The sequence below is a fragment of the Hevea brasiliensis genome, chromosome 10, assembly GCF_030052815.1.
Source record: "Hevea brasiliensis isolate MT/VB/25A 57/8 chromosome 10, ASM3005281v1, whole genome shotgun sequence".
NCBI classification, from domain to species: Eukaryota; Viridiplantae; Streptophyta; class Magnoliopsida; order Malpighiales; family Euphorbiaceae; genus Hevea; species Hevea brasiliensis.
The window spans coordinates 771,735-832,682 of record NC_079502.1 but is presented as its reverse complement, the minus strand read 5'-3'; the positions used below and the strand labels follow the sequence as shown (position 1 = coordinate 832,682).

The 60,948-nt window shown below is 33.3% G+C and overlaps 1 protein-coding gene across 1 annotated transcript; it reads left to right on the top strand.

Annotated features, from left to right (window-relative positions):
* Positions 1-10,646: 10,646 nt before the first annotated feature.
* LOC110632925 (conserved oligomeric Golgi complex subunit 1) lies at positions 10,647-26,278 on the top strand. Its single transcript, XM_021781300.2, has 6 exons — positions 10,647-13,058; positions 18,203-18,397; positions 19,786-20,066; positions 21,289-21,468; positions 22,869-23,046; positions 24,957-26,278. Exons 1-6 carry the CDS (start codon positions 10,839-10,841, stop codon positions 25,128-25,130), a joined length of 3,228 nt encoding a protein of 1,075 aa, XP_021636992.2. The 5' UTR covers positions 10,647-10,838; the 3' UTR covers positions 25,131-26,278.
* The last annotated feature ends 34,670 nt before the right edge of the window (positions 26,279-60,948 follow it).

The window sequence follows — 60,948 nt, the reverse complement described above, 5'->3', positions numbered from 1 at the left end:
TTTATTACAAACAAAATTGGTAAGTAGCCCTAAGGTAAGTACCAAAGAGGGCATTCTTGTGGAGCTTATATGGAGCTAAGCGGAGTAAGCCAGGGATATCATTGCCATACTAGAAGAGAAGACCCTTTTTTAAGGGTAGCTTGCCCCAATGGCAACTGCATTTACCAACAAGTAAGTAGTTCTAAACTTCTCGAATAACCATTGGCATGAAATTGTAGTAATAATAGAACTTTCATTTGGTAAATTAAAATTAACTTTGTTTTTAATTTAATTGACTTTTGCATGTAATTAATTTAAATAAATACTTTGTAAATTAAAATCAATCTTGTTTGTAAATTAAACTAATATTGGCATGTAAAATAAATTTAATTTAATACTTGGTAATTGTAAAATAAATTTGCATGTTAGAAATCTTTATTAGGATGTGAGTGTTTGGGACTTATGTGATATTAGAATAAATTACACATGTACATAATTAACTTAGTTCAATTATCCTTAGGGTAACTTGGTGAAAATTAATTAATTAGGTTAAATAGAAACATAGGGTTATTTGAAATTGAATTTGTTTGTAAATTAAATTCCCAATAATAAATTAATTTTAGTCATCTGGTAAATATCATTTAAATAATTAGCAACCCCATAGATAGGAATTACTTGTGCATGAAAATTGTGTGTAAACAACAACCCTTTTTGTGAATTACTTGCGTGTGTAGGATTAGAATTGCATTTTTTAGGATAAAGTTTAATAAAGGAATAATAAACAAGACTTCTAGAAACATTAGTAGAGGACTGGCACTCGAATTAACGAGGTTAGACCAGGCGTAAGGGGTGCCTAACACCTTCCCCTTACGTACCCACTATCCCGAACCTAGACATTGGGCTATGGTAATGACGGTTGTGGAAACTCTGCAAGGAGTAAGTTGCCATCCATGACCCTCGGAAGAAACAATGAATATGTCCCGGTTATTACCCGGGTGGCGACTCCTGTCTATCTATGCCTTCGTGGCATAAATCCTTAGTACCGTGGTAGTGTTATGGGAAGACGGTACTTACCAGTGGTTTGATTCTATTAGGATTGTATGAAGTGCATGTCTAGGAAATGTTGTCTAAGGAGGTGGTACTTAAGTGAGACCATTGTGACTCCACCATCTTTCCTGGGCATTACCTGGTGCATTTTATATAATTCTAATGGATGATATTTCGCCTCACGCCCCACCCCCACAATTTGGCGACTCCACTGGGGATTAAATGGATAGTTACTCCAACATGTTTTTATTAGTCTAATATTATTCCTCCGTTAAACTTTTTGCATTGCACTACACTATCACACGGATCACCCTTACCCTTTTTAGCCCTGTTAGTACTAGCCAAGGAGACCATAGTTCTACTCGAGCTATGACGAATTGGTGAATGCTAGCACCCCATGCCCGTACCTTCGAGTATATAAAAGAGCCATAGCTCCGGCCGTTGTGCTTAATGGACAAGCTCTCGCATGGGTGACCCTTTTCCTACCCATTGAAGCCCATGAGCAATAGATTTCAACCCTAGGTACCCCGTAGATTTTTATTGTGCTGGATTTATAACCTTATTGTTCAAACCATAAGTTCTAGTGGTGGTTGAGATGAACATAGGCCTATGCTTAAACCCAATGTGTGCATAGGCCCAAGTCCATTTCAAAACCCGTGTTAAGCAAGAGGATGCTTACTTATAGTTAAACTTTAAGGATATAAATCCTTTGTTTGTGAGGGAAGGTCGTCCTGGACCACCCCCTGTTGGTGTGTCCAGTGTACCATAGCCTAGGATAGTTTTTTTTTCTTACCCTGCACGTGAGAGTTGAAGGTATAAGGGGGGCGAAGATTCAGTTATGGAGATTTTTTTTTTTTTTTTTTTTTTTTTTTGGTTTTGATTCAGTCTTTGGTCCGATTTTAGTTCAGTTTATATGGTCTGGTTTTGGTTCAGTTTTGGTTCTATTGGTATGGTTCGGTTTTGGTTTTGTAAAAGTAAAGGCAAAAAAAAAAAGAAAAAAGAGAAAAAAAAAAGAAAAAAATGGTCCATTCATGCATTGCATTCATGTACGTAGCATGCTTAGGTTAACCCTTAAATCCTTTTTTTTTTTGAGCAAACATAGCCTCAAAGCACACCAAAGAGACTTCCAATCAGGTCACTTGGGTTAGGGAAGGGAAGAGACTAGTAAGGATTTCACCTGCACTACTTAAGATGGAAGAAACTATGGGCGTGCTTGATGAAATATTGAACGCCAAGATGTTTGAGCTAGAAGAGACAATTGTGGTCAACTTTAGAAAGAGGCCCCAAAGTAGGCCAATTAAGTGGCATTAAAGTTATTGAGGTTCAAATTGTGTCTCAAACCCAAAGAAGATTTTTTCAATTTAGCCAACCCTTATCCGAAGTTTTGGAGCGTCTCAAAGCTCAAGACCTCCTATAGCTCTTAGCACCCGGACCACTACCAAATCCACTCCCACCTAGCTATGATATCAACCAATGTTATCGGTCCTACCAAGCCCACAGTCATGACACCGATTGATGCTTTTAACTTAAGCATGATATCTAAGACCTAATTGATGGCAAAAGGATGATTGACCCAGAAAATCAACCCAAAAGCCCCATGCCTAGCCAAAATTTCTACCTACGCCAAGTCTCTACATGATCTCCATCACCCCAAATAACCCTAACAGAATTATTGACTTTATCCAACACATCCAAAAGCCCAATGAACTTATCCAACCCATCCAAAAGCCCAGTGAACCTATCCAACCAATCCAAAAGCCCAATGAACCTCAGTCTATAATGGTTGTTGACATTTGTGATAATTCTAGCTATGATGAGGGTCCTTTGGATGTTTGGACTGATTCTGATGAGGAGATAGTTGCATTACAACTAGATGGTTCAATTCTACTAGTGTCTGATTTTCAAGTTGTTGGGATCTATAAAAACTAGATGGATCTAAAAGTGGCTACTATGAAGAAAAGGCTGAGTTTTTTCTTAGCACAGGCTTAGAAGAAAGTATAGATGGTCTGGTGACTTTTCTTGAGATGATGGGGCAGATCACGAGTCATGGTTTAGGCTATGAGCTAACAGAAGAGGAAGAAGAGCTAAAGCCTCCTAAGTTCTTGAAAGATGGGGCAATTACCTTGACATATGATTAGGGGTTACCACATGTGAAATAGCTAAAGCAGAAAATCAGCACCATTGATCTGAGGACTGCATGAAAAGCCAAACACCTAAAGCTACACCCCTATGTTTGAGTCTATCTTTTGTAATGCTCACAGTAGTGATATTGATGTTTCCAATTTTGACGTACTTGATAAAGATTTCGAGGCCAAGATCAATAACATTCCCAGTCCTTCTGCTTACTTGTTTGATGTTTATTCTAATGGGCATATGCATGGCATTCATAATCATTTAGAATCTATTTTTGTTAATGCATCAAAATCGATCTCTATTAATTTGGGTACACCAAATAATCCTAAAGACATTAAGTTAGCTGAAGATTTAATCTAAGAAGAAAGAGATAAATTTATAGCCTTGTTAACAAAGCACCAAGAAGCACATGCCTCGAGCTTAAAATCAGATGGCCGATTCCCAAGCCACGCTGGTGTCGCTATAGGAAAAGAGTGATGAAAAGTTGACTTAGCCAGTTATCCTAATGAGGAGTAAAATTTTATGCTATGAAGGATTAGTAGTAGCACATATGGACCTAGAGGGAGAAGGAAAATGATATGAAGACATAAGGAGGTCTCTGGAAGTGAGAGAATACTCACAATAAGCCTACAAAAGAGATAGAGCAACAATTCATGGATTAGCCACTCAACTTACTTTAGCTGGGGGGCAATTCTACAAACTCTTATGTGTGATAGAAAAACAGGCTGAGCAAATAATGAAAGAAATACTTGCAGGAAATTTGTGGTCCCCATATGAATGGAAATGTTCTAGTTGGGAAAAAATGTTCGAAACATATACGGATTGGCCTGAAAAACTCCCTTATGTTCTTTAAGATTATCGTAGTATTACAAGGACATCCACGAGGGCAACCCCATTCTCTTTAGTGTATGGGATTAAAGTAGTGCTATCCATTAAGCAAGAGGTCAAATCCTTAAGAGTGATGCTAGAAGCTAAGATCCTAGAAAATGAGTGGGCCTATAAGAAGAACTAGCTTTGATTGATGAAAAGAGGATGCGAGCCTTGTATCATATGCAGGCTTATCAAAGGAAGATAACTAGAGGCTTTAATAAGAAGGTGAAGCCGAGAAAGATCAAAGAGGGAGATATGGTTGTGAAACAAACTCGGCCCATCCCTTTTGATCCGAGAGGAAAGTTTAAGCCAAACTGGGATGGTCCACACATAGTCAAAAAGATCTTGCTACTGTAAGAATATCAGACCTGGATGGGAATGAATTTCAAGAACCAGTCAATTTAGATAGGCTTAAATGGTACTTTGTGTGAGACAGGCCCGCTAAGCTGAAAACCTGCAAAAGGCGATCTAGGCAAAAGTAAGGGTCAAAGAAAAAAGAACGAAAAAAAAAAGAAAAAGAAAAAAGAAAAGAAAAGAAAAGAAAAGAAAAAAATGCTAGATTGAAAACCTACAAAAGGCAGTCTAGGCAAAAGGAGAGATGAGAGAAGATCTGGATGGAAAACCTGAAAAGGCCATTCGGAGTTATAAAGCTTATTTCTAACTTTGGAAGGTTAGAAATTTAGCAAAACTAAATGTAAGAGGGAGTAATGGTGTACCTGAATAAATAAAGAAGTTTTTATTGCATTAACCAGGAATAGGTTTTATTGAATTATGATTGTGAATGTTTTGTGTCTTGAGGGATATATCAAAAGATTAAGTAATTGAACTGCATTGTTTTGATTTAACCTATTGTCTTGTGAGCATGATAGAATAGGTGCTTGATATGAATATCTTGGTGATTGTCTAATTTCAAAAAAAGAGAAAAAGAACAAGAAAAAGAAAAGAAAAAAAAAGAGCTCGCTAAGTGGAAAACCTGAAAGGTAGGCAAAAGTTAGAGCAAGCCCGCTGAGATGAAAACCCAAAAGGGCATTTCAGGCAAAACTTAGGGCACAGAGAATGAAGTTCATGGAAGAGAAATGAGTCAAGGCAGAAATCATAGGGAGAGAGAAGAAAAAGAAAAATCAGAGAGAAATTATATTGTGACCTTAAGGAAGTCTTTTTTGGTGAATAATTTTTCTCAAAAAAAATTTGAGGTTATAAGAAAGTTTTTGCAAAAAGAGGTCCCCCAGAGGACTAAGTTTTTTTTAGAATCTCTAGCAAAATCAGCATGCCCATGATAGGAAGTAGAGAGAAACATAAAAATTAGAGAGAATTTTGAGACCCAGTCATCCTAATTTTTTTCAAATCATGAATTAGATGTTTTTTGGTAAGTCCTTAGACGTTGTTTAGGGCACATGGCATAGTTGTGTAAGGCGTAGAAGAACACGCATCAACATGTCACCTGTAGGTGTGTAAGGCGTAGAAGAACATGCATCACCACAGTTTCAAGTGTCGAACTACGAGTGGGTCTGATTCTTCCTCAGGATAGCGAGGGAGATACGTAGGTAGTTTAGGATAGTGGTCCTAAATACGAACCCACAACATTTCATGATAGATGTTTTTTGGTAAGTCTTTAGACGTTGTTTAGGGCACATGGCATAGTTGTGTAAGGCGTAGAAGAACACGCATCAACATGTCACCTGTAGGTGTGTAAGGCGTAGAAGAACATGCATCACCACAGTTTCAAGTGTCGAACTACGAGTGGGTCTGATTCTTCCTCAGGATAGCGAGGGAGATACGTAGGTAGTTTAGGATAGTGGTCCTAAATACGAACCCACAACATTTCATGATAGATGTTTTTTGGTAAGTCCTTAGACGTTGTTTAGGGCACATGGCATAGTTGTGTAAGGCGTAGAAGAACACGCATCAACATGTCACCTGTAGGTGTGTAAGGCGTAGAAGAACATGCATCACCACAGTTTCAAGTGTCGAACTACGAGTGGGTCTGATTCTTCCTCAGGATAGCGAGGGAGATACGTAGGTAGTTTAGGATCGTGGTCCTAAATACGAACCCACAACATTTCATGATAGATGTTTTTTGGTAAGTCCTTAGACGTTGTTTAGGGCACATGGCATAGTTGTGTAAGGCGTAGAAGAACACGCATCAACATGTCACCTGTAGGTGTGTAAGGCGTAGAAGAACATGCATCACCACAGTTTCAAGTGTCGAACTACGAGTGGGTCTGATTCTTCCTCAGGATAGCGAGGGAGATACGTAGGTAGTTTAGGACTACGGTCCTAAATACGAATCCACAACATTTCAAAACACAGAGTTTCCATTATCATGAGACCGTAGCTAGTCTCATGATGCAGAGTGTATCGACAGAGTAAGATGCATTCGATTTTCACATTACAAAGTTATCACTGTTATGAGACCATAGCTAGTCTCATGACACAGAGTGTATCGACAGAGCAAGATGCACTCAATTTTTATATGACACAGTTATCACTGTTATGAGACCGTAGCTAGTCTCATGATGCAGAGTGTATCGACAGAGCAAGATACACTCGTTTTTCACATGACACAATTATTACTATTATGAGACCGTAGCTAGTCTCATAACATAGAGTATGTCGACCGAGCAAGATATACTTGATCCTCATAGCCAATGTTTCATAGTTATTAGAAATTTGAGTTTCACTTTGATGAAACTTGAGCAATGCTTCGCATTGATTTCAACTTTCGCCAAAGTGGGGGGCAAACTGTAGACCCTTATTTTGTGATGAGTATATGCATTGAGGCCGTGGGAAACCCGATGATGAAAAATTATATGACTGTAAGATGTAATTGGAGGCATGGAGCTGAATTATTAATTCCGTGGCATGATCTTGAAAAAAATAAAAATAATAATAAATTTTTGGGGAAATTAATTTAATTAAATTTAAATAAAATTTTATTTTGTTTAAATTTAATATGGGTAGTTCTTAAATGGATCTAATTAAGTTTAATTGGGCTCTATGGGCCAAAGAAAGCCTAGTTAGGAATTTTAAATGGGACCCATTTAATTATTTTCTAAAAATTAAAATAACAAAATATCTCTCTCCTCCTTGACCCCACTCTCTTCCTCACTCCCTATTGGTGCCTTCCATTTTTTCCTGTCTTCCTATTGGTTGAAACACCTCACCCATATCCCAGTCTTATTCGAATTCTGCAATGTGATTGTTTAAGTCATCTAAACTTTATCACCCTAAGACTCCAAATCCTACCACACCTCTTCCTCATTCCCTATTGGTGCCTTCCATTTTTTCCTGTCTTCCTATTGGTTGAAACACCTCTCCCATATCCCAGTCTTATTCGAATTCTACAATCGTAGTTGTTTAAGTCATCTAAACTTTATCATCCTAAGACTCCAAACCCTATCACACCTCTCTCCCAAAACCCTATAAATACCCTACTGGAGAAAAAAAAAAAAAAAAAAAAAAAGAGGGGGATGATGGGAGGAAAGAGGAAGAGAAAATTCAAAGCTATAAGAAATTTAGAGATATTCAAGACTCTTTGAGTTCTTCCTTATTTTTTCTTTTCTTCAAGAAGATTTTCATACAAGATTTCTAGAAGGTCAGTTTTTATTGTTTTCTTTTCAAGATCTATGCCACACAATATTTTAATTCTATGCTCTTTGTCTTCAATTTATTTTATATGTTCATATTGATCATGTAATCATGTTTAATTTGAGGGGATACACAACTCTGCACATGTTTAGTTTCTGTCTCTCGTATTTTTATTATTTTTCTTTATTTTTTGAATCTGTAAAAAATTTGTAAAAATTATATTCATATTCTACACGAAATTCCATTAATTTTAGGCTCAAGAATCACTAAAAAAGCTTTAATATTTTGTAAGTTATGGCTGTTTGAAGTTAGGGTTCCTGCAAAATCTGATTTGCAGGATATCTGACTTGTGGAGCCCATATCTCCCTTGTTCCTTAATATTTTTGTGCAAATCTAGTGTCTAAAATTAACTTCAGAATCTTATGAATCTTTTCCAATTGGTTTTGCATTCATATCTTTTGTGGTTAATGAGTTATGAATTTTACAAAAAAGTAGTACGATTCTGTCACGTAGAAGAGTTACGATTTATGTAGATCATTCGGCTAGGGTTTTGTTTGATTTATAAATTTTATGTTACTGTATGATATGTAGGCTATCTTCTGTAATTTTTTTATGATTTTTAGGCATGTTTAACTATTTTTAAAAAATCAAATTTCTTGCTACTGTTAATCTGCCAGAATTCGAAAATTGTATATTTATGCATGTTCTTGTATTTTCTTAGGTTTTAATTGATATTTGATCTATTTTCTGTATTCTTTTAATTCAAGAAGTGTTATAAAGTGTTTGGATCATGTTAGAAGACTCAGACCATTAGGTAGTTGTAACTAATTAGGAATCTTAACCCTTTAGGAGACTAGAGTTAGAATCCAATGTAAATTGTTATTAATATTTTCTTTATTTCTTTTATTTTCTTTAGTTTCTTTATTTTTTATTACAAACAAAATTGGTAAGTAGCCCTAAGGTAAGTACCAAAGAGGGCATTTGCGCGGAGCTTATATGGAGCTAAACGGGAGTAAGCCAGGGATATCATTGCCATACTAGAAGAGAAGACCCTTTTTTAAGGGTAGCTTGCCCCAATGGCAACTGCATTTACCAACAAGTAAGTAGTTCTAAACTTCTCGAATAACCATTGGCATGAAATTGTAGTAATAATAGAACTTTCATTTGGTAAATTAAAATTAACTTTGTTTTTAATTTAATTGACTTTTGCATGTAATTAATTTAAATAAATACTTTGTAAATTAAAATCAATCTTGTTTGTAAATTAAACTAATATTGGCATGTAAAATAAATTTAATTTAATACTTGGTAATTGTAAAATAAATTTGCATGTTAGAAATCTTTATTAGGATGTGAGTGTTTGGGACTTATGTGATATTAGAATAAATTACACATGTACATAATTAACTTAGTTCAATTATCCTTAGGGTAACTTGGTGAAAATTAATTAATTAGGTTAAATAGAAACATAGGGTTATTTGAAATTGAATTTGTTTGTAAATTAAATTCCCAATAATAAATTAATTTTAGTCATCTGGTAAATATCATTTAAATAATTAGCAACCCCATAGATAGGAATTACTTGTGCATGAAAATTGTGAGTAAACAACAACCCTTTTTGTGAATTACTTGCGTGTGTAGGATTAGAATTGCATTTTTTAGGATAAAGTTTAATAAAGGAATAATAAACAAGACTTCTAGAAACATTAGTAGAGGACTGGCACTCGAATTAACGAGGTTAGACCAGGCGTAAGGGGTGCCTAACACCTTCCCTTAACGTACCCACTATCCCGAACCTAGACATTGGGCTATGGTAATGACGGTTGTGGAAACTCGCAAGGAGTAAGTTGCCATCCATGACCCTCGGAAGAAACATCGAATATGTCCCGGTTATTACCCGGGTGGCGACTCCTGTCTATCTATGCCTTCGTGGCATAAATCCTTAGTACCGTGGTAGTGTTATGGGAAGACGGTACTTACCAGTGGTTTGATTCTATTAGGATTGTATGAAGTGCATGTCTAGGAAATGCTGTCTAAGGAGGTGGTACTTAAGTGAGACCATTGTGACTCCACCATCTTTCCTGGGCATTACCTGGTGCATTTTATATAATTCTAATGGATGATATTTCGCCTCACGCCCCACCCCCACAATAGCGTAAGCAGTTTGGTCTGTAATTTCATATATAAGGGTGCGTTTAGTACAAGGTTAAAAAATTGAGGGTTAAGTGTTAACCTTATAAAATTTAAGGGAGTAATTATTAAGAAGGTAAAAGATAATTAATGTTGTAATAATTAATGATATTTAGTACAAGGATAAAAAATTGAGCTCATATGAAAATATATAAATATTTATTTTTATATTTTAATAACAAATATCAAAATTATTTTTTTTATTTTTATTTTTGGTAATATTATTTTTTATTTATAAATAATTTAATTTAAAAAATTTATTAACTGTATTTTTATTATCTACTATAATATTATTATGTTCTCTTTATCTTACCAACTTATATACATGTATACACACATTGGACAACTTGATAAAAAGATACATAACATAAAATACAATTTAGAAGTTTGACAATATAAATAAATAACATCAACAGAAAAAAGAAAAAGAAAATCATATATATCCATGGTTATAGTTTTAACATAACTTATTTTGTAAAAAAGAAAAAAAAATTATACCTTATTATTGTTGTAGGAGACGAAGAATTTTTAAAAATAAAGGGACTAAAAAATAAAATAAGTTAAAAAGAAATAAGAAATGAATATATAAATAATGTGTTTAACTTCTACCCATTCCAAAATTAACATTTAACTCTTAAAAATAATTAAATATTAATAAAATTAAATATTAACCTATTTATTTTAAAATATTCAAATAATATTAAAAATTATAAAATTAATTATTAACCATGGTTAACCCCGTATTAAACGCACACTAAGTGTTTATTACAAGGAGTGAGCTCGGCCCAGTCAAGCAAAGAGCCTTAATCCTAAGAAATTGATATAGATGATGAGAGTCATCCGGCCCAAACAGTGACATTGGAAGTACTTCATTCCTTTAATGGAGACAAGCCTGGCACTAGTAGTTCCAAACAGATCTGAAATCTCCTGAGTTTATTTTATGAATTGGAAATATCATGCAATTGTAAGTGAGACTGATTTCTGCCTTTGCATTGTTATTTCCAACTATTAAAAACCAAAAACCATTGATAATGAGACTATCATCAGCCTCCGCGGACGACCGTGCTGGCAGCGGAGGCTACCGAGATGCGGAGACACTATTCCGTACGAAACCGATTTCCCAAATTCGGGATGTGGAAACCGCAACTAGAAAACAGATCCAGGACAAGAAGGAGGAGCTTCGCCAGCTGGTTGGCAACCGGTACAGAGACCTTATTGATTCTGCCGACTCTATCGTCCTCATGAAGTCGTCCTGCGAGTCCATTTCTTCTAATGTAGCTTCCATCCAAACTAACATTCGTTCCCTCTCAGCATCTCCTGTATCGGAAACCCCCAAATTCAGCAACTCTAACCCCGCTCGTCTCCGAATCTATGGGATTGCGTGTCGCGTCAAGTACTTGGTTGACACTCCCGAGAACATCTGGGGTTGCCTCGACGAGTCAATGTTTCTGGAAGCCGCTGGGAGATACATTCGTGCCAGGCACGTGCACTTTAATCTTACGCTGTCCAACAATGCTAACGCTGACTCCTGTGCTGAATGGGATCACACCAAGATCTTGTCCATTTTCCCTCTTTTGCAACACCAGTGGCAGATTGTCGAGAGCTTCAAGGCCCAGATTTCACAGCGGAGCCGCGAGAGGTTGTTGGATCCGGGCCTAGACATTGGGGCCTATGCTGATGCGTTGGCTGCGGTTGCTGTCATTGATGAATTAGATCCTAAGCAGGTACTTGGTTTGTTTCTTGACGCTAGGAAGTCCTGGATTTTGCAGAAATTAGCTACTTTTGGCGGCAATGATAATAATGCTGCAACCGGTGAGGTTGTGGTTTCTGTGTTTTGTGAAGTTCTGATGATCATTCAGGTTAGTGTAGCGCAAGTAGGTGAGTTGTTTTTGCGAGTTTTGAACGATATGCCTTTATTTTACAAAGTTATTTTGTGTTCCCCTCCTGCCTCTCAATTGTTTGGTGGAATTCCTAACCCAGATGGGGAGGTGAGGTTGTGGAAATTGTTTAGGGAAAGATTGGAGTCTGCAATGGTTACTCTTAATAAACAGTACATTGCAAGGACATGTATGACATGGTTGAGAGACTCTGGTGGAGAGGTTGTGAGTAATAGGAATGGCAAGTACTTGATTGATGCTATTGCCACTGGTGGAGAGCTTTCATTGGCTGAAAAGTTGATAAGAGAGACCATGGACAGTAAACAAGTTTTGCAGGGGAGTTTGGACTGGCTCAAGAGTGTTTTTGGGTCTGAGATTGAGTTGCCGTGGAGTAGGATTCGAGAGCTAGTTCTAGAAGATGACTCAGATCTCTGGGATGAAATATTTGAAGATGCTTTTGTTAAGAGGATGAAAGACATTATCAGCTCTGCATTTGAGGATTTGGCAAAAGGTATTCATGTGGAGGACTCCATTTGCACAATTGGAGAGGCTATTGGCAAACATGACTTCCAGGGTTACTTGAACAGGCCTTCTACAGGTGGTGGTGTTTGGTTTATAGAATCCAATGCATATAGGTCTAGTATACTGTCGGGTTATAAGACATCTCCTGAAGAAAATGATTTCCAGAGTTGTCTCAGTGCCTACTTTGGTCCTGAAGTTAGCCAAATCAGAGATACAGTGGACAGCTGTTGTCAAAGTGTGCTTGAGGACCTACTCAGTTTCTTAGAATCTCCAAAGGCAGTACTCAGGCTAAAAGATTTGGGCCCGTTTCTACAGGATAACTGTTATGATAGCATGTCAACCATTCTGGCTGAGCTCAAGAGGGTCCTCGATAAGTTAAATGCTACCATGGAAAATGCCAGCAAGGAAAGTCTTTCTGTGCCTCCAGCTACAGTTGTTGAGAGATCCCTTTTTGTTGGGAGACTGTTGTTTGCATTTCAGAACCACACAGAACACATTCCATTGATACTTGGATCTCCAAGGTTTTGGACAAAAGATACTGTGGCTGCAGTTTTTGACAAGTTACCATCTGTATTGAGGAAATCTCGAGTTGCCATAGATTCTCCAATTGCTGATAGTACTGGCAGGCAAACACCCACTGGTTCTAGACGACAGACTTCATCTGCTACAGCTGCTTTGCTAGGAGCAAATGAAAATGCAAGCCCTAAACTTGAAGAACTAGCCAGAACCACCAGGGATCTTTCCATCAGAGCTCACAACTTGTGGATGTTCTGGTTATCTGATGAGCTTTCGGCCATTCTTGCTCGAGATCTTGGAAAGGATGACGGATTGTCAGCTATTACTCCCTTGAGGGTAAGTGGTCTTGGTTGGACAAGTGTTTTTCCCCTAATTTTTTTTTTGACTTCATTTCATGTATATTTCTATTTGTGGCCTATAATAACTCCATTCAATTTAGATGTTTTTACTTTTTTTTTTTGCCCTCTCCCTTTCATCTTATGTGAGTAGTTGAGTGTTTGAGGTGGTAATAGTAATAGCGTGGAGAAAATTGCAAGAAATTGAAAAAAAGAAACATGAAATAATGCTTATGTCAGGAAAAGTTTTCATTGTGAAACAAAAGCTAACTGTAGACAACTTAAAGATTACTATTATGAGAACATAAGCATTAGAACATGTATTAATGTGGATTAATTGATGGATGTGTAAAGGTCTTGAGATACTATCTATTCTTCTTGATGCTGCTTGAAATATTTCTTTTTCCTTTCTTTTCCTCTATTTTTTGAGCATGTCAATTTGATTGGTGTTTTATTCGTATATTGAAATTTTGCATTTTACTTTTCTTTTGATGCTTCTTAGTTCTTAATCAGTATAAGCTATTTGTTGCTTGTGTTACAGGATTATTTCATATTAGTGTAAAGTTTATATATAATCAACTGTTGAGGGATGTTAGTGATGTATGTTTGTGGTACTTTTTTACATTTACCAAACCCTTCAAGAAACTTTAAATCCATTTTTTTATAAAGATATTATATACACTCTCAAAAATACACATGCATGTGTATGCATTCACACAAAGGCGTACGTTGTTCTTTGTGAAACACTATTATGACTAAGTAGTTAGTGAGTTGAGTTGGATTAAATAGTTACATATTGAAATAGGGAATGAGAGTGAATTGTATATATAGCCCTTGCATTGTAATTGATAGGATTCATCAAATCAATAATACAACCGTTATTTTCTCTCTCTGATTCTTTCTCTCTCTCTCTCTCTCTCTCTCTCTCTCCTTCTCCTTTCTTCTTCTCAATTTCGTCCTTCTCTATTCTGTTTATTCATTTACTTCTCCTCTTTCCTCCTCTAATTTTGGTGTTATGGTGTCTTGAGAATTCTGCTACATAACAAATTGGTATCGGAGCAATTAGATCAGTGAGCAACTGCTGGAAATTGTTTCATGGGAGTTGCATTGATGGCAGATTACTCTTCCCAAATAACAGGTTTCTTCTGTTTTCTCTTCCTCTCTTCTTCCCTCCAATGCTTCTTCCCTGAGATTTCTTCCTTTCTTCTCTCTCAATTCTTCTTCTTCTTCTTTTTCTTCCTTTCTTTAATTCTTCTTCCTTATTCCTTGAGAATTCTTCCTTTCTTCCTCTATTTCTTCTTCCTTCTTTCCTTGAAGTTTCTTCCCTTTCTTCCCTCTATTTCATCTTTCTGCTTTCTCCTTTCTCCTTTCTCCTTTCTTTTTTTCGTCAATTCTTTTCTTCAAGGCACAAAACCTGAAATTAGGGTTTTGTTGGGAATTCGTATTTTCTTTCTTCGATTTCTTGAATCTTTTTTTTCTTCCTCAAAATTTCTGCTTTCCAAGAATCAGATTCAGATCTCTATTCTTTCTTATTTTCTATTCTTTCTTTATTTTCTTGTTTCTTGAAGTTCTTGAAACTCCAGATTATACTGAAACCCTGTTTTTGAAGTTCTTGAAATCCCAGAATTAAATAATGACCCTAGACAGCTGGTTTTCTTTCACTGTTTTCTTGATTAAGTTTTCTTTCACTGTTTTCTTGATTAAGTTTTCTTTCTCAGTTTTCTTGGGAGCAAAACACAATCAGATCATCATAACATGGAAATAGAACCTTGGCAACAAGAGAAATTGATGGGCATTTTTTAAAGGATGGCGAGATGGATGCAAATCCTAGAGGAGTTGTGTCAAAGATTGGATCAGATCGTTAGAAATGGGGAAAATTTGAGAAGCATCATGTCAATAAACATATCGGTGATGAAGATCAACTTCTTGGAAATTATGTCAAATCAAATGAAGACCAAAATGCTTCAAGTGAAGTTTCCAACTCAACTCAACTAAGCCTTTATCCCAAAAATTTGAGGTCGTTTATATGGATTCTCTTTCTCTATTCTAAACGATTTTGGGTTAAATCCTCGGAAATGTGTAATGCTTTTAGGTCATGTTGTACTACTCTCCTCCAAGTCAGTTTAGGTCTATTCCTTCTTTTCTTTCTATCCTCTACCTTAATGTGCTCTACTTGTCTAACTAGAGCCTCCGTATGTCTACGCTTTACGTGACCAAACCACCACAATTTTCCTCCTCTCAACTTATCCTCAATTGGTACCACTCCTACCTTTTCTCTAATACTCTCATTACGAACTTTATCTGGTCTAGTATAGCCACTCATCCATCTTAACATTTCCATCTCCGCAACTCTTATCTTATACACATACGACTTCTTCAGTGCCTAACATTCACTACCATATAATATGGTCGGTCGTATGGTTGTACGGTAATATTTTCCTTTAAACTTATTTGGAATCTGGCGATCAAATAAAACTCTCGTGGCATGTCTCCGCTTCAACCATCCGACTTTAATCCTATGACTAACATTCTCCTTACATCCCCCATCTACTTGAAGGACTGAGCCGATATATTTAAAGTGATTACTTTGGGACAGTGTCACTCCATCCAAACTAACTCCTTCCCTATCACCAGTTTGGCCTTCACTGAACTTGTAATGCATGTATTCTGTCTTCGTTCTACTTAACTTAAAGCTCTTTGACTCTAGAGTACTTCTCCAAAGCTCTAGCTTTCTATTTACTCCTTTTTGCGTCTCATCTATCAAAACTATATCATCCGCAAACATCATGCACCAAGGGATACTCTCTTGTATATGTTTTGTTAATTCATCTAAAACTAATGTAAAAAGGTAAGGGCTTACAGCTGAACCTTGGTGTAATTCAACTGGAATAGGAAAATTTCTTGTGTCCTCTCCTACTGTGCGCACAATAGTAGTTACTCCTTAATACATGTCTTTCAACACTTGTATGTACCTAATAGATACTCCCTTCTGTTCTAATACTCTCCATAAGACATCTCTTGGAACACTATCATAAGCCTTCTCTAAATTGATAAAAACCATGTGTAAATCTTTCCTCGCATCTCTATATTTCTCCATCAAGCTTCTAATGAGAAAGATCGCTTCCATAGTTGAACGATCAGGCATGAAGCCCAATTGATTGGGAGAGATAGAAGTATCATGATGTAGTCGATGTTTCACAACTCTCTCCCACAACTTCATAGTATGGCTTATGAGTTTAATTTCCCTATAGTTTGAGCAACTTTGTATGTCTCTCTTTTTTTTAAAAATAGGTACTAAAATACTCCTCTTCCATTCATCAGACATTTTCTTTGAATTTAGAATCTTATTAAACAATTTAGTTAACCATGCCACTTCCATATCTCTTAAACACTTCCACACTTCAATTGGTATTTCATCGGGTCCACAGGCTGTACCCACTTTCATTCTTTTAAGTGTTTTCTTTACTTCTAAAGATCTAATCCTTCTAGTATAATTCACATTCTTTTTTATTGATCTGTAGTCTATATTCACGCTATTATCATTTTGACTATTATTAAAGAGATTATCAAAATAATTTCTCCATCTGGTATGAATGAAGACTCTAAGGAGGAGAATGACGGAGATGGTGATGGTGAGCGACCAGAGTTTGCAATGTGGAAAATAGGAGTTGAATCTGACGTGGTGGCGCAACTTATTCCCAAGACTGAATCTTTTGTTGCAGATATTCTGGTGCAGAATCCAATACACTTGGAGCTGATGAAGACATGATAGATCACTAAGGAAAATTTCAGCAAAAGATAGAGGAAGAAACAGAGGATCTTCTTGAGAATGATTTTGGAGTATTTTTTCATGACCAAGAAGCAATTAATATTGAATTTGGTATTAAAGATGTTGATGAACAGAACTTTGAAGAAAAAAATTCAGAATTTTTTAAACATGTTTTTGCGGTGAAGACAGATCATGAAGACAGACCATGGATTCCTTTTTGGTTTTAGCAAGATTTTTCCCGGGAAATATGCAGCTGGATGTTATAACTATGATGGAGACATGAAACTCTATGAAGAAGATACATGTGGAAGGGAGTGTTGGAATTTTGGGAATAGTAAAATTGAATTGAGATCATGTAGTTATATAATCCTCAAAGAGAATGAATTTGAAATTTGGAGTAGACAAAGGAAGAAAATATGTTCTTTGAGATACTACAATCATTTAATGCTCAAAGAGAATGAATTTCAGATTTGGAGAAGACAGAGCAAGAAAATGCAATCCAGTCAATGGACAATTGCTGCATTACAAATGTTTGTGAAAAATGACAACAATGGTGGCATTAATGATCCAGTTTCTGCTCTCTATTTCCAAAGGTTTGATAAAGATGGATACAGATTCAGCAAGCACTTCATGAGATGTGCTTCTTTGTGCCGTTCATAGCAACATGTGTGCTGTGCTGAAGAATTTTTGCACTATGTGGGGCCTGTAAATTTTGCTTTATTCATTAAAGATCAGTTTCCTTTATTCATTCTTGAGTATGATAATGATTTCAAGAGGTAGGGAATGTTTTGACTAATTAGTTAGTGAGCTGAGTTGGATTAAGTAGTTAAATATTGAAATAGGAAATGAGAGTGAATTGTATAAATAGCGCTTGCATTGTAATTGATAGGGATTCATCAAATCAATAATACAATAGCTTTTTTCCTCTCTCTAATTCTCTCTCTCTCTCTCTCTCTCCCCCCCTCTTTCTTCTTCTCGATTTCTTCCTTCTACATTCTGTTCTTTCCTCTGCTTCTCCTCTTTCTATATTCTGTTCTTTCCTATGCCTCTCCTCTTTCTTCCTCTAATTCTGGTGTTATGGTGTCTTGAGAATTCTGCTACGTGACAAACACCTTGGCCATGTGGCCCAGAAACTGGCATCACTGTAAGACCATGAATTGGCTCAGTGTGCCAATAGATACATGGTTGTATGTGTTGTGGCCAGGTTTCTTAAAAAAAGTTCCCATTCCTTATTGATGTGCTGAATAAAATCATATTCTTGACTAATTGTGCATAAAATAACTGAAGAACCTTATTGTTTCTTGTATTCTATTATTCATGGTATGCATGTGGCGTATGAGTATGTTATGATTAATCATCTCCTGAATATTGTGCAGGGCTGGGACGAGACAGTAGTGAAGCAAGAACAATATGATGAGAACTATTCTGAAATGAAATTATCACTCCCATCCTTGCCGTCTCTCTATATTATTTCTTTTCTGTTTCGAGCATGTGAAGAAATTCATAGGATTGGGGGTCATGTACTTAACAAATTGATTCTGCAAAAATTTGCGTTAAGACTACTGCAAAAGGTATGTAGCTTGATGTGATATATGATTTTTACTTGTTCTGCAGATTCTATCTCAACATACACATGCACATGCATACTTACAAGCACACACTTGAACAGATGCCTGCATGCATTATTTATGGTTCTTTACCATTGATCATTGTGAATTTCGGAATTAGGATCTATGTGTAAAGTCTCCATTTTTCTTTTTCCTTTATTATAGCTTTTAATCATTCTGGTGTTATAATTATCCTGGTGTAGGAGCAAGAGGGCTTATGAACTATTTGTTTAAATTTAAACAGCAGGCTTTTTGTTGAGGTAGTTTGGTGCATTTGGGTGGCAAGGAATGGGGGAGTTCTTTTGCATCAATATCTACTTCTATAGGATTACCTTATTGTGTGCTGCTGCCTATGGAGAATTTAGGGGAGTTTTGTTAGTTTATATGAGATTGGAGGTTCCTTTTATTTAACCCTTATTTGTTTCTTGTATTCTTTTTAGGAGGAACTTTATCTTTCTACTTTCATTTATTTATAGGTTAGTAAAACTTGTTTCTTTTTGTCTTTAAAAAAAAAAAAAGAATGAATTTTTATTAATTGTGACTAGTTGCCTATTGCATAATATTATTCATGAAATTATCCTTCTTTTAGCTTGATGATATTACACATTTTAGCATAATATTAATTGTGACTATTCTTTCTCATCTCTTGTTATGCAAGAAAAATTGGCAATCATTTTCTTTGGTTTGCATTCCTTTCTCAATAGTCAAGCCTTATCCTATCTATTCCATCCGAAGCAAAGCTTGTGGGTGACCACAAAGTAATATTTTATGATGTTCAAGAGAATGTTTGCTGCATTGCTCCATGCCTTGGCTTGGCTTTTGCATTTTTTGTTGTACAGAGAAAAGTTGGTTTGTGCCTGTATAGCTGGTTAGTGATAACTTCAATCTTGGGAGTCAGATGGTTGGAGATTGAATTTAATTTTTTAAATAAAGTAATGCAACTTTTGCTTGGTTTCCATGTCCAACAGCTTGTTGCTATAGACCCAATTTCAGTTGGATCATATTTTATATTTTCCTAGTAGTTAGCGTTCACGAGGATTTCTCATTCAGTTCATTATATCAATTCATATCATCGTGGGAAGAATCAAATCACTTTTATGTTTTTGAAGCAGGATTGTTGTCCTTTTTTACTTGTAAATTAGTTAAATTTTGCTGAATTGCTAGGTGATAATTTCTTTCCATCATATATTGCTTTCCACTCCCTCCACCCCTCTCTTCTCTTAGGATCATTTTTTATTCTGTGGGATTTCATTTTTATTCTTTTTATGTGGTGGTTTATGTTCAGAGGAAATTGGTTTTTCCCAAGGTGGACTATTAACTATGTCTATGTTCATTTGTGATATTTCATGCAGCTTATTGAAATTTATGAGGACTTCCTTTCTTCTAGAGATTCCCATGCATCTCAGGTGTCAGAGAAAGGAGTTCTGCAAATACTCTTAGACCTAAAATTTGCTGCAGATGTTCTTTCTGGGGGTGATTCCAATATGACTGAGGACTTTTCTAAAAGTCCCATGATAAAAGTTTCTTTCAGAAGGAAGCAGGAGCAAAGTCAAACAAAGTCTGTCTTTAGAGAGCGTATTGAGGGGCTAATTAGCCGTTTTTCACAAAAATTGGATCCAATAGACTGGCTGACGTAAGTTTCTTTTCCTTAAATTATGCCTCTCTAAACACACAAAAAGACACAGGGTTAAGGGTTTAAGGTTTAACCGGGGTCGAACCGGTATATTATTAAATAAATATTATAAAATTAATAATATTATAACTAATATTTTATATATTTTATAAATAATTAGTAAAATGTTTAATTATATGTTAACATCTACATATTATTAAAAAAATAATATTTAATTATTTATGATAAAAATATGTAAAATTAAAATTTTTATAATAATAAATTTATTCACATCAATAAAAAAATAAATGTTAAATTGTATAAAAAAATGGAAAATAATTAATAATATAAGTTATTATACTAACAAAATAAATTGTTGATAAGTTGCAGATAGGTAAAGTAAAAATTTTTTATTTTTCTTTTCAATAGTTCTTGCTTGATTAATAATTGATAATTATTTTATATTAGTATAATATAATATAATTTAATTTAAGTAAAAGGAATACGTTTGTGTATTAGTTTAGTTATTGTAAAAAAAATTCCAAATCAGTCTGCAGGTCATATGGCAATGGCATAGGAAAATTTCTTCAAGGTCCTAGGTTCTACTCCTTGCACCAGCACCATTTGTAGACTTTTTTTTAATTGAGTGATCAAACCGGATTATTCAGTTCAAACCTGGCCGAGTTGACTGATTTGCCGATTACCAGCCGGATCACTCTGGTTCACACCGGTTTTCTGAAAAGAGGGTTTGATGGTTAAACTGAACCAGACCTGCCTCTGGCTCCTGGTTAAACCAGTCCAACCAGCCTGTCCAGTCCTGGTTTAACAACAATGCTACAAACCCTTAAAATCAAATGGTAAATGCCCTAGTCAACAGTTACATAAATTAGCATCTAATTTCTTCAAGATTTTCCTATGAAATTGTGTGCTGTACATATATGGTACAGAGTTACTACTACATAACAGCCTTAAACCTGACTTTCTCGTTGTTTTTGTTATCATATCATTGAGTATCCTTGAACTCTAGGATATTTTCTGATATTGCCTATTTTGGTTTCAGACATTCATCCAATCCTCCTTAGCTACCCTGTTCCACTAATGTGACTTAAATTTGTGCTACAGTAACCAATCTTAATGGGTTAACTTTTTAGTATGTTTCTATATGTTGTTTATATTTTGAACCATTTGTGATTAAGGCATGGTGGAATATCTGTGTTTTCTAATTTTATTTTATTAATTGAAGGTATGAGTCATACCTCTGGGAGAATGAGAGACAGTCATACCTACGACATGCAGTCCTCTTTGGATTCTTTGTGCAACTGAATCGGATGTACACAGACACTGTGCAGAAACTGCCATCCAATCCTGAGTCAAATATAATGAGATGCTCTACTGTTCCTCGTTTCAAATACCTTCCAACCAGGTTTGTGCTTTGCTTATTTTACAAATTGTTGGTCATTAGAGATGATAAAAAGACTGTAAAATCAAAAAGGGGCCACTGAAAAGTTTACCTTAACATTTAGTTCTGTTTCATTTTCATTTGTCCAATTCAACAGTTAACTGACCAAACTATGTAAAAATAACAACAATAAGAATAACAATAACAACTAAGTCTTAATCCCAAATTAGTCGGGGTTGGCTATATGGATCATTTTTCGCTATTCAATTCTGTTAGACACCAGGTTCGCCTCAATATCGAAGACTTGTAAATCTTGTGATACTATTTCTCTTTACGTCATCTTAGGCCTCCTCCTTTTCCTTCTCACTCTTTCCCCTATTAACTTATCATACTTCCGTACTGAAACATTTGATTCTTTGCGTTGTACATGACCAAACATGCATTATTTGGTGGATGTGGACATCCCTAATATTATCCATTATCTTTTTATTAAACATTCATCTTAACATCTATATTTCTACCATACTCATCTTGTGGGTATGGTGTACCTTAAATGCCCAACATTCACTCTCATATAACACAGCTAGTCTGATCATAGTCCTATAGAATTAACCTTTCAGACCAAACCAATGTAAAAGTTGGAATTAAATAACTGGTGAACTAATTCCCCAGATCAGCCAGAATTAAATAAAAAGGAGACTGTTTCACCCACTTATCAATGTGGGAGAAATTGTCCCATTCAAGGCACAAAATTTGTTTACAAGTGTTCAACAGATAAAGTGCTTGCATTGGGCTAAATTTTTCTTCATGAAGTATGTCATGCAAAGAGTATCAGCACATATTATCATCCAAAAAATAATGCTTATTGAAACTAGCCTTCATGTTCCTAACAGTGAGAAAATTTCCTTGTGACTATAGTTTTGGTGAGTCAAAGTATAATCTGTAGTTAATATATATGAATTACCATGGCAACGATAGAAATTTCTTTTTTCTTCAGTTTGTAGGTGTCATGATTCATCATAATGAATCTGATTGAGAATATATCCATCTTTATGAAGAAATCACCAATGTTGGTCAATTTGTACTAGATCTATTTCAGTCTAAACTGCTTGAAGCATGTACATACATATATATATATATATATATATATATAGTGTGACTCCTTTTTTAAATTTGTTTGATGTGAGACTTTTCCATTTTGTCAATTAGAAGAAAACATGTCAGGTGTTGCCTTCATTTTTAATGGCAGATACTTGATACTATATTTTTTATGTTACAAACTTATACTTTAATAGTACCTTTTGGCTAAGGTCAAGTTAAAACACTTGTATGATAAACACTAGTCAATGATCCTTATAATTTGCACTTCGCCATTTATGTTTTGAAATGGGTCTTCACTTGAGATTTCGTCTTAATTTATCCAGTGCACCAGCATTGTCTTCAAAGGGAACACCAAAGGCATCCATTCCTGCAGCTTCAGATGATATCTCCTTAAGAAGTTCCTGGAAAGCCTATACCAATGGGGAGCTTTCACAAAAGATTGACTTGGATGACAACTCAAGTTTTGGTGTAGCAGCCCCAATTTTGAAGTCATTTATGCAGGTATGGGTCTATGGCTTTGTGTGTTAACATTCTTACCTTAAAATGCTTTTTATATATTGTGGCTCGGATTTCATATGAAAGGCCTCACATGTTATAAGATCAAAAAGATGATCTGATAGCTGAACTGTGAAAAGTGTCTGTAGGCCTAAAGCTCAGTTACCAAATAAGTGGCCTGGGTTGAGTGAGTCAGGTTCATACTATGCCTTCCAAATTTTGTTTATCAAGACCTTGGAATTGTATTTTTCCGTTGGAGGGGTATTGATATGCAGTCAGTTTTAATAGAATACTACTAAGTCTAAGATAAGTTTTTTTTTTTCATTCATTTTTTCAATTATATATTTCCTCTGAGGTATTTACAAAGAGGGGAGGGAGCAAAGAGAAATCAATCTAATATTCAACAACATTTTCTGACGTGGCAAAGAAAGAAAGCTGAACAAGTTATTAGCTGTTAACTTATGAGAGCATAAACTTGTTGATACAGCTGTTGTCTTTATTTACAAATAGACTTATCCTGTTCTCATTGAGATCAACAAATGGCAAATACTTTTCCTGTGGCTTACTAGCCTATACTCATGTGGTGTGATTTGAAGTTAATTTCACTTAATTAGTTTCATGTAATGAATGATTTTAATGTGTACTTAAAAAGTACTAAATATTTTTATTAAATTGGCACATACAAGTCACAAGCATTTTGTGGTTACCTATCTACAATATTTGACTCGGGAAGGTTTCCATTTAGTTACTGAAACAGAAAAGAAAAGGTCCTGTAAATTTAAAGGCTAGAAGTAGGATTAGCGGTTATGGTTCTAACTGGATTAGAAATGTGGTACTGTTGGCATTTCTGAACTGCTTAAAAGGTTCAAGTGTATTTCTTGGTGAAGCAACTAAAAAAGAAAGGTGTTTGGTAGGTTGTTATGGTGTACAAAATGGTTAACGATTATGGTCTAATAGGTAGAATGTGAAAGAAGGGCTGCTGTTGTGGGGCCTGTGAACAGACTCCAATTGGGCTGTTTAGAGGATTTTGGGTGGTAATTAAATTTTGATGGTATAGGATTTCAAAGGTAGGATTTTCATGATCTGACTGGGCTTTAGCTTTATAGTTGGTTACATGAGTGCAATAATTTAAAAGCAAATAAAATGGACAGGAGATTGTTATAGAAGGAAGCAAATCAGGGAAGAAGGTAATAAATCAGAGATTTTTTTTTTCTGTAATTTTTGCTTTGTTTTGTTCTTCTTTTTCTTTCAACAGATTCTTTTGAATTAGGTTATACTGGCAACTCAGTCAACTGACCCTAGGATAGGTGGTAAATTGGAGGATATAGTTGAGGTCATATTTTTGGAGTATTCTAGAGCCTAAGAGAAATTGACAGTAGAGTTCTAACTTTGATGAGAGACATAGCGACTTACATGCAGGAGACTGGAAATCATCCCATGGACTCAATATTTATGCATTTGGTTTCTTTGGTGCCCATAGCTTGTTTTTTTATCCACTTGTAGAATGCATTACTTACACTTCTTTTGTGCAACTTTCCTTTGCTGATATGAAAGGGAAAGGCAATGTTATGTAGGCAGGTTAAGCAACCAGTCTATTAATGCTTTTTATGGTGGAATCAAGCAATTGAATAGATTTAATATCAAGATTTAAAGAAGGGAGATTAGAGTTAAAGAGTTTGAATTAGATCAAGAAAGGAAGAGAAATCAGTTTTTGAAGTTGTGAACAGTACTCAAGTTACTATAGTAGCAGCAGTGGAAAAGAAAGAGGATACGAAAAACTAGGCATATGGGTTTTCTAAACTAAAATACTCAAAATTATTTAAAAAAAAAAAGGTTAACCACACTCACATGAATTATGACATTTTGTCATTTATGTTGGAAGCCACATTTGTGAAAGCAATTTCCCTTGTGGACAGGTTGGCAGCAGGTTTGGAGAGAGCACCCTAAAGTTGGGATCCATATTAACTGATGGGCAAGTAGGGATATTCAAAGATCGATCAGCAGCTGCCATGTCAACATTTGGTGATATTTTACCTGCCCAAGCTGCGGGTCTTCTTTCATCCTTTACAGCTACCAGATCAGACTCTTGATTTCCACTGAATTCTTCTGTCCTCTTCTTTTCTTTAAGTAATTAGTTGCACACTTTGTTCCAGTGAAGAGCACTAAGAAATTCCCCAAATATAGGGAGGTTATGATACTGAAAGTTCGTACTTCACCCAAGTGGAAGGGTTATAAATATAGTATGTAGACAGGCAGTGAGAAGATTCCAAGGCAAAGTGTGCAGGGGGATTGGAACTGTTAGAGAAATGGTTATACCTCAAGATAAATGGAAAAAAGGAATTTTTAAAGGGAACAAATGGGAATCAAAAGAAGCAATTACATTTCTCAATCTATATTCTATAGAGAGGCATGAAAGTAGTGTAGTGTCAGAATGTGAGGTTTGTATCTTGGAGTTCTCATGTATATAGAAACCGTTGCCTTTACCAATAATATAGCACGAAGATGTAAAAGCTAGTTGGAGTGAAGTTTTATGTAGTCTGAGGTTCTGATGCTGGATCTGAATATTTAGAAGATGTTTTTTCTTGGTTCTCACTTCTCAGTTGTGAGAATTTCTTTCCAGAGAAGGTGGTTCACATGGAATGGAGTGATGGCATTGGCTTATTGCAAAAAGATGTTTGTGCAAGTTGTGCATATGATCTAGATTCTGCAGCCACAAGAGACTTTTCTTTCACTTACTGGATTTATCTTAAGGAAAAGCTTGGAATTACCTTTTGCTTGGTGGATATGATGCAGCAGTTTTAACTTCCACTGTTGTCATAGCCTATCTACCTACCTGCATTATGGTACCATAATGCATATAAAAAGGCTACATAATGCATATAAAAAGGCTTTTTGATGAGTTAAAGCCGTCTGTTTGACATTGAAAATGTATATTGACTCTAGATAAATGATATCCTTAGGGCTTCTCCTTTTAAGTTTTTATTTTTTTTCATTTTTTTATTACAATCCAATTTCTGTTACCGTTAGATCAAGTATACGTCCTGTATTATTATTGTTCTTCATATTTGTCTTCGGAATAATCACTTTCTGCAATACAAAGAGAACAAAAAAGAGGGACTGTTAGTTGTGTTAAACCCAGCTCAATTGGGAGAATGCTGCCTGAACGCTTGCTGTTACAAGTTACAATGATTGTAATTATGTTTCATGGAAGCCATTATTCTATATTTCCTTATGCTCACATTAGTTGCTCTTAATGTAGATTTCCTTATGCTCGAAGATTGCTCTGCTTGGTTTCAACATAATTTCTTGATTAGCTTCTGCACAGTTAGTTTTAATTCTCCGAATTTGAATTGCGTGGCCCATTATGTGGCTGGGAAACCCTTTTTTGATCGTTTCATTTGCAATGATTCTCTTGCTAAGTTGGCTGAAAAATCGTGGTGGAAGACTGGAAGTTATCTTGTTTCTAAATGATTTTCAGTTGAATAAAAGTCTCTTTTATCATTGGGGAAGAAAATGGCTTGGAACCTGTATATGCAACCTTAAAGCAGAAATTCTTTGGAAAATGGCTGTACAATAACTTAATCTTTAATGCTCTATTGGTTTCATAGATAATAGTTGTTTTTCATGAAAATTATGTTTTAAGAAAATATTTTTTATAAGAATATTTTTTTATTGTTTGGTATCAGTATTAAATGGTATGTATTTATGTTATAATATATGAATATTTTTATATTTTAATAAAATTATCATAGTTAAAGAAGTGTCTTTTAAAAATGATTTAATTTTTATTTGATTAAAAAAATATTTTCAATCTCATAAAATGATATTTTTTATTAATTTTTTTTCTTTTAAGTGTTTTAAATATTAAAAAATAAAAAAAATTATTTTTTAAGAAAATATTTTTTACCAAACAAAGGAAACTTGAGGCTTTGTTTGTTTGAAGTCCTTATTTTCCAATGTTTGGGCAGTGTTTGAGAAATTTAGTCAAAAAATAATAATTTGTTAGTCAAAGAAAATAACTTCAAAATAAAAGAAAATAATTTCTCATTTTTAAATTTAGAAGTTATTTTTTTAATTTTTACAATACTTGACTTGGAAGATTTTATGAATAATGGCACAAAATATTATACATAATATGCCAAATAATGAAAAATATTTTTATAAAAAATATTTTTACTTAAATTATAATAAAAAATTAGAGTTGCTAATAGAATTTATCCCTTTTTGAATGTTATTTTATTGATTACATTTTATAATTATTTAATAAAATATTTTAATAATATAATAATTTAATCGTATATTTTAATGAATGTATTTTGTTAGTACTGAATATAAAATAGGATCAAATGTAAGAGTTATATAGTTATACACTTCCATTAGATTGGACATATAATACATTTGTTAAGTATTTTATTATTTCTTCTTTGAACTATTTAAAGAACTTTTGTTTCTAATTTTATTATTATTTTTGAAAGCTTTTCTAGTCTAGAGTTAAGACATACCACCAATTTTATTAAGAGATTATAATAAAATTTATAGATTATCTGTAAAAATTATGATTGATAAGACTTGAACTCTTAACTTAATGATAATGCTGATTGAGTTTTACCAATTCAACCATTGATATTTTTTGTTCTTGTTAATATACTTGTTCTGATATCAACAAATATTGTACCCCTTCTCCTTCTAAACACTGCATTACTATTTATCCAGTGCACTGAAATTTTGAGATACATTTAGGGCTTATTTGGATTAACTGTTGAATATAGCTGATAATTAGGTGATAAATTTATTCTTGTTAGTGATAGCTGATGATAGCTGTTTTATATTAAGTGTTTGGTAAAATTATATTTAGCTGTTGCTGTTAATATGTGAAATAACTAATAAGAGTATATATCATATAATTTATTTTATTATTTAAATAAATATAAAATTATAAATTTATTACATTATATTATTTATTTTATTATTAAATTAAATATATAATTATTAAATTAATATATTATATTATTTAAATAAATATATAATTATTAATCTTTTATATTATATCATTTATTTTATTATTGAAATAAGAAAATAATTATTTTTTTAAGATAAATAATTTTAAAAATATAGATAAAATAATAAAATAATTATTATTGTTAATAGAAAAATTTATAATTAATTTTAAGTTTTTGGATATAAATAAATATTTTATATTTTATGTTATTAATAAAAAAATATTTTAACAAAGTTGAAATACATTAATTAAAATGTTAAAATTACAAATAAAAAAATAATAATATTAATAATAGTAATTTTCAAGTTAAATAAAAAAGGATAATATGGTCAAAATAAAAAATAAAATCAGATCAGCTATCAGCTGATGAGAAATAGTTCTAAAAATAGAGCTGATACAAACTGCAGCTGATGGTATCATATTAGTTGGCCATCTGCTATCAGCTCTATTTTTTTAAGTTTGTCAAACACCACAATTTACCTGTTTGAGTGTCTATCAGCTATCAGCTACATCCAACAGGTAAACCAAACACCCCCTTATAAACTTATATGATAGCAAACAATTTTTAATTGAAAGTATTCACAATAACTTTCAATAAAAGAATCTCAATAATATAATAATCATTTATAAATAGTGCATGGAGTACAAGTCTTTTCTAATGCAATGCAAGGCAATAATTAAAATTTTAAATATTAAAAATTAAAAAAATACAATGATTTTTCAATATTTAACGTATGATTATTATGATTAAAATTTTAAAGTCGTAATTAATTAAAGCTTACAATTTTAAGGTTTATTTTGTTAATAATATAAAATGCATTTTTTTGTTATCAATTATTGTTTTAATTAGGTGGACAAATTTTCGAAATTCCCCCAAATTAATTTTGAAGTTTTGATTATATTTGTTTTCAATATTAAAGATTATACTATGTGGTCTAAAAATAAATTTAGATATAATTACTAATTAGCGAAAACATTTAGTCTTTTGTATCCATAGGCCTATTTAAAAAAAACGCTGTGTAATTAGGGCAAACACCATATATGTATGTGTGGGACAGTGGGAGAAGGTACATGCATGTAGATATATATGTTCATCCATCTATGGATGGTCCATTTCACTTTTTTTTTTTTGTTTTTTGGTAAATGCATAACAATTCTCAAGTGGGTAGGTTAATGATACTATATATAATTACACATTAAAGAAAGGATTTCACTCCAAGAAGATTTGTGAAAAATATTGTGAAAAGAGGCAAATGGGCACATGGAGAATGGATCATATAGTCATGTTTGCGGAAGGTATGAGGACAAGGGTATTTATTGTTTGATTTGAAATTTTCAAAGCGAGAGAAAAGGGGATTGGTGGGGGGGGACAAATAGCACATAATTAAGGAAGGGAGAAAGGGATTGTTTTTTTTTTGGAACGAAAGGGATGGTAAGTAACAGATGTTGGTGCTGGTAAAATGTTCTTTTGTTCTCTGTATTTTCTCTTATATAAAATGTTGGCTAGGTGGGAAATCGTGCAAGTGACAAACTCCGAGAAGGAGGAGGAAAGAATAGTAAAAGGAGGGGAGGGGAGGGGAGGGGAGGGCGGAGTGATGTCACATGAATGTGAGTGAGAAGAGAAGGATGAGTCATGTCATACTAATACTAATGCTCTCTCATTCATCAATAAGAAAGGGAAATGGTAAGAACTGGTCATGGTGTTGGCACTGTCCAATAAATGCCATTGTCATTGAGTTGGGCAAATCGCATATCTTAAATGTAAAATGGTAATAATAAGTGCAATGGGGATTTGGAAAGAGAGTAGGGTCAGAGGGACAACCCGAAATAAATGCAAAAGCTTATAAAAGCTTCTTACTGCTCACTTCACTACCAATTTTGGTATCGTGAGGCGTGCAACTGTCGGGGTATACTCTTGCCTTTAAAACGTCCCTTTCGTCTCTTTCGCATTTTCTTCCTATATCCTAACTCTTCACACCCTTGCCCTGCACCCAGCAATTGCCCTCTACTCTTCCAGCAATTGCCCTGCACCCAGCAATTGACCCAGAAGTATTTTTGAGTTTTCTCCAGCAATTAAACGAAAGTATATATATTAATTTGTCACCAAACCTATGTATCAACTGCCATATAATGAAATTAGCTAGCTGGGATACCATGCCATTATTTGACTTGCTTGCTTGCTTCATAATAAAGAAAAGGAAAAGAAAAAAAAGGAGTCAATTACACAAAATCCCATATATGTAGCAGCTTCAAATTAAGTGGAAACAAAAACCGATGCAAGAAGACTACTCCTTTCTCGGATTAAAAAAAAAACTACAAGTATAAAAAGGAAAAAAATTAATGACATAAAATTAAGATTATTTATTTCACAGCAAATAATTTATTTTTAAAAATTATTTTAAAAAATAAGTTATTTTATATTTTTGATATAATATTAAAAATTAATTAAAAAATAATTAAATTAATTATAAAAATAAAGTGAAAAGGAAAAATTAGAGACACTAATCAGTCACCAGTTTTGGTGATGAAAAAACTTAAGTGGGTTCACAATTATTAAAAAGGACTAATGATAGTTACCATTATTACTTAATTATTAATTATTATAATTATTATCATTTATTATTAATATTATAAAAAAATTAAATGTTAAATAAAAATTATTATTATATTATTTATATTTTTATTTTATAATTAAATATAAAATATAATAATAATTATATCGTATTATAATTTTACTTATAATTACACTATATATTATGCCCTATTAAACATAATTTTATATACGTGTGGATATTTCCCAACTACATCCATTATGTACAGGATGCGTCAGCAAATGCCTGCGTTGTGTTGATGAATACGGGAGAGAGAAAGTAAGGCTGGCCATGCAATTAAAGGTGAGGCCATCATTGCAAAAGTACGTCATCATTGTCATGCAACAACGCAATGTTTTTGACTAAGTTTTCAATCACAACATCGATTAAAGGCTAAACTCCCATCTCTTCTGTGCTTTGCTTTGGATTTTTTTTTTCATTATAGTGTTTGAATTAAATGACCTTTTTCTTTGTTGACATTTCCTCTGCAACGGCCTTTCATGCTTCTGGCGGAGAGAAAAGAGAAAGAGAAGGGGATTTTTTTTTGTGCCTCTCTTAATTAATTTCCCACCCACCTCTCACCCCTGTCATTTTGTCTTACTCAGTTGTCTTCTGTTTTGTTCGAGAAATGCCTTTTGCTTAACAGTCTCCATAGCTTTCTATATCCAACTCAGCTCAAGCATTAAATGCCCCATTTAAATTATAAGGTATATGGAGGGTAAAATTTAATTTCTCTTCTTTATACAAAACTTCCTGAAAAACAATTTTGTGGTGCTACTGGCTGGCAACAATATTACTGCAAGTTGTCATTGTTGTCTAATTCTAGTACTTTTTCCTTTTTTTTATTAGATAAAACAACACATTATGTCATAAAATAATAAATTAATCTCCATATAATGTAGAAATAATACTAATTAAAAGAGGATCTCTGTATTGTCATTTTGGAAGAGTTCCCAATCTATCACTGTTACTAATATATCCTAGGGCAATACTTTTGTATTGTGTATCATAAACATTTATTCTTATTTAATGATAATTATTATTTTCTCTTGAATTGAAATAATTTAAGTTTAATTAAAAAAATTTATTAATATTTTGATAGATATTTTATTCTTATGTTATTAAGAAAATGAGTGGCAGAATATTATAGTATAAGTATTATAAATTCGATCCACAATTAAGAATACTTTATTGGATATGATTTATCCGAAAAAATTATCACTTGTATTTATTTTCGTGGATTAGTATGAGATACTAATGGGATAGAATGGTGAGTCTCATACCATATAACAAACATGATGGACACTTATATAATAAGTAGGCTAAGTAGGCCAAACTAATGATATAAGATAACTTGTACATGGAGTTTACTCTTGTCAATACAAAGTCATCTAAATCATAATAGTGCATATAATCTTTTGACCTAAGATAACAACTTTATCTTGTATATATGTGGTTTAAATTTGATACTGCTTTCATACTTGTACTATGTATGGGTATGTGGGCATGTGTTGACTTCGACTAGTTATATATGGAGATAGGTGTTGGTCAAAACAGGATCCGTTATCCTAAATAAATAGGAATAAAATCCTATGTTCATTTAATTGTTATTGATGAATTCAAGTTCTTGATCATGATAGATAGACTTAGTCAGAAAAAGAGTTTCTGATAAGAAAGTCTCATTAATTAAGAATTAGAATTAAAAGAGGATATATAATTCTAAACAAAAGAGTTTGTGTAACACTCCTATTTGTATAGCCTGGTATATTTCATTGTTCCGGTGACCGGTGTCGGTCCGGACAATTAAGGGGATTAGAACCACACTTAAGATAACTAGATAAGCTATAAACACAAATAATTAGTAATTGCCAATTAGTTAAGTATAAATAAGAAAAACAGAACATAAGAAGTTAAACGAGTCGAGAGTCACAGCGATGGGTGACCTTCTCGGGAAGGACTGTGAAGTCGTTTTAAACTCAAATTTCAAATCGTAAAATGTGACGCTGCGGTCCTTAGGACTATTATAAACACAGTGGAAAAGAGAAAATCATGAAAAAGAACTGTTAAGCCAGTCAAATAATTAGGTCAGGGAGCCGGAAGAAATATTAAATTATTTGCAAATCGGGTTGAACCGGTGAGGGGCAATTTAGTCAATTGACCTCGAGAGCTGACTCCTGAACTAACTGTCAAATAAAATCGGAGAAAAAAAAAATTTCAAAATCGAGAATTAAATTAAAGAACTAATAGAAAAAAAAAGAAAAGTAAAAAAGGTAGTGACATCATCAAGGTGACATCACATATGAAGTCATAAATAAATTTTTTATTTACTAGATAATTTGACCAAGTCAATTAGAGGATAAATATGCAATTAAATAAACAAAAAATTTATTTTTGCTTCTTCCTTTTCAAGCTAGTCGAAGTCTCTCTCTTACTCTCCCTTACATCTTCATTTTTCAACCTCCATGAAAGCTTACTCTCAAGCTTCTTAAACCCCAAAACTAGCCGTAAATTTCATAAATTCCTTCATTAAACTTTGTTTTTGAAGCTTGGTAAAACTATTGACAACAAAAAAAAGAGGAAAGAAAGGATATTTGAAGAGGAAGAAATTAAAAAAAAAAAGGTTAGTGATTTAAGATACAAAATTATTTTATTTGTTGTGTTTTTAGCTTGATTAACTTGTAAATAAACTTAAAATGAAATAAAAATTTGTTGAGGGACCATGAATGATTTTCGGCCAGCATGTATATGGGGGTGTTAATGCATGAATTGATTAACTTAGATGGTGATATGAACTTTAAGTAGTTAAATGGTTGTGAATAAAGGCTTGAATTAGCTAAATGCAAGGAAATTATGAATTAGGGTTTTGGACATTAGGGTTTCGAGAAAAAAAATGTGAAAAACTTGTAAATGATGTCTTGGACCTAATTTGAAGTGAGAAATGGTCAATGGTGACCAAATGAAGTGTGTTGGAATGGTTGGATTTAAGGCCAAATTCGGATTGAGTGTGGTCATGCTGCAACTTTGAAGGACAAAAAATAAAAATTTACAAGTCCAATTGGTATGAGACCAATTGGGAATGAAAATAGACACTAAATGATACAATTTTCATTTAGGAAGCATGCCCAAAAAGTGATCAAAACCTAGTGAACAAATTGACCAAACTTGAAAAATCACAGTCTGCCTCTGTACAAAATGATCAAATGAACAGTGTTTGTTCATTTGGCCATAACTTGAGCTAGGCAGGTCTAAATGACATGAAATTTGACCAGTGGACAGTTGAGGTATATACCTAAAACTTTCATGAAGAACACCAACCAAAATTATGCCATTAACCAAGTCATTTGGCCACCCTAAGTTGGTGACCTAAAACTGCCAGCACCAAAAAATTGCCCAGAAAATCTGGGTTGAATCTAATCCGGCAGCCATGGTTCAAATGGCTATAACTTGAGCTACAAAACTTCAATTGGAGTGATTCAAGAAGGAGAATAAACTTAAGACAATAGGGAACATTTTCTGTGAAAAAAGTTTTGCCAAATTCCAACAGTAAAGTGACCAATGGAACAGTGCAACTTTAGGACTCCAAAATTGAAAATTGGCAATTTTGCCTAAAAGACCTAAGTTTTGAGAAAACAACCAAAACCAACAAATTTAGTGACCAAAATGTGGTATGTGGGTGAAGATGGAATTCTCATACCTATTAAGCCTTAGAAAGTCAACAATTTGACTTGAATAGTGTAGTGAATAGTAACCCCAAAACACAAAACTTCAAGAACGTCGAGTTTATCACGTTCGAGCTACGTAAAAGTGAAGCTAAATTTATTTTTGCATTTATGCTAAGTTATGGTACTGAAACACTGTAAAATTATGTGTTTCGGTTGAAAAGAATACCGAGAAAGAACCCGAGGAACCGAGTTAAGGCCAAAAGGCGACTCACTTGAGGTTTGTGCAGAACATTACTATGCTTTAAAATTCATTGATAAAGTAAATGAAATATGCATTTTACTTTTGCTTTGAATTGTTGAAAGTTTATTGTGACCTTATTTATGATGTTTTGATTTAAATTGTGAAAGTTATCGTGTATATTTGAAATGACAATGTTTAGCAAATTGTTAAGATAAGTTTTGAAACCACAGTGTCATGACCATATATTTGAACACCTCACTAGCACGACTAGTGGGGGTAATTAGTTTTGAATTTTGATTCCTTCTCTGGAGAAGTGTTGAGGTGTGCCAGTAGAAGAGGATTTGATTGGATATCCATATATTTGAGCTAACTAGCCTTGTGATGTGATTTCTCTTTAGCCTCTGGCTATTGAGATTCTATTTGTTTCGAATAGCATGATCTAACTGTGGGTTTTATGAAATGTGATTTGATACTTCAAAATGAAATTGTTTGGGATTAAAATCTCATAATGCCTGATTTGTATTTAATTCTCATGTTCAGTCAAATTTTTGAATAAATGTGATTTAAGTTCTGCATAAAGATTATTTTAGTATGTTGTGCACCACTGAGTCCTAGTACTCAGCGATAGCTTTTATTGCTGTCGCAGATATAGAGACTAGAGGAGCAGCAGACTGAGCTGCTGAGGATTGAGGATTTATCAGCTTGAAGTTATCAGGTATAATTTATACCCTGCTTGTAAATATTTATTTTGATGTATGTAATGCACAGAAATGTATGGACATGTGCAAATGGGTCTTGAGCAGCTTGTACAAAATCTGTATAAAATTCGTAATAAATTTTAGTTTGGATTTTCTTAATGTAAATTTTTGTATGATGTATATATAAATTGTTTATCTTTAAAGAAATATGAATGTATGAAATTGATTGACAGTACCTTGAGGATTATTGAATTTTGAACTTGAGAAATTGATTGAAATGATTGAGTTTGATTGTGAAATTGAAGTAGTGGTTGAGAAAATTTTTGGAAGTGCTTTTATTTTAGGTATTTGAAGAACTGTTTTCTCAAAATACAGACGGAACTCTGTCAAAATTTTTATAAAATTTGCAGAAAAATAAAATGGGCCAAAAGTTTTAACTAGTTTTTTATTTCAATTAAATGTTTTAAATACCTATTGGAAAATGCTCACCACTTATCAAAAATAAGAAAATTGTTTTAAAATCCCTTGTAGGGTACTTAATGAGTTATTGGTAGGTGAAGTTCGGTAGTTCATTAGGTATTCTACGGGATCATGTTATGCCTTACAGAGGGGTAAGGTGTGACAGTTTGACATGAAACCATGATTCTAGCTGGAATCGGGATTTTATAATGGAGAGATTTTAGTGCATGGTACGTATGATCAACGTTCATGAATTGGGGAATTAATTCAGAACTAATTAGATAGTTATGGTCTATTATGCCAAATGTCAATCATGATTTATGAGAACTTGAATGAAAAGGAAATTTCATTTTAAATTTGGAATGGTTCCAATAATATTAAGAAGTTAATGTTATTCTTATTACTAATTAGTAATAAACCTAGTAAGTCATACACATAAGAGCAACTTGATCAAAGCATAATTTAATTTAATTAATTAATTAATTAAATTAATAAATTTAGTTTGTAATTAAATTACAAAGTCCCCAACATGATTGGAAACTAAATTTATCAATAGAAGTGTTTAAGTTAATATTTAAAATGTTTAAATATAAACTTATATTATTAAGCATATGGAAGAATAAGATTATGGACTTAGTCAAAATTTGGAGAGTTTGACTTTTTAAACTTTGATAATTTTGACCATTTGACTTGATAAAAAATGGGAGGAAAAATCATAATTAATTAATGGTTAATTAATTAGTTAATTATTATTTAGAATACTAATTAATAAAGATTAATTTTCTTAATTAAGATTAAGGTATGACAAGTGTACCAATGAGATGGAGAAAACACATTCAAGGGTTGAATGATTGTTTAACACTTGTCCATTTAATTTTAATTAAGAAAATCATGTTAATTAAGGAAAAGAAAAAGAAGACAAAAATCATCTTCTTCTTCCACATACCTTAGCCGAATTCTCCTCCCTCCATAGTTAAGAAATTCTTTTCTTCCTACCTTCCTTGATTCAAGGGATTAAGTATTAATTCACTTGAATTAAGTTTGAGAAATTGTTTCTCATCTCTTTCAAAGATAGAAATTAAGAAAATTCCTTCTCTTCCCTTCTTCCTAGTTTGGCCAAACCAAAGGGAGATCCAAAGAGGGAATTTTGGATTGATCAAGGAGCTTATATGGGCAAGCTAGAGAGCTAACACTTGATAGCTTCGCTCCCTAGATTTGGTGTTGGAATTGTGATTCTGCACCTTAGGGGTAAGAATTCTCCAAAACCTTAACTTGATAAAATTTGGGGCTTTGTTTTCTAATGGCTAATTAGGCATGTTAGCAATTGATTATGGCTAAAACTATGTGTTTTTGCAATAGTATAAAGTATTTATGCATATTGCATGAAACTTAGGGTTATAAATTTTAAAATTACTAACTTTACAACTTAAGGCATGTTTTGGTGCATTTTTCTTTCAATTGGTATTAGAGCTACCCTAATTTGCTATTAGGAACAATTAATCATGTTGTATGATGTGTGGGATACTTGATTGTAACATGAGATGCAATTGAAAACAAGAAAATTACAAAAGAAAATTGTTAGAATTAATTGAGCCATGGTGGTGACCATGAAGAAATCAATTTGGCTAAAATTGGATTTTGAACAAACGATTTTATCTTTGTGAATTTACTTGTTTTATGGTGTTTAATATGTATGAGATATCACACCCTATTCCTCGTAAGGCATAACATGTTCTCGTAGTACACCTAATGAATTACCGTACTTCGCCTACCGGTAACCCATTAAATAAACTATAAGGGATTTTAAAATAATTTTTGGTTATTTTTATAGTGGTGGGAACGTTGAATATTTATCAAAAGCCTTTAACTGAAATGTTGGTCATGGATCAAATCCTCGATTAAAATCTGGTATTACGAATTTTTTTTCAAAATTTTAACAGAGTGCCGGCTGTATTTTTAGAAAACTGTTCTTCAAAACCTGAAAAGAAAAATACTTCCAATATGTTTTCTTAACCACAACTCCAATAAACTCAATTTCATCTCCCAAATCAGCACAATTAACTCAATCCAATTTTTCAAGCCATACTTAGAATAGAGAAAACCATACATGGATTTCAAAACTCAGGAATAAATTTGAATGTTACAATAATTTGCATTTTAATTACATACCCAAAATAATATTATAAAAGTTCTTGTACAACTGCTCAAATAAATTATATACATATAATTACATGCATACATCAAAATCTATGTACAAGGGTATACCTATGATATACCTGGAGCTAATCCGAATGTGTCTTCAAGGCGTAACTACAGGAAATCTCACTCTGCTGCTCTATCTTTACTTTCACTTGTGACAGCATACAAAGCTATCGTTGAGTGGTGAACTCAGTGGTGCACAACTATAATTTAAAATGTAATAAAATGTAATACAATATACAACATATAGGCTCTCCAGTAGTGATCCCTCACCAATCCGAATTTGACTTAACTTCTCACCATTCAAACACATTCTAAATTACACCAATTAACTATTTAAAATCCCACCTAGGTCAAAGTACATCAATTTTCTAAATTCTCAAATTTTCCCTTCAAAACCCTAAGGGTCAAGAACCCTAATTCATTGATTGTTACAATTGATAAAATTGAACTATACTAATAAACTATTCTTACTCATCTAAGCATAAATACACCTTTAATTCTATTAAATATCACACACCCTAACCTTTCATCATGTAGGCCGAAATTCCCTATAGTCCCTTTCTTGTCATTTTATTTCAATTTTCCTAAGTTAATTCTACTCATTCACTTCAATTCTACAATTATAATTCAATTAAAATGGAAAGAGTGACTTACCTCACTTGAGCTTTCCAATCTTCTTAATTCTCCAATTTTTCTCTAATTTCATTCTTCTACACTTCTTTTCAATACTCAAAATCAAGGTTTAACTTGAGGAACTAGGAAATTTATGGTGAAATTTAGGGTTTTGAAAGCTTAAATTTAAGCTTTCAAGGAGGAACTTAGAGAGAGGAATGGGATAGGTGAGAGGGACGGCCAAAAGAGAGGTAGAAGACAACAATTTTTTTTTTCTTTTTATTTGGTATATTTGACTTTTATTTTGTGTACATTTACCCACATTTTCCATAATTAAGAAATTATAATTATGGTGTCATGGTGATGTCACTCTAGTGATGTCATAATGCTTTTATTTTAATTTCTTTTCTTTTCCTTTGTTTTTTTCATACTTCTTTAATTTAAATCTATAATTCAAAATTTTAATTTCTCACATGTTATTGGACAGTTAGGCCATGAGTCACCTTTAGGGGTGAATTGACCAATTTGCCCCTCACCGGTCTGATCCGGTTTACTAATAATTCAGTATTTCTATCAGAACCCTGATCTAATTATTTGATCTGGTTCTCTACATTTTTCTGTGATTTTCACTTTTTTCCTAGCTTTGCAATTTTTCTTAGGCCTGCGGTGTCACAATGTCCCATATGAAATTAGGGTTTTGACTGACCTCGCAGTCACTTCCCGGTGTGGTCACCCATCGCTGTGACCCTCGGCTCATTTAACTTTTTATGTTCTATTTTTCTGATATATATTTAACCTTCGGGTAATCACTATTAATTTTTATTCAGGACTTTTCTAGGTAGCTTAAATATAATTCTAATCCTCTAATTGTCCAAACCGATACCGGTCACCGGAACAGTAATTTGCACAGGGCTATGCATATAGGGGTGTTATAATTCTCTCCCCTCTTAAAAGAAATTTCGACCGTGAAATTTTGCCCACTGTCAGTCCTTAATCATTTGTATGTGTTGTTTTCTCATATCTCTCTCATATTTCCATGTAGCCTCATAATCTGAATGATGGTCCGTAGCATTTTAGTCAATAATATTTACATATTGATTGCTCACCTCGTGTGCCAAGTTCCTTATGAGCTTCTGTCATAAGTTAAATTTGACTTCATTTCAATTCTAGAGGTAAGCAAATCTGTGTGCTGACGGATCCACTCTTTCTAGGACCACATATAATCCTATGAAGTGAGAACTTAGTTTTTTTCTCTTATAATCTTCTTTTCTTTGAGTCTATGTAAGACTTCTAACTATCTACTACAACGTTTAATTTGTGTGTATAACACTAATCTTCTCTTACTATTGTTCTATTTAATATTTCGATTCATGTTTCTTTATTGAATGACCATTGTGGTCGTATTCGAATTACTTATCTAGTCATTGGCCATAGATTCATAGCTATTATCTTGCCAACTTTATTTCAAATCTAGGTCTATGTGCCATTTTACATCATCTTGTTTGCTTTTGTTTAACTTATTTCTTACAGTTTTATTTATTTATTTTTTTCTATTCCACAACTTAACTTTAACTATTTTATTCCTCAATCTTATCTTCTTCCTTAACTTGACTGTCAAGTCATGATTTAACATCTCTTATCATCCCTAATAAATCCGCTATACTTCAATATTACTTTGATTTAGTCCTCTGACCATTCTAGTCAACACTTTTACTAATATTCGTAATATTTCTTTGTTACATGTGAGCCAATTATTCCAATTTTCATTTACACCTTTCTTTTATCTATTGATATTCTATAGCTTATTTTTCACTGATTTACAATCATTACTTCCTCTTGTACTGAACTATAACCTATCCTTTAATACCCTAAGAAGGGAGTATACAGAACTGTCATTTTTCTCTTGTCCTGTACCAATCATAATCTATTCATTATGGTCCGCACAATAGAATTGTGTTCTTTCTAATAAATACCTGGCTAATTATTCTTATCTTGTCCTTGTCTTAATTAGAACATCATTTTACAAGTTATGATGATCATCCGTAGCTTCCTACCCCATTTAGGGGAATAAAATTTTTCTTTATGCATTGCTGTTATACTATTATAATACGATTTTTCGCTAGACTTTAGGTGAAATCTCTAGTCTTATAATAATTCTTGATGTACTGTAACTGATGCTAGTGTAACTGAGTCGTTAACTCTCGCTACTTTGTAACTTTGACACTTCGATATTCTAATTCTGGAGTTTTAAATCCTGGGTTAGGATTTTCAAACTCATTTCCAATGAGAAAACTCTATCTTGTTATAACTGTACCAAAACAGAAGTCGTTTGCACTATTCTTATCTTGGTGTACTATCGAGTAGTACGTAGCTCTATATAAAAATCCCAAGTTGGTACTGTAATCTGCAGCTTACAATACAAACATCAAGAACATTGTAAGGTTACTACGTTACATCCCAATAGACCAGTCTTTCCAATATTTTATCCTTCTCGAATCCACTAATATCCTAAACTTATTCTGATTACAATATCCATTAGCAACTACTAACAGTAACATCATTGCCTTCATCTAGGGCAATTATACTACTATAACTTATTTTTAGGTTCTTTTGTTTTACACTAACTAGGCACACTAATTGGCCCTATAAATCATTGTATGCTAGAAAAATACTTTTCACTGACAAACTCTTCCAAAACTAATTCTAATCACCCTTATTATCGTAGTTCTTATCTTAAAGGACTAGTTACTAATATATCAAAATTTATTTTCATGCAAGGAAATAATGGCAGCACATGTAATTCTAGCATTAGCATATAAATAAGTAGAGCCAGAGTAAAATAGTACATAATTATTTTTTTGAAAATTTGAGAACGTACCGGCAACCACATCTGAAGTCTTTACTTCTTCCCCACGATGCATGGCGTACACTCTGTCTAGTGTACTCCTTTGCTTGGGTTGGTCCATTGTGCTAGGATTACCCGAAGTGCTGTCTCTACTTTTGTCTCTACCCCTACTGACTTTCGATGAACCTCTAAAATCAAAACCTTCAACTGATTCCTTCGGTGTAGTATGTGGCACAGGTCAACATACTTTAGTATAATCTCTAACAAAATGCCCAATTCTACCACAATTGTAACAGGCTCTAGTGGCCTTATAGCAAATACCCCCGTGTAATTTACCACAAATGCCATAAGTACGGATAGGAAAGAAATTCCTGGTTGTCTGTCGATTGGATCTTGGTGGCCTCTGTCTTACTGGTTCATTTCTATCATATTGATGAGTTTGGGGTCCCCCAACATCTTTTCTCTTCCCCAAACTGCTGCCTGAACTTTGGCTAGCAGGCTTCACACCCTTACCCTTTTCATGCGACCTTTGTGGGGGTTGGGTATGTACTTGAGCTTGAGCCAACATACTATCAGTCATTTGTTGAAAAAAAGTGGCCAATTGCTGGGCCATTTGTGCAGGAATTTGTACTGGTGGAACTGGTATAATCGGGCCTTCAACACTCTGAGAAGCTGAGGCCTCCCCTTGTGCCTCAACTATAACTGTTTGTTCTACTGTTTTATCTCCCTTTTCCATTCTATTCACAAAATCTTCTTTTCCTGAGACAACCTACACAAGGAGATTTCTCTCCATTAGTTCATATTTATGATGTAAATGTCTTATATGTATTAAACATTTGAGCAGTTGTATTTACCGATAAAATATTTCAAATTCACAGTTCAAAATTTACTTTAAAACAATTGCTCTGATACCACTAAACATGTCACACCCTACTTCTCGTAAGGCATAACATGTTTCCGTTGTATCCCTAATGAATTACCGTACTTTGCCAACCGGTAACCCATTAAATATACTACAAGGGATTTTAAAATAATTTCCAATCATTTTTATAGTGGTGGGAACGTTGAATATTTATCAAAAGCCTTTAATTGAAATGTTGGTCATGGATCAAATCCTCGATTAAAATCTGGTGTTACGATTTTTTTTCAAAATTTCAGCAGAGCGCCGGCTGTATTTTGAGAAAATTGTTTTTCAAAACCTGAAAAGAAAAACACTTCCAATATGTTTTCAACCACAACTCCAATATACTCAATTTCATCTCCCAAATCAACACAATCAACTCAATCCAATTTTTCAAGCCATACTTAGCATAGAGAAAACCATATATGGATTTCAAAACTCAGGAATAAATTTGAATATTACAATAATTTGCATTTTAATTACGTACCTAAAATAATATTACAAAAGTTCTTGTACAACTGCTTAAATAAATTATATACATATAATTACATGTATACATCAAAATCTATGTACAAGGGTATACATATGATATACTCGGAGTTAATCTGAATGTGTCTTCAAGGCGCAGCTCCAGGAAATCTCACTCGGTTGCTCTATCTTTACTTTCACCTGTGACAGCATACAAAACTATTGCTGAGTGGTGAACTCAGTGGTGCACAACTATAATTTAAAATGTAATATAATATACATTGACAAAATTATAGCAAATAATTTAGAAATCTTGAAATTCATCAAAATTCTAAAAATCAAAATATTTATTGCCAATAATATAAATCATTTGTTTAAACGACCTTGATCAATAAATTCAATTTATCAAATCATAACTGGACATTTAAAGTAATTCCAGTAATTTATGGAAATAGATATTAATTTCAATCAAATTAAGTATGCTCAAATCTCATTTAAAATCACAATTCCTTACTATTCAAAAACTATTCTTTATCTCACTAACTATGCAAGACTAATCCGTAAGGGCTATCTTCAGAGCGATTCTAACTCCCTATGGTCGGGGAGGTCGAATCGGGATTTTAACTCCCAATGGTCGGGGAGGTCGAATCATCGTGCACATTACACACCACAATAATGCAACTTCCAAAAGGGCCAATGAAAAACTTAGATCTAACCTCTAATAAGAGGAGAATCTTAGCATGTGCACGTACCATGGTAATCAAAACAAAGCTCACTCCATTGTCTTCTCAACAAATGAGAGAGACGGGTAATAACCTAGTCAAGCATCTATAGTGAGATATAAAACAATATCATGAATCTCTTTGTCCTTTTTGTGAGCATAAATCACAACACAATTCAATTCAATGTCAATTCCAATATCCAATAATTTTTATGCTCATCGCAATTCAAAATATATTTTATCACAATTTTTTCAAAACTAATTTATTTAATCCACAATAATGCTCAATAATTGTTGAAATACCATTTCACAAAGCAAAATTCATGCATACTATAACAATTTCAATAATCATTGAAATTCAACACTTGAAAAACATAATACATTAAGAAAATAACATCATTTAATTATATGAAATATTCAAAACAAAATCAATTAAAAATTAGTTATGCATAAATCTCTTTGTCGACTAGTTTACTCCAATTTTCGTTTTTTCCTCGAAGATCCCTTTCCAGTCTCTTTTTTAACTAAACACATAATTTACAGTTTTTCAGTACCATATCTCATAATTAATCAATTAATTTATTTCATGCCTACTTAATTGTAGCCTTAAATTTGCTTAAAATGGTATCTTTTGAATTTTGCATTTTGGGTCACTATTCATTATACTATTCAAGTCAAAATGTTAACTTTTTTCTTGCTAAATAGGTTTATTAATTCTAATTACACTCATATACCACATTTTGGGTGTCAGTTTTGTTGGCATTGATTGCCAATTCAATTTCTAAGTCTCCTAAGAGAAATTGCAAATTTTCTGTTTTGGTTCCCTGTTTTCTACTGTTCCATTGGTCTAGTTACTGTGGAAATTTGGTTAAGTGTCCTTCATCAAAGTTGTTCCTTATTGTCTTAGCTTTAATTACTTTTTTGAATCACTCCATTTGGAATTTTGTAACTCAAGTTATGGCCATTTTTCTAAACCTGGCCGGATTGGTTACAACCTAGAATTCTGGGCACAATTCTGGTTTTGGCAGTTTTGGTATACTGACTATAGCTCACTTTTCAGATGGGTTATGGTTAGAATTTGGGTTTATGTTCCACATAAAAGTTGTAGTGCTATGTCTTAGCTTTCCATTGGTATAAAATTCATGTCATTTGGACCTTCCTACACCAAGTTATGGCCAAATGAACAAGTTATGGTCATTTGGTCATTTTTGTACAGTGATAGTGTGTCAATTCTGGGTTTGACCTAATTGTTCACTAACTTAGAGTCACTTTCTGGGCATGGTTTCTACATAAAAAATGTGTCATTATGCGTCTATGTTCATCTCCAATTGGCCTCACACCAATTGGAGTGGCAGAATTACAGTTTTGGCCCCTGAAAGGCACCTAGGTCAGGCTGTCTAGTAGTGACCCCTCACCAATCCGAATTTGACTTAACTTTTCACTATTCAAACACATTCTAAATTGCACCAATTAACCATTTTAAATCCCACTTAGGTCAAAGTACATCAATTTACTAAATTTTCAAAATTTTCCTCCAAAACCCGAAAGGTCAAGAACCCTAATTCACTGATTGTTACAATTGATAAAATTGAACTATACTAATAAACTATTCTTACTCATCTAAGCATAAATACACCCTTAATTCCATTAAATATCACACACCCTAACCTTTCATCATGTTATTTCAATTTTCCTAAGTTAATTCTACTCATTCACTTCAATTCTACAATTATAATTCAATTTAAATGGAAAGAGTGACTTACCTCACTTGGGCTTTCCAATCTTCTTAATTCTCCAATTTTTCTCTAATTTCATTCTTCTACACTTCTTTTCAATACTCAAAATCAAGGTTTAACTTGAGGAACTAGGAAATTTATGGTGAAATTTAGGGTTTTGAAAGCTTAAATTTAAGCTTTCATGGAGGAACTTAGAGAGAGGAATGGGAGAGGTGAGAGGGATGGCCAAAAGAGAGGTAGAAGACAACAATTTTTTTTTTCTTTTTATTTGGTATATTTGACTTTTATTTTGTGTACATTTACCCACATTTTCCATAATTAAGAAATTATAATTATGGTGTCATGGTGATGTTACTCTAGTGATGTCATAATGCTTTTATTTTAATTTCTTTTCTTTTCCTTTGTTTTCTTCATACTTATTTAATTTAAATTTATAATTAAAAATTTTAATTTCTCACATGTTATTGGACAATTAGGCCACGAGTCACCTTTAGGGGTGAATTGACCAATTTGCCCCTCGCCGGTCTGATCCGGTTTACTAATAATTCAGTATTTCTACCGAAACCCTAATCTAATTATTTGATCTGGTTCTCTACCTTTTTCTGTGATTTTCACATTTCTTCTAGCTTCGCAATTTTTCTTAGGCCTGCGGTATCACAATGCCCCATACGAAATTAGGGTTTTGACTGACCTCGCAGTCACTTCCCGGTGTGGTCACCCATCGCTGTGACTCTCGGCTCATTTAACTTTTATGTTCTATTTTTTTGATATATATTTAACCTTTGGGTAATAACTATTAATTTTTGTTCAGGGCTTTTTTAGGTGACTTAAATATGATTCTAATCCTCTTAATTGTTCAGACCGACACCGGTCATCGAAACAGTGATTTGCACAGGGCTATGCATATAGGGGTGTTACATGAGATGCAGTTTGGAACCATGAAAATCTAAGAAAACCAATGTGTGAATTGGCATGAAGGATGATCATGAACTTTAGAAGACCAATGTGATTGTGCCCTTATTCATTTTTATGGGATTGTAATAATTATTTTAATTTTTACAAGGGTTATATCATAAAGTTGTTGTAGAAGCCTTAGGTTGTAATTTATTAATTTGAGCTTGCATGCTTAATTATTTTTGTGATTTTCACCTTGGTATGCCAAGGATATGAGATGTAATTGGCTTGGTGGATTTACAAGAAAAAATGAAGCTTAATATATTGATGGAGATTAGTGAGAGTACAAAAGCTTCAAGAGTTGAAGAATTATGAATAAACTGCAAATAGATGAATGATAACCTAGGATGCCTTAGAATCCAAATCCTTGTGGCTAGGATTGGATTCCCACAGAATAGTTTATGATCATGCCTTTTACATTACCATTGAATGAATGTATGTATATGATATGTATGTTCATGATGTGTATAAGATATGTACCTGAGGTTTTGAGCATTAGGGGCTAAATAAATTGATTAAACCTCACATGAGATGTGATGAGTAAAGAGTTATTCACTTATAAATTGTTATGATTCCAAGAATAGATGTACTTAAGGATGATTAACAATTTATAAGAATTCAATCATCTACTAGAAATCCTATCTAACTGAGATTTCTATTTCCTACTTTAGAATTGTAGGATCCGCTAAATTAGTGGGAGGTCCAATTTGATCAAAAGACCATGATCATTTGGTAAATTATAAAACACAACATACTAATTAAAATCTTATTATCTTCTATAGTATATTCTGATAAAATGACAATGACACAATTACCCACCATTATTCTCTTTGGTATGCTTGATGCCAATAAGCTCATTGGACCTAATTTTTAGGATTGGTAAAGGGATTTAAAAATAGTTTTAAATTCTAAGCATATAGGATATATTTTGGACACGAAATGTCCTAATCTCTTGTCTGAAGGTGCATTAAAAGAGGAATATGATACTTTAAGAAAGTGGCATAATGACAACTTGTAAGTTAAGTGTTACATACTTGCCACTACGCGTAAAGAGTTGCAAAGGGAGTATGAGAATACACTTAATGCTTCAGAAATCCTATTTAACCTACAAAAGTTGTATGGTGGACAAAATAGAACTGCACAACATGAGATGTTAAAGCAGTTGTTCATGTTAAAGATGTTGGAAGGATTGAATGTTAAAAATGATTTACGCAATCTAATTGAGTTAAGTCATAATTTCTTGAAGGATTTCACTCCACAATTGGATTTGATCTAACAATCTTTTCCTAACTCTTTCTATATGACTATTGTAGAATTTCATATGAACAAACTAGAGTGTACACTTACATAGTTATTAAAATTGCTAGTTATGGCTCAAAACGTTAAGCTTAGTAATAAGGAAAAAGAAGTAGTCTTAGTTGCTTCTACTTCTTGTATGACTACGAGGAAGAGCAATGATAAAAGCAATGCTTTAATCCCTAGACTTTTAAGAAAAGTGTCCAAAAGTCAATTCAAGGAAAAGAAGGTTAAAGCTGTATGCAGAGAAAATTGTTTCTACTGTCAAAAGGTTGGGCACCAGAAAAGGAATTGACCAAAGTACTTAGAGTATAAGAAGAATAAGAATGATATGCCTTGTGAAGGTATATCTTTATCTTGTTTCTAAATATTCTAAAGTACTTATAGTTCATTATGTTGCTAGAACTAATTCTCATAAATGTTATGACATGCAGGCACCAGCAAATGATAAAGCTTGGTAAAGATATAATGATAAACAACATTTTGGCGATGGAGTAAAGGTTGCTACCAAGTTCATAGTGTTTTATCTTTGTATATTTGTTTTGGACAATGTTTAAATGTACCTAATGTTTTAAGACATTATTTCTGTATCAAGTTTGACTTATAATGGCCATGAATAAAGATTCATGGATGATAGTTACATTTTATTTTTGAAATGAAATATTAGCATGGGCTACTTGAACAATTATTTTTATTATGTTGATAATATTAACAAAATAATTTCAAGCAATTAAATTGAAATTTATATAATCGAAACCAAATCTAATTTAAAATGAATTTGACTTTTGCGACTAAGTCAAATTATAGAGGGTAGGATCACTGAGTTAGTGAAATGAGGACTGGGTGCTCATTAAGCTAACTAGTGAGCCTTGTTCTCAAGGAAACATGATAAAATCAAGAGAATTGAAGGAATTTTAGAATCAATACACAAAGATGTATGTGATCCACATGGAAATGGTTAGAAGAGGTTTTCCTCAATACTTTAAGGATGTTTACATTTGAGAAATGCAAACTTGTTATCTTTGAATAGTTCAAATAATTCAGACCTAAAATGGAGAAATTTATGGATAGGGTATTAAAGTCCTTGATCTGATCAAAGGCCAAGTATACTCAAGTACTAAATTCGATGGGTTCCTATAAGAATAAAATATTATTGTAACACCCCTTACCCGATCTATAATATAGCCAAGCAAGGAATGCTACAATCTATGCTGAAGCATCTTATCTTATCTTGTTTTATCCATTATTAATTTCGATCTCATTATTAATTAAATTAAGATATTCAAATGGAGAAATTAACGGAGTCTCCCTTATTTTATTAAGATTTGTCATGTTTTATCAGTCACTTGTTTGAAATAATTTCATTTATAATCTCAATTCCATTATCATCCATTCCATAATTTCAAATCATAAAATTTTTTTCTCATTCACATTCATTTCCATAAAATTTGTATATTCATCCATATCAAATTTCAACTCATATTATAAATATAATTTACAAATTTTATTAATTTACACGATATACAAATTAATTATACAAATCTCATAATTTACATTACAACTTAATGAATATTTACAATGTACAAAAATAAACTCATATAGCCTGGCAGACCCTACTAAAATACACTGCAGGAGTGAGGTGACACACTGGACTAGACACTAGTGCAGATCTAGACTCCAAAATCCCAGTCTGATGTCTACTGGGCTTTATCTCTAGTACCAACGCGTGAAAAAACCAACGCGCTAAGTATTTCTGCTTAGTGGTGCAATAATACAATGAAGATATAATATACAAATAAAAGTAACAATTTCATGGTTGCAGTAATTATAAGGAAAATTGCATATTTAATGAAGTATGGGTTAGTTTAAAACTATGTAAGATTTATACTATCAACTCTTTAACACCTTATCTTGATTAATCACATAGTGACTTTGAATATCTCTCTTTCTTTTTATTTTTTTTGAACTTTGGAAACATTTATTTTATTGGGGTTTTTTTTTCTTTATCTCGATATTCAATTTCCTTACTTCATTTCAACACATATTTAATCTCATTAATACCTTTCAATGCCCAAGTAACCTATAACAAATTGACTGGACTTGATAAGCGAGTATCACTAGCACTAGACACATCTATTGTCACGCCCTACTCTTTCGTAAGATATAACATGATCCTGTAGTACACTTAATAAATGACCGTACTTCACGTACCGTTAACCCATTAAATATACTACAAGGAATTTTAAAATAATTTTTGTTTATTTTAAACTGGTGGGTAAAATTTTTTCACAAATATTAAAACTTTTAATTGACATTAAGTCATAAATCAAATTTTTGGATATTTAAAACTACCATAATTTTTATAAAAATTTCAGCAGAGTACCGGCTGTATTTTGAGAAAATAGTTCTTCAAAACCTAAAAAGAAATACACTTCCAATATTTTTACTCAACCATAACTCCAATACAAATCAATTTCGTCTCAATTCCATACAAGAACTCAGTTTGCAATCAAATGCAATTTATTTAAACCAATACTAAAACTTCTCATTTCAGTCTCACAATGTTAAATGTAAAAGAAATAAGTGATCATTCACAAAATACAAAAATTTAATTATTTACATTGATTACAAAACTCAGAAATAAATTTGAATATTACAAAAATTTGCATTTTAATTACATATCCAAAATAACATTACAAAAGTTCTTGTACAACTGCTCAAATAAATTACATACATATAATTACATGCATACATCAAAATCTAATGTACAAGGATATACCTCTAATATACCCGAAGCTAATCCCCATGAGTCTTTAAGGCGCAACTACCAGAAATCTCACTTGGCTGCTTTATCTTTACTTTCACCTGCGACAGCATACAAAGCTATCGCTGAGTGGTGAACTCAGTGGTGCACAACCATAATTTAAAACATAATATGCAATACCTTACCAAAATTTTAGTAAAGAATTTGAATATCTTGAAATTCAATCAAAATTGCAAAAATCAAAATATTCATTGCCAATAAAATAAATCATTTGTTAAAATGACTATGCTCAAGAATTTCAATTTATCAAATCATAATTGAACATTTAAAGTAATTTCAGTAAATTTATGGAAACAAATCTTAATTCCAATAAAATCAATTATGTATAAATCCCATTTGAAATCACAATTTTTACTTTTCAAAACTCATTTTTTATCTCACTAACTATGCAAGACTAATCCGTAAGGGCCATCTTCGGGGCGATTCTAACTCCCTATGGTCGGGGAGGTCAAATCGGGATTCTAACTCCCTATTGTCAGGGAGGTCGAATCATCATGCACAGTACACAACACAATAATAAAACTTCCAAAAGGGCCAACGAAAAACTTAGATCTAACCTCTAATAAGAGGAGAATCTAAGCCTGTGCACATACCATGGTATTCAAAACAAAACAAAGCTAACTCCATTATCTCCTCAACAAATGAGAAAGACGGGTAATAACCTGATCAATAATATATAGTGAGATATAAAATAATATCATAAATCTCTTTATTCTTTTTGTGAGCACAAATGTCACACCTTACCCCGCTGTAAGGCATAACATGATTCCGTAGAATACCTAATGAACCACCGAACTTCACCTACCGATAATTCATTAAGTACATTACAAGGGATTTTAAAACCATTTTCTTACATTCTGGAAGTGGTGAGCATTTTGGTAGGAATTAAAAATATTTAATTAAAGTCTCAAAATTAGTAAAAATTTTTGTCCATTTTATTCTTCCGTAAATTTTATAAAAATTTTGGCAGAGTGCAGTCTGTATTTGGAGAAAATAGTTCTTCAAAAACCTGTAAAAACACTTCCAATAAATTTTTCCACAACTCCCAACCTCCAAATAATCTCAATTCAACATAACTCAAGTCAAATCCACTTCAAAATAATTTCACAATTTAATCCAAGTTTGTCATCTCAAAACATTTCATCATTTCATTCAATAAAGCTAATTTACATTCACAAGTTTAATTTACAGATATAAAATACAACAAATAATACTATTACAATTTATTATACAACTGCTCAACTTTACATTAATACATATGTCATTACTAATATTTACATCAAAATAACTACAAGGGTATAAAATAATATCCATACAAAAAGATCAATGTAGTCCTCAATATCAATAGCAGCTCACTCTGCTGCTTTCTCCTTGCTCTTATCTGCGACAGCAAAATAAGCTATCGCTGAGTATAAAAATACTCAGTGGTGCACAATAAAAATTTAAAATACTATACATAAATCATTCATTGACAAAACACAATTTAAATGTTGCACGATTATATTTCACCAATTATCAAAACTCATTATAGCAAAATTTTTGGATCAAATAATTTAATAAACACAGTATTGCCAATTCATACACAACTTAAGCCATGACACAAAATTTTCGATCAATGCCGCGTTGTACACCACGATAAAGCAATCTACAACCCCACTAATCGAAATCAATGAGGGAGGTGCCTAGCTAGCTAATGAGTACTCATCCGATCTACAACCTCAACTGGTAAACCAGAGAGGAAGGAAAATAATCGATCTCAACCCTATAAATGGGGGAATAATATGGTACTGTCATGCTAAGTGTGAATCCGAAATCAAATTAAAACAATTTATTCAAATATTGCATAAAAAAATCAAATCAATTTCCAAAGTTACATTTTCATTCACAAAGTGGCAACACAGAAGTTCTTAAACTCATAATGCATACTAAATCTAATTTTCAATGATAAAATGCTTAAATAGGGTTTATTGTGCACAAACCTGACGTGAGTCGCCTCAAGGCCTTGACTCAGTCTTTTAGACTTTCCAAACCTTTTTCAGCTGAAACACACAGTTTCACAGTGTTTTAGTATCATAACTTAGCATAAATCCAAAAATAAATTCAAATTCACTTTTATCTAGCTTATATATGCTAAACTTAACGTTCTTTAAAATTTGTATTTCGGGGTTACTATTCACTACACTATTCAAGTCAATTTGTTGACTTTCTAAGGCTTAATAGGTATGAGAATTCTAACTTCACCCACATACCACATATTGGTCACTAAATTTGTTGGTTTTGGTTATTTTCTCAAAACTTAGGTCTTTTAGGCAAAATTGTAATTTTTCAGTTTTGGTGTCATATGTTGCATTGTTCCATTGGTCAATTTGCTGTTAGAATTTGGCAAAATTTTCTTCATAGAAAATGTTCCCTATTGTCTTAAATTTATTCTCATTTTTGAATCACTCCAATTGGAGTTTTTTAGCTCAAGTTATAGCCATTTGAATCATGGCTACCGGATTGGACTTAACCCAGATTTCTGGACACCAAACTGGTTTTGGTAGTTTTAGGTCACCAAATTTGGGTAGCTAAATGACTTGGTTAAGGGCATAATTTGGATTGGTGTTCTTCATAAAAGTTTTAGGTCTATATCTCAACTGTCCACTGGTAAAATTTCAGGTCATTTAGACCTGCCTAGCCCAAGTTATGGCCAAATGAACAAATACTGTTCATTTGGTCATTTTTATACAGGTCAGACTGTAAAAATCTGAATTTGGTCAATTTGTTCACATGGTTTTGGTCACTTTTTGGGCATGATTCCTAAATGAAAAATGTTCCATTTTGTGTCTATTTTCATTCCCAATTGGTCTCATACCAATTGGACTTGTAAATTTTTAGTTTTGATCCCTCAGAGGGACCTTGCAGCATGACCATTTTCAATCAGAATTCAAACTCACTTCCAACACTTCCAACACATCTCAATTGGTCACAAATGACCATTTTTCATCTCAAACAAGGTCAAACACACCAATTAACCAATTCTCACATTTTTGTCTTTCAAAACCCTAGGTGCCAAAACTCTAATTTGTCTAATCATCACAATTCATGCAATCCAACTACACAAATCACATATACACACTTAACCCAACTTCTCTAACACTTTAATTCCAATATTTTCCATCAAATCCAATATCTCCCTAGGCTGGCTGAATTTCCTATGGTCCCTTAACAAGTGTTTACTTCCATTTTTAAGTTGAGTTTTAGGTTAGTTAAACTAAAAACATAACTAAGAAACTAAATTTCTCAAACTAGATTACTTACCTCCAATTTCTTCAATTCTCTTCTTTCTTTCCTTTACTTTGCTTCTTCAATCTTCCCTCCAAAGCTCATACACAAGGTTTAAATAAGGAGCTTACTATCTCTATGGCTGAATTTAAGTTTTCTCCAAGCTCAAAGTGAGCTTCAATGGAGGTTTAAGTGAGAGTAAGGGAGAGAGTGAGAGAGAGACGGCAATGGTGAGGAAGACAACTCTTTTTACTTTTTTTTTCTTTCTTTTTTTTTTTTATAAACTTATCCTTATGGAAGACCCATAATTTATCCAAAATTTAATTGTTTATTACTATGTTTATTACATCATGCATGATGTCATGCATGCTGTCATCACCTTTTTCACTTTTTCTTTTTCTTTTTTTTTTTTCTATTTATTTTTCCATTAGTTCTTTAATTTAATACCCAATTCTGAAATTTTCTTTTCTTCGATTTTATTTGACAGTTAAGTCAGGAGTCAGCTCTTGGGGTCAATTGACCAAATTGCCCCTCGCCGGTTCAACTCGGTTTGTAAATAATTCAATATTTTTTCTGGCTCCCTGACCTAATTATTCGACCGGCTTAACAATTCTTTTTCATGATTTTCTCTTTTCCACTGTGTTCGTAATAGTCCTAAGGACCGCAGCATCACATTTTACGGTTCGAAATTTGAGTTTAAATTGACTTCGCAATCCTTCCCGAGAAGGTCATCCATCGCTGTGACTCTCGGCTCGTTTAACTTCTTATGTTCTGTTTTTCTTATTTATACTTAACGAATTTGCAATTACTAATTATTTGTGTTCAGGGCTTATCTTATTGTCTTAAGTATGGTTCTAATCCCCTTAATTGTCCAGACCAACACCGGTCACCGAAATAGTGAAATATACCAGGCTATGCAAATAGGGGCGTTACAATTCTCCCCCCCTTAAAATAAATTTCATCTCAAAATTTTACCCGGTATCAATCTCTGATCAGCTGTGGGTACTGTCTCCTCATGTCCTCTTCTCATTTCCAAATAGCTTCTTGGCCCGAATGATGGTTCCACAGCACTTTTACCAATGGTATCTGCTTGTTCCGTAGCTGCTTCACCTCATAAGCCAGAATCTCTATGGGTTCTTCCTCATATGTGAGGTCTGGATTCACTTCAATTTCTTCTACCGGTAGTACATGAGATGGGTCTGATCTGTACCTCCTCAACATGGACACATGGAAGACATTATATATCTTCTCCAACTCTGGATGTAGTGCCAACGGATATGCCAAAGGACCCACTCTTTCCATAACCTCATAAGGCCCAATGAAACGAGGACTCAGTTTCCCCTTTCTGCCGAATCTCATAATCCTCTTCCAAGGGAAAACCTTGAGGAATACTTTGTCACCCACTGCATATTCAATATCCCTTCTCTTCAGATCAACATAGGACTTTTGACGGTCTGATGCAGTCTTAAGTCGATCTCTGATCAATATGATCTTCTCCTCTATCTGCTGAACAATTTCAGGCCCTATCATCTTCCTTTCAACTACATCATCCCAACACAGGGGAGTTCTGCATTTTCTGCCATACAAAACTTCATATGGAGGCAGCCCAATGCTTGATTGGTAGCTGTTGTTGTAAGCAAACTCAATCAAAGGCATGTGTGTGTCCCAACTGCCCTCAAACTCAATCACACAAGCCCGTAGCATGTCCTTTAAGATCTGAATTACCCTCTCAGACTGGCCATCGGTCTATGGGTGGAATGCTGTACTGAAGTTCAATCTAGTTCCTAGGGCTCTCTGAAGACTATCCCAGAATCTAGAAGTGAACATAGGATCTCTGTCAGATACGATGGATACTGGCACTCCATGCAGTCTCACAATCTCATCAATGTACAACTTGGCCAATCTTTCTAAACTGTAGTCCATCCGGACTGGCAAAAAATGAGTAGACTTGGTCAGTCTATCAATAATGACCCAAACTGCATCATGACTCTTCTGTGTCCTCGGAAGTCCCATCATAAAATCCATAGTTATTCTCTCCCATTTCCATTCTGGCACTGGTAGTGGATGTAATAACCCAGTTGGTACTTGATGCTCTGCCTTTACTTGCTGACAAGTTAGGCATTTGAAAACAAATTCTGCCACATCTCTTTTCATACCCATCCGCCAGTAATGCTCCTTTAGCCCTCTATACATTTTTGTACCACCAGGGTGCATGGTAAAAGGAGACTCATGTGCTTCCTTCAAAATGATCTGCCTCAAATCAACATCATTAGGAACACATATTCTGCCCTGGTGTAGCAATAGACCATCATCTCTTATTGAGAATTCTGGTTTTTTGCCCTGCTGGACTTTTTCCAACAGCCATCTGCTGTGCAAACTAAGCAGGAAACTGCGATGTTGGAGTAGGAGCTGGAGTGGCTGACCCACTCACATTCTGGAGTGCTGGGGCTTCCCCTTGAACCTCAGCCTCAACAGATTGTTCCACGGAATGATCTCTTTCTTCCATTCCGTTTTCCCAAAATTTCTACTTCCTGAGATCAAACACAAGGAGGTTGACCTCCGTTAGTGCATATTCATGATGTAAATATGTCATATGTATCAATTAAAGACACTTGAGCAGTTGTACTTATCAAAGAAATATTCATACACATAGTCAAAATTTATTAGAAAACTAAGCTCTGATACCACTAAAACATATCACACCTTACCCGGCTGTAAGGCATAACATGATCCCGTAGAATACTTAATGAACTACCGAACTTCACTTACCGATAATTCATTTAGTACACTACAAGGGATTTTAAAACTATTTTCTTACATTCTGGAAGTGGTGAGCATTTTGGTAGGAATTAAAAATATTTAATTAAAGTCTCAAAATTAGTAAAAATTTTTGTCCATTTTATTCTTTTGCAAATTTTATAAAAATTTCTACAGAGTGCCGTCTGTATTTGGAGAAAACAGTTCTTCAAAAACCTGTAAAAACACTTTCAATAAATTTTTCCACAACTCCCAACCTCCAAATAATCTCAATTCAACATAACTCAAGTCATTTCCACTTCAAAATAATTCCACAATTTAATCCAAGTTTGTTATCTCAAAACATTTCATCATTTCATTCAATAAAGCTAATTTACATTCACAAGTTTAATTTATAAATATAAAATACAACAAAAAATACTATTACAATTTATTATGCAACTGCTCAACTTTACGTTAATACATATGACATTACAATATTTACATCAAAATAACTACAAGGGTATAAAACAATACCCGTACAAAAAGATTAGTGTAGTCCTCAATATCAATAGCAGCTCACTCTGCTGCTTTTTCCTTGCTCTTATCTGCGACAGCAAAATAAGCTATCGCTGAATATAAAAATACTCAGTGGGCACAATAAAAATTTAAAATACAATACATAAATCATTCATTGACAAAACACAATTTAAATGTTGCACAATTACATTTCACCAATTATCAAAACTCATTATAGCAAAATTTTTGGGTCAAATAATTTAATAAACACAGTGTTGCCAATTCATACACAACTTAAGCTATGACACAAAATTTCTGATCAATGCCACGTTGTACACCACGACAAAGCAATCTACAACCCCACTAATCGAAATCAATAAGGGAGATGCCTAGCTAGCTAATGAGTACTCATCCAATTTACAACCTCAACTGGTAAACCAGAGAGGAAGGAAAATAATCGATCTTAACCCCATAAATGGGGAAATAATATGGTACTGTCATGCTAAGTGTGAATTCAAAATCAAATTAAAACAATTTATTCAAATATTGCATACAAAAATCAAATCAATTTTCAAAGTTACATTTTCATTCACAAAGTGGCAACACAGAAGTTCTTAAACTCATAATGCATACTAAATCTATTTTTCAATGATAAAATGCTTAAATAGGGTTTATTGTGCACAAACCTGAAGTAAGTCGCCTCTAGGCCTTGACTCAGTCTTTTAGACTTTCCGAGCCTTTTTCAGCTGAAACACACAGTTTCACAGTGTTTTAGTACCATAACTTAGCATAAATCCAAAAATAAATTCAAATTCACTTTTATCTAGCTTATATATGCTAAACTTAACGTTCTTTAAAATTTGTGTTTTGGGGTTACTATTCACTACACTATTCAAGTCAATTTGTTGACTTTCTAAGGCTTAATAGGTATGGGAATTCCAACTTCACCCACATACCACATTTTGGTCACTAAATTTGTTGGTTTTGGTTGTTTTCTCAAAACTTAGTTCTTTTAGGCAAAATTGTAATTTTTTAGTTTTGGAGTCTTATGTTGCACTATTCCATTAGTCAATTTGCTGTTAGAATTTGGCAAAATTTTCTTCATAGAAAATGTTTTCGTCTTAAATTTATTCTCCTTTTTGAATCACTCCAATTGGATTTTTTTAGCTCAAGTTATAGCCATTTGAATCATGGCTGCCGGATTGGACTTAACCCAGATTTCTGGGCACCAAACTGGTTCTGACAGTTTTTGGTCACCAAATTTGAGTGGCTAAATGACTTGGTTAAGGGCATAATTTGGATTGGTGTTATTCATGAAAGTTTTAAGTCTATATCTCAACTATCCACTGGTAAAATTTTAGGTCATTTAGACCTACCTAGCTCAAGTTATGGCCAAATGAACAAATACTGTTTATTTGGTCATTTTTGTACAGGTCAAACTGCAAAAATCCAGATTTAGTCAATTTGTTCACTAGGTTTTGGTCACTTTTTGGGCATGATTCCTAAATGAAAAATGTTCCATTTTGTGTCTATTTTCATTCTCAATTGGTCTCATACCAATTGGACTTGTAAATTCTCAGTTTTGGTCCCTCAAAGGGACCTTGGTCATGCTTTAATCTGAATTCAAACTCACTTCCAACACTTCCAACCCATCTCAATTGGTCACAAATGACCATTTTTCATCTCAAATAAGGTCAAACACACCAATTGACCAATTCTCACATTTTTGGCTTTCAAAACCCTAGGTGCCAAAACCCTAATTTGTCTAATCATCACAATTCATGCAATCCAACTATACAAATCACATATACACACTTAACCCAACTTCTCTAACACTTTAATTCCAATATTTTCCATAAAATCCAATATCTCCCTAGGCTGGCTGAATTTCCTATGGCCTCTTAACAAGTGTTTACTTCCATTTTTAAGATGAGTTCTAGGTTAGTTAAACTAAAAACATAACTAAGAAACTAAATTTCTCAAACTAGATTACTTACCTCCAATTTCTTCAATTCTCTTCTTTCTTTCCTTTCCTTTGCTTCTTCAATCTTCCTTCCAAATCTCATACACAAGGTTTAAATAAGATCTTACTATCTCTATGGCTGAATTTAAGTTTTCTCCAAGCTCAAAGTGAGCTTCAATGGAGGTTTAAGTGAGAGTAAGGGAGAGAGTGAGAGAGAGACGGCAATGGTGAGGAAGACAACTCTTTTAACTTTTTTTTTCTTTCTTTCTTTTTTTTTTTTTATAAACTTATCCTTATGGAAGACCCATAATTTATCCAAAATTTAATTGTTTATTATTATGTTTATTATATCATGCATGATGTCATGCATGATGTCATCACATTTTTCACTTTTTCTTTTTCTTTTTTTTTTATTTATTTTTTCATTAGTTCTTTGATTTAATACCCGATTCTGAAATTTTCTTTTCTTCAATTTTATTTGACAGTTAGGTCAGGAGTCAGCTCTCGGGGTTAATTGACCAAATTGCCCCTCGCTGGTTCAACCCGGTTTGCAAATAATTCAATATTTCTTCCAGCTCCCTGACTTAATTATTTGACTGGCTTAACAATTCTTTTTCGTGATTTTCTCTATTCCACTGTGTTCGTAATAGTCCTAAGGACCGCAGCGTTATATTTTACAGTTCGAAATTTGAGTTTAAATCGACTTCACAATCCTTCCCGAGAAGGTCACCCATCGCTGTGACTCTCGGCTCGTTTAACTTCTTATGTTCTGTTTTTCTTATTTATACTTAACTAATTGGCAATTACTAATTATTTATATTCAGGGCTTATCTAGTTGTCTTAAGTATGGTTCTAATCCTCTTAATTGTCCGGACCGACACCGGTCACCAGAATAGTAAAATATACCAGGCTATGCAAATAGGGGCGTTACAATAAATCATAACACAATTCAATTCAATATCAATTTCAATATCCAATAATTTTTATGCTCATCACAATTCAAAACAAATTTTATCCATTTCCAATGTCAAGTATATTTCAATCAAAATTTTTCTAAAGCTAACTTTATTCAATTCATGACAAAATAAAATCATAACTAATTTTATTTTCCAAAACTAAACTCATTCATACCATAACACATTTCAATAATCGTTGAGATAGATTCAATATTTGATAAACATAATACAACAAGAAATAAAATCATTTAGTCAAAAGAAATATGAAGAAACATAACCAATAAAAATACTAGTTGTGCACAAACCTCTTTTGTCTACTCAATTTACTCAAACTTTCGTTTCTCCTTCGAAACTCCCTTTCCAACTGAAACACATAAATTTAAAGTGCTTCAGTTTCCATTTCTAATACTTAAATTCTAATAATTTCTTTAAAGACTTATCCTACCTATTATGGTTTATAATTTCGAGTCCTTTGCCTTTTTGTGTGTCGTGGTACTATTTATGGCACTATTCAAGTCAAAATATTGACTTTTCCATATTTAATTGGTTTATTAATTCTTATTGCACTCATATACCACATTTTGAGTCATGTTTTTGTTGGCATTGATTGCGAAATTCAATTCAAAATCTATTAGGGTTAAATATCAAAATTTCAGTTTTGGGTTAGTTGTTTATACTGTTCCATTGGTCTGTCTACAATGGAATTTTGGCCAACTTTCCTTCATCAAAGTTGTTCCTTAATGTCTCTTCTTAAATTCCATTTTTGAATCACTCAATTTAAAGTTTTTTAGCTCAAGTTATGGCCATTTTCCTAAGGTTGGCAGGATTTGTATCTACCCAGAATTCTAGGCAGGTTTTTGGTTCTGGCAGTTTTGGGCAACCAATTTTGGGTGGCAAAATGACTTGGTTATGGGCAGAATTTGGGTTGGTGTTCTCCATGAAAGTTGTAGCGCTATGTCATAGCTTTCTAATGGTTCAAAAATCAGGTTATTTGGATCTACCTAGACTAAGTTATGGCCAAATGAATAAACACTGTTCATTTAGTCATTTTTGTACAGTGGCAGTGTGCCAATTCTAGGTTTGACCTAATTGTTCACTAACTTAGAGTCACTTTCTGGGTATGGTTTCTGCATGATAAATGTGTCATTATGTGTCTATTTTCATGTCCAATTGGCCTCACACCAATTGGAGTGGTAGAATTATAGTTTTGGTCCCTGAAAGGGACCTAGGTCAGGCTGTCCAGGATTAGACCCCTACCTAT

Coding starts and splice junctions, on each gene's coding strand:
- LOC110632925 (XM_021781300.2), top strand. CDS start 10,839: ATGAGACTATCATCAGCCTCCGCGGACGACCGTGCTGGCAGCGGAGGC. Junction 13,059..18,202: donor CAGCTATTACTCCCTTGAGG/GTAAGTGGTCTT, acceptor AATATTGTGCAG/GGCTGGGACGAGACAGTAGT. Junction 23,047..24,956: donor TTTTGAAGTCATTTATGCAG/GTATGGGTCTAT, acceptor CCTTGTGGACAG/GTTGGCAGCAGGTTTGGAGA.